This window comes from Scyliorhinus torazame, chromosome 9, assembly GCF_047496885.1.
Source record: "Scyliorhinus torazame isolate Kashiwa2021f chromosome 9, sScyTor2.1, whole genome shotgun sequence".
Classification (NCBI taxonomy): Eukaryota; Metazoa; Chordata; class Chondrichthyes; order Carcharhiniformes; family Scyliorhinidae; genus Scyliorhinus; species Scyliorhinus torazame.
Window position 1 is genome coordinate 33,337,452 of NC_092715.1, and position 72,089 is coordinate 33,409,540.

The following is a 72,089-nucleotide window of genomic DNA, read 5'->3' on the forward strand; positions in this document are numbered from 1 at the left end:
CTTGACATGGATCCTTAAGTAGAATCTGACCAGTCTGGCAGAGGAAGTCAAATAGGACCTGCAAAGACGGAATGCACTCCTGCTCTCCGAGGTGGGAGGGTGCAGACGATCAAGATGAACATACTGCCAAGGTTCCTCTTCCTGTTTAGATCCATACCGATCTCCTTCCCCAAGGCCTTTTTCCAAGGAATAGATAAAATGATTATGGGGTTTGTATGGGGGGGGGGGGGGGAACGAATCCAAGAATCCCTAAGACAACACTGCAGAGGAGAAGAAGCATGGGCGGCCTGGCCCTTCCGAACTTGCAATACTACCACTGGGCAGCCACAGCCGAGAGGGTGAGGGGATGGGTAAGGGAACCAAGCATAGAATGAGTGAGGCTGGAGGAGTCCTCCTGCACGGAACAACCCTCCAAGCCCTCGCCACGACAGTGCTCCCATTCCCGCTGGCAAAGCACACATCCAGCCAGTGGTGGTAGCAACGCTAAAAACATGGAACCAGATGAGACAATGCTTTGGCTTAACCAAGGTGTCCACCATGGTCTCCCATCTGTGGCAATCACAGGTTCCCACCAGCCATGCTAGATGTCAACTTTAAGAGGTGGAGACTGGATGGGGGGGGGGACGTTAGCGATTAGGGACCTCTACATGGGGGACAGGATTGCAACCTTAGACGAGCTGATGGAGAACCTGGAACTACTGGACAGACAGGAGCTCCGACAGTTACAAATCAAAAGCTTTCTCTGCAAAGAGACGTCGAGGTATCCTAGGGCCCTGAGGGACACTATGTTGGAGGAACTACTGGACACAGATAGTATGGAGAAAGGAAACTGCAGGGACATATACGGATGACTTCTAGATAGGGCGAGAACGCCACTGGATGGAGTCAGACAGAAATGGGAGGAGGAACTAGTGACTGAAGTAGGGTGGGGTCTCTGGAGCGAAGCACTAAGTAGGGCCAACTCTACCTTCTCCTGCGCAAGGTTGAGCCTCATGTAGTTTAAAGTGGTGCACACAGCGCACCTGACAAGAACCCGAATGAACAGGTTCTTCCCGGAGGTGGAAGACAAGTGTGAATGGTGCCAGGGAAGCCTGGCCAACCACGCCCACATGTTCTGGACCTGCCCTAGACTTGTCAGGTCCTAGACCGCCTTTTTCGAGGCAATGTCCAAGGTTGTGGGGGTGAGTTTAGAGCTGTGCCCGAGAGTGACAGTCGCTGGGGTATCGGACCAGCTAGAACTTCATATGGGGAAGAAGGGGGATGTCCTTGCCTTTGCTTCCCTAATCGCCCACTGGAGAATAGTGCTCGGCTGGCAATTAGCAGCACCACCCACAGCTGCTGCCTGGCTGGCAGATCTGTCGGAATTGCTCCACTTGGAGAAGATTGAACACACCATCTGAGGGTCGGACGATGGCTTCCACAAAGCGTGGGGGCCCATCAGCCTGTGCCAGGACCTCTTTAAAGCCAATAACAGTTAGAAAAGGAGGGGGCAGAGGGGGGGACTAATAGGAACAATTAGGGCCACACAAAGCAGACAGGAACAGGGGGTGGGGGAGTGTGGGCAGCAAGGGAGGAACCTAAGGAAACACCAGAAGGGCACGCAAGGAGAGACCGATGAGAGGGCCAGAAGGCCCCCCCACAAAGCCAGATAATAACATCTAAGGCAGAAGAAATAACCCAAGATGGAGCCCGCACAGAAAAGAGGGGAGAAGAAAGGGAGTACCAAAAAAAGAAAAGCATGTAAACTGTAAATAATAACTATTTCAATCATCTCTTGTATAGTGTACAAATTTAAACTTCAATAAAATTCAACAAAAATAAAGATTATTTAAAGCACTTGACTAGGACTCCCCCCTAATAGCACAGTGGGTGTACCTACACCACATGGACTGCAGCCGTTCATTAAGAGTTCTCAAGGGCAATTGGGGATGGGCAATAAATGCAGGCCGAGCCAGCGACGTATACATCCCATGAATGAAGAAAAAAGAGGTAGCTATACCTATCAGAGTCAGTTCAGTCATGATCCATTTGAATGGTACAAAAGGATGGAGTGGCTGAATGGCCTACTTCAGTTCTTTTATTCCTAATTGGTAGGGTTTGTTTAAATAAGTGACTGAGGGTAGAGAAGAGATGAGTTCATTCCATGTTCCACTGATAGGGATGTGGAATTAGTTGGTGTTATCGAGTAAGTATCTGGAATGGTTGTAAAACCATGAAGAGGTGAAATGATCAGACACCAATACTTTTGACATTTAACTGGCCGACACAAATAAATGTCTGGCACTTTTTCCTGTGATATTATACTCATTTGTTACTTTGGGGCTGCAAATATTTCAAAGTAATAATATGTATGACTGTACGGTGTGTGTGTTTTTGTGGTGGACAGGATAACACATACAGACCAATTACATCTATCACAACTAATTTTAAAACTACAATGCTAATTGCACAAATAATCTAAAAAAAAAACTACAGATACACTACTATGACTGAGATTTACTGCATATAAGGCATTGTGCCTTCGTCATCTCTCTGAAATGGCCCTCCTCTTAATCCCATTCTATAGCCTTTGCCCATATCCTTTTGCCTGTTTTTTCCCCATTGACTTTATCCACTTCCCTTTTAACAGTTTTTGCAGGTTCACTTTTCACCACCTTTTCTGAAAGGGCTTCCACTGTGTAAAACAATAAGCCCCATAACTTGTCCCTTTGGTGATGATTCTACATGTCTCAGCTCGTGTTATGGACCGATGGAAATATATGCCCACAGCCCTCCCCAGCGGAATTACATTGCCAGGTTATTCAGAATATTGGACTTCTCTATTAGAAGTCTCAACTCTATTATTAGTTTTCCAGTGAAAGAAGACTTTGCTCCTCAAGTTTCACCTTCACAAATAAAACCTCTCAGCCATGGTGTCATCTTAAACAAAAACACAAAATACTGAGTGTGCGTCACAACTGGGCTGACAACCAGAAAGAAATAAAATGACCAATTAAACCTTTTATGAAAGGTTATCCCAAACTTTCACTGCCTTTTTCCTTTGCAACCCCCCCTCCCCCCCCCCCTAGCCCCGTCTAGTCAAGGGTCGGGGGGTGGGTGGGGGGGTGGGGGGGTATGTGGCTGATAACTTTTTTCTCATAGAGATGGTCTAATAGACTTTTTCAACAGAACGGTTCCAGTTCTGAGCTCTTTCGCGCCCCTTGATTCCCTTTGTCCATTTATTGTTGACCATGCCTTCAGCTTGTCTTTAAGCTCAGGAATTATATTCCTAAGCCTCTCCACCACTGACTCCTTTCAGATGCTCATCAAATGCCATCCATTTGCAAAACATTTGGTCACGATCCTAATTGTCTAACTTATTCTTGAGGGGCTGTGGCATCTTTTACTAGATTAAATGCAGATTGTTGCTGTTGATTAGGTAAGCTGTCCACTGGATGTAAATGGGTTGTAAACAATTTTTCGGGGAGGTACATTCTGCTTTATCATTAACAGTTCCAGTCTTTCCAGCCCAGAGCGTATTGAACATTGATTGTAAAGAACGTAGTTTTAAAAAATTTACTCATGGTACGTGGGCGTCACAGGCTGTGCCAGCATTTATCGCCCATCCCTAATTGTCCTTACAGGGGCAGTTAAGAGTCAACCACATTGCTGTGGGCCTGGCGTCACATGTGGGCCAGACCAGGTAAGGATGGCAGATTTCCTTCCCGAAAGAACATTAGTGAACCAGATGGGTTTTTACGACAATGGTTTCATGGTCATCATTAGACTTTTAATTCCAGATTGTTATTGAATTCAAATTTCACCATCTGCAGTGCAGGGTGTTGTGGCAGTGGGCAGAGGATGAAATCATCCCCGGATCCATCAGTCAGTTTGTTCAATCAGTGGCTGAGCTTTGGAGTTTGGCAGTCTTTCAGGCTACCTTTGCAGTATGCGCTGTGTTAACTGATCTCAGCTTGAGCATCTCATTCTTGCCCCTGAGTACTATGCACTGACTATTGCGTTATGTTGCAGATCTGTGTATATGTGAATGTTTTGCATGCAGAGGATTTTTGCAGTGACTTCATTGCAGTGTTAATGTAAGCCTACTTGTGACACTAATAAAGATTATTATTATTAAGTGGGTCTGAAGGTGACATGCATATAGAATCATGGAATGACTGCAGTACAGCAGCAGCCCATCGAGCGCACCATATCTGTACCTGCTCCCTTTAAGAGACATTCAACTAATCCCACTCACCCTTCCTTTACCCATAACCCTGTATGTTTTTTTTCTCTTTTGGATAGATATCTAATTCCCTTTGGGTGTCACAACTGAATATGCCTCCACCACATTCTCAGGAAGTGCTTTCAAGATCGTAACCATTCACTTCATAAAGAAATTCTTCTTCAGGTTGCCTCTGACTCTTTTGTAGTCACCTTAAACCAGTGTCCTCTGCTTCTCGGCCTGTCTGCCAACAATGGCAGTTCTCCCTATGTACTCCCTCCAGGCCCCTCATGATGTTGGACACCTCAATCAAATATCCTTTCAATATTTTTTCTGAGGAGTCCAGCCCCAGCTCCTCCAATTAATCCATATCACTGAAGTCACTCAATCCTGAAACCATTCTCATAAATCTTTTCTGCACTCTCTCCAGCCCTTTCACAACCTTCCCAAAGTGTGATCCCTAGAATTTTCCATAATAGGCTTGTGTGTGTATCTGTGTGTATTTGCACAAGTCTATGTGTGTTGATAAATTTGTGTATCTGTGTAAATTTGTCCATGTTTGTAACTGGGCACCTTTGTATCTGAGTGTGCATGTTTGTGTATATGCGCACATGGTCTATGTATCTGCAGGCGTTTGTGTGCGTATACCTCTGTATGTGCCTGAAAGTGTGTGTGTGTGTGTACGTGGGCGGCACGGTAGCACCGTGGTTAGCACTGTTGCTTCACAGCGCCAGGGACCCGGGTTCGATTCCAGGCTTGGGTCACTATCTATGCGGAGTCTGTGCGGAGTTTGCATGTTCTCCCCTTGTCTGCGTGGGTTTCCTCTGGGTGCTCCGGTTTCCTCCCACAAGTCCCGAAAGATGTGCTTGTTAGGTGAATTGGACATTCAGAATTCTCCCTCAGTGTACCCAAACAGGCGCTGGAGTGTGGCGACTAGATGATTTTCACAATAACTTCATTGCATTGTTAATGTAAGCCTACTCGTGACACTAATAAAGATTATTATTAATATTATACACTTGTATTCATCGTTTGGCATTTTGTATCTATACATGTGTCCGTAGATGTTTTTGTGTGTGTATACATTTGTATGTGTCTGTAGGTATTTCTGCATACTTACATATATATGTGTCTGTAAATGTTTGTGTGTGTATACATGAGTGCTTGTGTATGTGTGCATGCAAGTCAGAATGAACCTTACTGTTGATACTCTTCCTGTTGCTCTACAGTCAGGCTCCTGTGAACAGAGGCCCATTGTGCGAGCTAGCTCAGGGTGTCTGGTACCCAAGAGACTATCATCCAGGCAGGAAGTTAATGCTTTCAGAGAGAGGAAGGGGAGCTTGCAAAAAAAAATCCAGAAATATAAAGTTAGCTTTACACGCAGAATGGACATACTCCGAACAGGTTAAGGTCCATGTGATCAGAGGCGACTGCTTCACACACCTAACAGCTTAAACACGGACCCAAACTGGCAGGAATGGATTGGAGTCTCCAGGATTCAAAGGTTAATCTCCAAGACGCTGCTGTGTGCAATCCCAGAGAAAAAATAATTGGGACATGAAAATGTTCCTTTTTTGTCATTTTCTTGGAACATTTTTCTTTATCAGATATATTGAAAATGGCCGGGGAGAGGGGGGAGGGGGGTGTGGGTGGGGGTGGGGGGGTGGACACGTCGTAGCAAAGGGTTGTTTGGCTGACAGTCAAACATGACCCAATTGGTGGGCGGCATGTGGCGCAGTGGTTAGCACTGGGACTGCGACGCTGAGGACCCGGGTACGACTCCCAGCCCTGGGTCACTGTCCGTGTGGAGTTTGCACATTCTCCCCATGTCTGCGTGGGTTTCACCCCCATAACCCAAAGATGTGCAGGGTAGGTGGATTGGCCATGCTAGATTGCCCCTTAATCGGGAAAAAGTGAATTGGATACTCTAAATTTATTTTTAAAAATCATGACCCAATTGGATAATAAGTCTTTTTGCTTTCTAATTGGTGTAGGAAGGCAACATATCACAAGGGTTGGCCGAGTAAAGGCCGGAGTGTGGGGGGCAAGGCATAGAAACATAGAAAATCGGAGCAGGAGGAGGCCATCCAGCCCTTTGAGCCTGCTCCACCATTCATTGTGATCATGGCTGATCATCCAACTCCAAAGACATGCAGCTTAGGTGGATTGGCTATGATAAATTGCCCTTAGTGACCAAAAAGGTTAGGAGGGGTAATTGGGTTACGGGGATAGGGTGGAAGTGAAGGCTTAAGCGGGTCGGTGCAGACTCGATGGGCCGAATGGCCTCCTTCTGCACTGTATGTTCTACGTTCTATGTTCTAACTCAGTAACCTGTTCCCGCCTTCCCCCCACCCACCCACCCCCCATATCCTGTGATCCCCCCCCCCCAGTGCTATATCTAACTGCTTCTTGAAAACATGCAATGTTTTAACCTCACCTACTTTCCGTGGTAATGAATTCCGCAGGCCGCCCACTCTCTGGGTGAAGAAATTTCTCCTCATCTCTGTCCTAAATGGTCTACCTCGTATCCTCAGACTGTGACCCCTGGTTCTGGACACCCCCACCACCAGGAACATCCTTCCTGCATCTACCCTGTCTAGCCCTGTTAGAATTAAAAAAAAAAAATTTCAAGTACCCGATTCATTTTTTCCAATTAAGGGGTAATTTAGCGTGTTCAATCCACCTACCCTGCACATCTTTGGGTTGTGGGGGCGATACCCACGCAAACATGGGGAGAATGTGAAAACTCCAGACGGACAGTGTCCCAGAGCCAGGATTGAACCTAGGATCTCGGCGTCGTGAGGCAGCAATGCTAACGACTGCGCCTCTGTGCTGCCCTCCTGTTAGAAATTTACAGGTTTCTGTGAAATCCCCCCTCATTCTTCTAAACTTCAGCTAATATAATCCTAACCAACTCAATCGCTCTCCTTGTCCATTTTACATCATAAATCATGTGATGGAACCTCCAGAAATACGTTTAATGGCAGTTGGCAACTCAGTAATAACATAGAATGTGCAGCCTAAATAACCCTTATACCGACACTACACGGGGGCTCATCCCAACTAGAGTATTGGATCATGACAAACATCAGAGCGTGACTCAGGGTTAAACTTCCCTAATCCCTTTATCGTTGGGGTATCGATGCAAAACGAGCGGAAACTCCACCGTTTCAAAATTTACCCTGTGCCATTATTGTTCCCATGTGTATCTGTGCTGGAGGGCCGTGGGGAAGGGCGGGGGGGGGGGGGGGGGGGGGGGGGGGAGAGAAATCAAATCGATCCTCAGTCCAAATTGCGGGCTAGTGGTGCATTTTAAGTTGTGTAAAGTTGCACGGGCGAATCGGCAAATGAAAGGAAATTTTTAAAGAAAGTCACATTCAGAACCAGTTCAGGTTGGGTTTCAGTCTTGTAGATTAGCCCTTCTGAAGATCAACCGGCACTCTTCATCAATTCTTCATGGTCCAATGAGTTTTAAATCTTGTTGAACAAGTGTATACATCCCCATTTCCCAGGCTAGAGGAGGAATGAACATAGACATAGAACATAGACATAGAACATGGATTTAAGGGCAACACAGTAGTATCGTGGATAGCACAATTGCTTCACAGCTCCAGGGTCCCAGGTTCGATTCCGGCTTGAGTCACTGTCTGTGCGGAGTCTGCACATCCTCCCTGTGTGTGCGTGGGTTTCCTCCGGGTGCTCCGGTTTCCTCCCACAGTCCAAAGATGTGCAGGTTAGGTGGATTGGCCATGATAAATTGCCCTTCATGTCCAAAATTGCCCTTAGTGTTGGGTGGGGTTACTGGGTTATGGGGATAGGGTGGAGGTGTTGACCTTGGGTACGGTGCTCTTTCCAAGAGCCGGTGCAGACTTGACGGGCCGAATGGCCTCCTTCTGCACTGTAAATTCTATGAAACATAGCACAGAACAGGCCCTTCAGCCCTCGATGTTGTGCTGAGCCTTGTCCGAAACCAAGATCAAGCTATCCCACTCCCTGTCATTCTGGTGTGCTCACAGTGGGCAGCACGGTAGCATTGTGGTTAGCACAGTTGCTTCACAGCTCCAGGGTCCCAGATTCATTTCCCGGCTTGGGTCACTGTCTGTGCGGAGTCTGCATGTTCTTCCCGTGAGTGCGTGGGTTTCCTCCGCGTGCTCCGGTTTCCTCCCACAGCCCAAAGATGTGCAGGTTAGGTGGATTGGCCATACTAAATTGTCCTTAGTGTCCAAAATTGCACTTAGTGTTGGGTGGGATTACTGGGTAAAGGGGATAGGGTGGAGGTGTGGGTTTGGGTAGGGTGCTCTTTCCAAGAGCCGGTGCAGACTCGATGGGCTGAATGGCCTCCTTCAGCACTGTAAATTCTATGATATGTGCCTATCCAATAACCGCTTGAAAGTTCCTAAAGTGTCCGACTCCACTATCACAGCCGGCAATCCATTCCACACCCTAACCACTCTCTGAGTAAAGAACCTTCCTTGGACATCCCTCCTTTATCTCCCACCCTGAACCTTATAGTTATGCCTCCTTGTAACAGCTTCAGCCACCCGAGGAAATAGTCTCTGAATGTCCACTCTATCTATCCCCCTCATCATCTTATAAACCTCTATTAAGTCGCTTCTCATCCTCGTCCGCTCCACAGAGAAAAGCCCTTGCTCCCTCAACCTTTCCTCATAAGACCTATCCTCCAAACCAGGCAGCATCCTGGTAAATCTCCTTTGCACCTTTTCCAATGCTTCCACATCCTTCCTATAGTGAGGTGACCAGAACTGCGCACAATACTCCAAATGTGGTCTCACCAGGGTCATGTACAGTTGCAGCATAACCCCACGGCTCTTAAACTCAAGCACCCTGTTAATAAACACTAACATACTATAGGCCTTCTTCACGGCTCTATCCACTTGAGTGGCAACCTTCAGAGATCTGTGGACATGAACCCCAAGATCTCTCTGTTCCTCCACATTCCTTAGAACCCTGCCGTTGACCCTGTAATCCGCATTCAAATTTTTCCAAAATGAATCACCTCGCACTTATCAGGGTTAAACTCCATCTGCCATTTTTCAGACCAGCTCTGCATCCTTTCATTGTCTCTTACAAGCCTACAACAGCCCTCCACCTCATCCACTGCTCCACCAATCTTGGTGTCATCTGCAAATTTACTGACCCACCCTTCAGCCCCCTCCTCCAAGTCATTGATAAAAATCACAAAAGCAGAGGACCCAGCACTGATCCCTGTGGTGCACCGTTGGTAACTGGTCTCCAGTCTGAAAATTTTCCATCCATCACCACCCTCTGTCTTCTATGTGATAGCCAGTTACTTATCCAATTGGCCAAATTTCCCTCTATCCGACACCTCCTTACTTTCTTCATGAGCCGACCATGGGGAACCTTCTTAAACACCTTACTAAAATCCATGTATACGACAGCAACTGCTCTACCTTCATCTACACACTTAGTTACCTCCTCAAAGAATTCAATCAAATTTGTAAGGCAAGACTTACCCTTCACGAATCCGTGTTGACTGTCCTGGATTAAGCTGCATTTTTCCAAATGGTCATAAATCCTATCCCTCAGGACCCTTTCCATTAACTTACCGATCACCGAAGTAAGACTAACCGGCTTATAATTACCAGGATCATTCCTATTCCCTTTCTTGAACAGAGGAACAACATTCGCCACTCTCCAGTCCTCTGGCACTATCCCCATGGACAGTGAGGACCCAAAGATCAAAGCCAAAGGCTCTGCAATCTCATCCCTTGCCTCCCAAAGAATCCGAGGATGTACCCCATCTGGTCCAGGGGACTTGTCGACCCTAAGATTTTTCAAAATTGCTAATACATCCTTCCTCAGAACATCTACCTCCTCCAGAAATGGAAATGTTGATTCCAGTTTAGAAAAGTGCAAAGTATAAAAACGAGTTGCAGTTCCACACTGGACTTGTTCAAGGGGCTGGTTTAGCACAGGGCTAAATCGCTGGCTTTGAAAGCAGACCAAGGCAGGCCAGCAGCATGGTTCAATTCCCGTACCAGCCTCCCCAAACAGGCGCCGGAATGTGGCGACTAGAGGCTTTTCGCGGTAACTTCATTTGAAGCCTACTTGTGACAATAAGCGATTTTCATTGCATTTCATTTCTCAACTGGCACTGGGGGAGTTTAACACTGAGCTCCCAGAGAGGATTGTTGAATGGAGACCAGGCTGGAGGAGTTCAGTTAACGACCAACGCCCATAATTCCTGTTCGCCAGTGGGGAGATACCGTGGGATCCCTGGAGAAATGGTACAAACGATGCAAAAAAAACCCTATGGCAGCAGATTGGGTATTTAGCCAATTATCTCTCAAGAAACGTGAGAGGCTTTTCAATAATAATTTGAGGTGTAGGAATAAACACAGAGGTGGAACTCTTTGCTGTGCTTTGTGTATCGTTCAAGAACGCGATGGACCTTCCTGGCGGTGCAGTATGTAATTGGACAGATTTAAATGAACCATTTCACCTTAGGAAGGGGTGTCAGACGCGGCATTTGTCACTATTTTTTCAGCACCTCGATTTCCGAAAAGCATCTTTCCCTGGGAGGCGGTGGGGGGGGGGGGGGGGGTATCCCCACCCAGACGAGAGCTGCAAGTGTGGATTGACGGAGGACCACCTCTTTCAGCTGTTAAAGTGAAGCCTGCCGCCAAATGGACAAGGCGGTCACTGTGAACAGTAAGACCCCCTCCTCAGAACATGGAGATTCAGTCAGTCACCCCCGGCGATGTCCAGGATTGTTGGCTAAAAAGACCGATTGACAATTCTGCTTCATGCCGTTTTTAAAACACGAGATGATCGGAAATTCGCGCATTTCAAGGCACCTTTGTGTTTTATACTCACAGTGGGGAGTGGGTTTTCCAAATAAACAAACTGCAAACAACATTTCAACAGGTATTGCGCTTCTGAAAGATGTCATTGGCTGGAAAGGTCTCTGGTCGTCCATGGATTGTTGAAGGTACATAAACCTAGGTTATCCTCCCTCTTAAATTGCAATTTAAAAGTGTTCTTTAAAAAACACCCCCTTATTAAAGAGGACCTAATGTCATCGGTGATACCAGGAAACTGCCAACATTTAAAGCGAAAGAAATCTATAGACCGTGAGATACAAACGCCGAATAAAACACCAACTTTTTCTTCCCTCAGACACATTCCTCCTTCAGTATTTCGAAGCTCAGATTGGACGATATTCTGCAGCAAAGGCGGAGAAATCCCGGTGCCAAAAGACGCTCGCTCAGCGTTTGGGATGTTATTGTTGTAAAGCCCCCTCCCCAAGCTTGGCAGAAACAGAATGGGCTGCAGCGCACCTTAGTGCCGGAGCTGGGTCGCCATCAATCCCAGTGAGAAACTCGCTACCTGAGCAGTGTATCCATGTCAGCGGGGTCAAGGTCCTAACTGTGCTCGAAACTGACTAATGCGACTACTCATTAACTTGCATGCGTTCCCTCATTACATCTTTGCCACGGTGGAGTGGAGTGGGGTGAGGGGGCGGGGGCGGGGGCGGGGGGGGGGGGGAGAGCTTTATTTATTCAATGGTTGTTACACATAGATGTCCAACACCGCATTTAGACGTTTCTATTTTGGGGGGTGGGGAAGCAGCTCTTGTCCAATAAGTGGGTCCACGGCGCTTCTGAAAGTCGATTTTGCGTTTCACGTTTGTCTGGACGGCTGCAAAATAATCCTTTCGATTCATTTTTTTCCTCAACAACATGGAAACATTCTGACCCAGTCGAGGCTCACGAATGGAGGAGTCAATTTCACACAGGATTTCAACTCAAGTGATTTCCACATATGTCTATTTGGGTATGTACCCCCCCTCCCCCCCCCCTTCTCGAATAGGTGAAAAAAAAGGCAACGATCTGTTTTGCACCTTATTACAAAAAAGTTAAAGTTTTAGAGTTCAACGAGGGCCTGTAGATGACAGACAAATATTTATTTTAGAAATTACGTTTCTCCAAAGGGTACTGAATACCTAAGTTGGAGCTGTAACTATAATACATTTTGTTCAGAACAGGTAAGAGGAAGAACATTGGACACCGGGACATAGAAACACTATGAAGCAAAGATGAAGATGCAGAATAAATGTCATATGTGCCCAATTGTGTATTGTATCGAGTGTATAAATCACACACTTATTGCACTTATTCCCTCTGTTCGTTTCATTTCCCTGTAAACATTAGATATGCTCACATAAATTCTCTCGACCGGTCTGTAAACATCATCGAAGGAGAGACAAAGGGAATATGGTTAGTTATTCAACATGAATGCCTTCTGGTGGGATCTTAAACGCGGTAATCGACCTGCGGCTTCATTACTGTTCCTACCGCAGGGCTCCAGCCCTCGTTTTCTTTCCAATTTATTACAAGGGTTCCAGTGTCTGACACTCAAGGATTGTGCTGCAAACTGCACCGTAATTGTAGCAGGGCCCCCGTCAGACACCCCCCCCCCCCCCCTCCCCTCCCTCCCTATTGCTTTGACCCAAGCAGATTAATGTAAATTTGGGATTGATCAAATGGCTGATAACGGTTCCATGGCATTTACCAGCTACTCAATTCATCATCTTCAGTAATGGGAGCCGATTAAGTCAGCGAACAAATACTTAAAAATAAATAAATACCCCGCGTAGTTAACTTTCTTTTTAACTTTGTATCTCGCAGAACCCCAAGCAGTTGACCCCATTTATGTGTTTATTACAACCTTCGGTAACGAAGGCGCCAGCTGCCCGATAGGTGGCGGTGTAATGACAGGTCACCATCACTGCTGAATTGTAACAAGCCTCTCCTTTCATCTCCAATCGCCTCTTTGCTCGGCTTCCGCGCCTCAGTTATCCACCTAATTCGCCGACTTAAAAGAATGTCTTCAATCCATTTCTTATTTTTAGCAAGCCCAACCGGGAACATTTTATTTATATTTTCTCCCATTTGTGGGAGATGTGCAGGTTGGGTGGATTGTCATGCTAAATTGCCCCTTAGTGTCCAAAGATGTGCAGGTTGGGTGGGGTGGGATAGCGTCTGGGGAGGGTGCTCCTTCAGAGGGCCAGTGCAGGCTCGATGGGCTGAATGGCCTCCTTCTGCCCTGTAGGGATTCTATGGATTCTATATTCCAACAAACTTCTGCTTGACTTAATGTTTAAACCCACCACATTCTCATCTGGCAGTGTGTGTTTGCAATGCATGGGTGGATATTTTTAATAGCTTGCTCTTCACCTTCTCTCATCTTGCTGTTGTTCGAAAACTCTCCCGATGTTACTTAATTGGCCGCATCGGGTTTATTTTTAAAATATATATATTTAAAAACTCTCATCTTTCTATGACGTCACTTACAACTACCTTGCAGGGCAGAATGGCAGCACAGTGGTTAGCACTGTTGCTTCACAGCTCCAGGGACCCGGGTTGGATTCCCGGCTTGGCTCAATGTCTGTTCGGAGTCTGCACGTTCTCCCCGTGTCTGCGTGGGTTTCCGCCGGGTGCTCCGGTTTCCTCCCACAAGTCCCGAAAGACATGCTGTTAGGTAATTTGGACATTCTGAATTCTTCCTCTGTGTACCTGAACAGGCGCTGGAATGTGGCGACTAGGGGCTTTTCATTGCGGTGTTAATGTAAGCCTACTTGTGACAATAAATATTATTATTATACCTGCCCTCCCCAAAGTGTTTTCCAGCCGAGACAGTATGTTTGGAGGGTAGCATCTATTGCAGTGTACTAAATACAGCAGCCAATTTGCGCACAGGCAGTTTCCACAAACAGGGATGTGATAATGAGCGGATAATTGGTTTGGGTGATGTTGACTGGGGATAAATATTGCCCATGATTGTCGGAAGAACTGCCCTACTCTTCTTCACACCCCGGGGTTTCTGACACCCATTCAACTGGGGGCATTAGGCCTTCATCGATCGTCAGGGCCTCCAGCAGTGCGGCCCTACCTCAGAATAGCTGGGAGTGTCGCCCTAGAGTAACCTTGCAATTCGTCCTAGAATAACCTTGCAACCAGGGCAGGCCTGACACCTCAAGACACAGATAAATCTGGCAAATAACTAGCAAAAGTAGTGGGAGGCGGTAGATTACCAGGCTAGTAATTGAGAGACCCAGCTAATGCTCTGAGAACATGGGTTCAAATTCCACCAGTGCAGCTGCACGTATGCCGGTTTTCCCGTGCATAACAAGCGGCACCACCCACCAACCCCTGTTTGTGTGCACCCCAGCCAACCTCGTGAAATGCATCCAACTTTCCATGCTTGGTGCCCCAGACTTGTCCAGGCACCTTCCCAATCGGAGTTTCCACTGAAAGCTGTGCAGGTGGCACTCGCCACAATGTTATCTCCAACCCGAGTCACCGTCCGCTGCTGTCGCAATGGACTCCGGCTGTGGCAGATGTTGTCAGCGGGCTAGCCGGTACGGGCAGGATGGGCTGAACGGCCTCCTTGTGCACCGTAACTCTAGGTTTCATAGAATCATAGAATTTACAGTGCAGAAGGAGGCCATTCGGCCCATCAAGTCTGCACCGGCTCTTGGAAAGAGCACCCTACCCAAGGTCCACACCTTCACCCTATCCCCATAACCCAGTAACCCCGCCCAACACTAAGGGCAATTTTGGACACTATGGGCAATTTAGCATGGCCAATCCACCTAACCCGCACATCTTTGGACTGTGGGAGGAAACCGGAGCACCCGGAGGAAACCCACGCACACACGGGGAGAATGTGCAGACTCCGCACAGACAGTGACCCAAGCCGGGAATCGAACCTGGGACCCCGGAGCTGTGAAGCAATTGTGCTATCCACTATGCTACCGTGCTGCCCCTTTAGGTTTCTAAGGATACCGAATGGCTCAGAAGCCAGACCAAACAAAAAGGTCACTTAAACTCTCCCTGAAATGTATTCCGATCACATCGTCTGCACAACAGTCAAAGTTTGGGAACACATGTATTATATATTAACTTCTACTCCATGTGAATGGCTCTCCTCCAGTGCAAAAAGGTGCAACTCACCCAGCCGCCGCTGTGGTGATGCTGCTGTCCGGTGTGTCTGCGTGTGGATGGAAAAACTGTTTACATTGGACAGGAATTTACTGTTTCAGAGACAGCGGCGGGCGCCCGCGCTCTGCTCATTAACGCTTGGAATTCCTGGCCAGACAGAGCTGGGAAATCCTGCTGCCTTTTGGTTTTGCTTTTAATCGGGGATGGGGGGGGGGGGGGGGGGGGATGGGGGGAGGGAGTCAAATAAACTTCGGAAATCAATATTTCAATTTCCTTTGCATTCTGGCGCAACGGATAAAATTGGAATTTGCTCATCTATTGCAGTTTGCTCCATTTCTTTGGGTTTCTTGGTGTCGCGCCAAAGTTTCTGAGACGCTGCGTTTCTGGAAAACACTAGTTGGACAGATACATTGCAGCGATTTCACACACATCCCTTATTCTCGCTTTCCACCACTTCACTCCAGCACAGATTACACCTGTGTGGAAATCAGCAGGCACACCGGACAATCTGGAGCAGGTTTAGTGTTCACGCCGACAGGGGTGTGTGTGGCTGCAGAGGGCGCATGGTTAAGAGGGGACATTGCAATATCCACGGCAAGTTCCTCTTCAAAAGTAATCGTGGACTGCCCTTGTGGAATCTCACAGCACAAAAGAAGGCCGGTCGGCCCATCGGGTTTATGCCGGATCTTGAGAAGAAGTATCCGATTTGCCGGCACGGAAGGAATGGGCCGAATGGCCTCCTTCTGCGTCGTCAATCTAAGTTTCTACGTGAACCGAATTGCTCAAAAGCCCAGACCAAGCAGAAAGACACGTCAATATTAACCCGCTCTGCCCCCAGAAGTCTAACTATTTACAGCCTTTGGCAATGTTTGACCAATCCCCTTTTGAATGTTACTGTTCAATCTGCTTCCAGCCGTCCTTGCGGGCCCATATAAATCTACGAGATCTTGCATGTCAGGGGTATCCCACTGTTTTAAGGTGGGCTAGTCTGCGAGATTGCCCACGATTGAAGGAGAAGTTCAACATCGATATTGATCGTGATAACTCAATGTCTTCCAGATACTGGCGTGTGTAACTTGCTCCAAGGTTTATTTCCTCTTTACCTTTAGTTTCAACGCAAGAAGTGATAGCGCCATGGCTCTGGAAGGCGATACTTTGGAATTGTTTCGGAATTAGCTATACTCGCACTGAACCCCATTTATGCAAATGTGTTTGGATCATTAATAACATCCCATTATGATATAATAATCTTTGTCACAAGTAGGCTTACATTAACACTGCAACGAAGTTGCTGTGGAAAGCCCCTAGCCCCCACATTCCGGCGCCTGTTCTGGTACACAGAGGGAGGATTCAGAATGTCCAATTCACCTAACAGCTTCTGAAATAAGGAGTTACATACTGTTACCTTAGACAGAGCAGCTGCTGTGTTAAAGTACAGACGAGTATTTTAGGGAAAACTAAAAACTGAAAAAGTGAATATTAGCAAAGCTTAAAGACGCGATATGTTGTATTATTGGGCCACTTGTAATTTCATTCTGCAGCCATTGCGTTGACAATGATCTTCTATTCAAAAAAAACATGTATAAAACCCTAAACCTCCCTTTTATTCTGGAATGCGTTCTGCAGAGTACGGGTTTAAGTCTCTCCTTCAAACGGTCGCCTGCCAATGTTTATTTCATGGCTTGAACTGCTTTCGAAAATGCCATTGAGGCAATTCTTAGACTCGAATGTTGGATCAGACGCTGTGAAGCGCGTTTGTTTGAGAGTAAACTCAAAAATAAACCCCCCAAATGATCCAGATCTGGAGGAAAATCCCTGCCTTGCAGCGTTTATATTCGATGGACGAATATCGCGCGCGGATTTGAAGTGAATGGTTCAGTCGAAAGGCTGGGATTTGTCAGGGTCACGCTCTTATTCTGTCTTTGCAATAATAATAGACCCCTTTGTAATCGCGAGAGAGCCGCGATGATTATTTGGTGCCATTAACAAGAATTGTGTAAAAGGTGCATTATCATATCAGTAGATTAGTAACGAATTTCAACCAGCAGGCTCTCGAGATTTGATCTTTGCTGTAACAGCCACATGAGGTTTTGTGTCAACAGTATGCTGAGATTTACAATATGACCGCATCTATTTACTTCATACAAGTTGCTTATATATAATTCTCTTTGTACTCGTCCTCTGTTGATTAGTCACTTTCCCCTTTTCTATATACACAATCCAGTCCTTACAAAAGACGGATCTCATCAAAAAGCCTGTTTCTAATTCCGCTGTGCTCTCCCAAGTCCCATTTCACTTTCACTCTAACACCACAGAGTGCAGGCTCCTAACACACCGCTTAAAGGCAATACCCCTGCTCCCCGGGCGACTGTGCCCCTCTTACCGCCCGCTCATCGCCCACAATCGGGGTATATCCACCCCCACCCTCCCCCAGCCACTCCCTCTCACCATACCAACAGCCTTTGGACAAATTAACAATTTTTTTTTTGCATCTGCTTTTGGCGTTCAGGTTGAATTACGGAATGAGCGAACACCAAGCATTGACTTGATGGGACTTTTTAATCTGCAGTTTACAGTAATCCCGATTCTCTATAATCCACATCACTGAACCCAATGCCGCGCAAATTTGGACCTAACTCTGTGGCCTTAAATCTGCCAAAGCTCAAGTCTCAATGTGTTCAATTTGGCCCTGTTTGTACTTGAACATTCACTCTGAAATGGATTGCACTTTCATTGTTGGCTTCAAAGGGCAGACCATTCTCCGACCGCTTGAATATTATTTTCACCATGTGGGGGGCAGTCGCAATATAATTGACTGTGCTCAGTAATTCTGCCGGGGGAGGAGGGGTGCCGTCTACAACATAATCCAGTTTAAATCCATTTCCAAACACGATTAACATGACGCCAAAGCCCGTTATAAAGTCAGGAAGGTTTACCCACTTTGAATTGGATTTCCTTGATGAAGGAATTGCTGGAAAACCCATGTGTGTGGTTACACATTGGCACAAAGTGACATTTACCAATCTCCATGATGATAACTGCCTCTAAATGTGTCGCAATGAATGCGGTGATTGGCGCTACACATGCTGCCGACTTTAACCATTTTTCTTAGTTCCCTAAAATATGATGGTAGGTTCCGCTTGATATTTCCGCAGACGAATGCACAAGGGGAGACTCGGAGGACACGGAGGGAGGTGATCTTAGCACGAGGTATCCTGAATGTTATCGCTCTATACAACCTTAACCTTGCTTAACCCTTTACAAGCGCCTGGAGACTTTACACCTAAATCTTAATCCTTGCACAATCCCCCGAACATGCACCTCACTAACCCGGGGCGACGCGGTGTGTCCACAGCATGGGAGGGCACTGCCCAGGCCCCACGCCGCCCTTTTGAGACTGTGCCAGAGTGCCAATATAATTACCTCGAGAGATATTTCTCAAGAGTTTCAAATTTCATTCTGCTCGTTCCTTTTCGTTCAATATTTCGTCGCCGGTCTTTAATCTCAGAACAAACTCTGCCTCCTTCATTATTCACAGCAACTGCATTCATTCGGAAGTGAGCTTTGCATTCATTGATGTGGGCTATGTGTCTTTATGTCCCCATCCCTTCCCTCAGTCTGGCCATCTGCACGGGCGAAGGTCTGAATCTATGCAATGATGTCGGTATGATTCATTGCGTATTTATTTGATTAACCCAAACAAAACACTAATATAACTAACAAAGATTAGTTATCGGCAAGCTATACGGAATGTAGATTTTTCCAGACCCGTTTATATCTCCAAATGTCCGATCAGGCATCGATCTTATTCAATGGCGAAAAAGGTTCGAGGGGCCGAATGGCCCACCGTTGCTCCTATTTCGTCTGAACTTTGCAAACATGCGATAATTGAGATTATTACATCCTGGATTAAGAGTTGGTCGAAATGCCATGCGTGGATTAGGATGAGGTGAATCTTCTGAAGCATGTTCCCACTGTCCTGTCTCCATACACGTGTCTATGCAGCTGCGAGTGTGTGCACAGCTCTCAGGCTTTGATCACGCCGCTGACAGGCCCAGACAGCGATACGGCACCGTCTAAACTCACAGTCCCATCTTGTAACCGTGCTTATTGGACCTCAGGTCGGTGTCCGTCACTAACATGGCTTCACTTACCAAATACACCACTCAAGACCTTCTAATGCTGAAAGGGGGATTCGTATAACCCAAGTACAAAGCTCACAGCAATAACATAAAAGGCATATTTCCGGCCATAGTTGCACATGGTTGAAGTATGCGCAAGGAATAGGCACCTTTGTATCGTTTAGCAGTTGTTGCTGCTTCAACGATTGAAGTTGTTAACTTTTAAACTGCGTTCTACACTGCACTGTTTTGAGTTACAACATCGCTCTTCCTTTATGTTCCCGGTAGTGTTTGACCGGATTGCCTCTCGGGCTGTCCATTTAATTTGGAAATGTGAAAGGACCATTCTCAGGGCCACGCATAACCTGCGTTTGCCACTAGATGCCTCTAGTTTCTGTTGTAAGCAGCTTTTCCTCATGCGGGTGGAGTCGGATGCGCTCCAATGCTTCCAATATGACTTTTAATCAGATTTTTTTTTGTGTGAATATGATTATTGATGCCTGGAATTTAAATATGTCCAACCCCCCCCCCCCCCCCTGCCTTAAATAATTGCAGAGGCTTTCCGTCTGAACCAAATTTTGAGTGGCGGCAATCTTTATGAAAGGTTAAATGTTGTACAATTAAAAAACACATTATTTGCGGCAAAGATTATTCGCTGCTGCGAAATTGTCATAGAGCAGTTGCCGTTGGGCTGTTAAACATATATGTATTGTGTGTAATATTATCAAAGTTTCCCCAATCCCATCTCAAAAAGAGGCGTTCCACAACCAAGTTGAAGCAATCGCATTGCAGAATACATCTCGGGACGATGGATATTTACCTACATTTACCGTCTAGATGCGAGTAGCTCGTGTCCAAATAGTGTTTTCGTTTTTTAGACCAATTTGTAATCTATACACTTGCCCAAGAGTAGGTTTTATTGCGCCCCATTCACCCACAAGGGCATCAGTAATGTTAAGTTACCCCCCCCCCCCCCCCCCCCCCCATTTCAATGTAAAAATTGCAAGTGTGTTAAACTTCACTTTGCTTGGGTTACCCGTTCGACTTTCAATGAAGACCCCCTGGCTTTAATTCTGATTGATTTCACCATCTGTCTAACTTGCATGAGGAATAATCTGCCTGATGCTTTATAATCATCACGGTCGATTGGAACCACCGTGATCTCCCGTCCCCGACGTCGAACAAATAAAGATAAAGTATTCAATATATCATTAGGCATGCTAACAATTATTGGAGTCTAGAGTATTTCCGAATGGAATGATACAAAATGGACTTAAACGACCGTGGGGTCATTGAGTGTCAGTGCAGAACGTTTAGTAAAACCAACAGAACTATTAGGGGACTAATAGAACTGACCATCCAGCCCAGCAAATGAGGAAAAAATATTAACCCCGTTTAAAATGCATGGAAAACCACCGAGAGCCTACATCTGGAATAAAGCCCAGGAACCATTTCTGGATGTGTCTGTCGCGTCAAAGCCACAAAACAAAAGCACCGTCTCTAAACTGGAGACCCAATCGCGTGAGCGATAGCCCACGTTCCCCTGGCCATTCTATAGGAAAACGCAGCGACCATGTTTCATTGTTCAGACTCCCGAGGTCTTAAACAGGGAGAACCTGCGGTCGGCACCTAAAGCATCCCAGCAGAAAGACAAGCACAAAATATTATTGATGAGCGAGTGGGGGAAGAAAGGAGTCACCAACCCATCGGCCAAGCCACCCATCCCGCCGGGAGAACCAATCCCCACCCAATCATTTCAATTGGAAATCTACCAGTCTCCATATTTATTTCAAATTCTTCGCTACGATTCCGCTGGATTTAACGAGAGTTAGAACACTTTGTAATATTTGGGAAGGCGGGTCTGACGTTCGTTTACAGCGAGTTTGTGGATGATGTTAAGATAAAATTCAGTCAATGCAAAGTGCACGTTAAAAAGTGTAGAGCATTGCAACCGAACCAAACGGGCAAGAACAAGCACACCATGAAATATGCAGAGGGATTTAAAGCCTTTATACATTTACCCCAAATTTTACCCCAAATTTACACCTGTGAGCTATTTATCTAATTGTCCTTTTCTGCATTTAAATAGTTCCGAACATTATTTCGCTTATTACACTTCTCTAACACCCACCTTTAAACATTTCTGACACATTACGAAGCAATAATAACGCGCTTCGCATTATGATCCCGTGACCGTGCTAGCGTGGAACATAATGGTCAAAATCTAATTATCAGTCCTCCTATGACAGAGGCAATGCTATTTATTCCATTTGTTTTCTGCCGAACGGAGAATCAATGCACGCCACACTTTCCACTGCTTAAAGGTGTACGTGCTCCCCCCAAAAAAAGTCTGGCCGAATGGATTCCCCCCTTGGTGCCGAAAGCCGTTTATTGAAAAACAAAACTCCTATATATTTTCTCTCGCCATGAAATATGCTTCTCTGCTTCCTCCTTTTCAAGGGGTTTCAAGTGGTCTTCGATGCTCCGCTCCACTTTTCTTGTCAAAATGTTTACTATTTAATTATTGCCCCACACGCACACAAAAATCCACAAACTCTGAATTTGGCTCCGTGAGCTGGAAACAGACACACTGCAGAATCACTGACAGTGACACCCAGGCCTCTACCACTTGGGAGGTCTTCGAAAGACTGCAGTACTGAAAGGGTCTTTATACGCGTATATACATATATATATATACATTACAAATCTGGTTTCTTGTGTCTCTTGAAGAGACGAATTGAGAGAAAAGGATGTCCTAAAGGAACGTATGTGTCTGTTTAATTGTATATGTTGAAAATACTATCTGGAGAAAGAAATTAAATTCCCATTTTTTTTAGAGAGGGATTTTCCGCGTGTTCAGCCTTTTCGGCCTCCATTCGGAAAGTGGGCATCTCTTTCTGATGTTGCATTGACTCCAGTTTCCAATGTACACAATCACCTCAGTATCTAGACAGTGCGGCGTGCAAATTATTCGACTCGCATAAAAATCAAATGAAATTTGCACCCAGCACGAGAAGGGCGACTTTGCACCTTACCAATTGTAAGACCATCTCTTTTCTCCAAACAAGTGATACAAATCATGTGTTCGAGTTTAAAAAAAAAAATAAAACCTCCCTGCAGAATGTTTCAAATTCCAGACAAGTTACCGGCCAAATCGGGAGGACATTCCTTCCTCGTCCCACTATTCTTGTTTTTAAATCGAGATTCATTCAGTGTTACCGGTCCTCGACAGTTGATCCTGCCTTGGAGGGCAGCTTCCTACAACATTGACTCACGGTCTTATGCTTTAGTGGAGTACAGAGACAGAGAGAAAGAGAAATGAGCAAGTGTGTGTCCCTATTTCACACAAGTGAAAAGTGTCTCGGACAACTTGCCCTCTCAGACTGTTCCCTTTTCCATTACTCCAGTTACAATGATGTTGCTCCCAGCGTCAACCGAGCCATCTTTTCTATTCACCCAAAGGCGATTTTTAACAATGTAGATGAAACTATTTTGCCCTGAATTAATCGCTGCCTTTCTGCAAATGCGTGTATTGATTTTGCTCTCTCACACACACACATATGCAAAGACACAAACACGTATGACCTACATGTGGCACATACATTGCACAAGCACATGTCTCATGTTCCACACATCTATACAAATATTACCTAAACGTACTGAAAAGTTCTGTGTCACGAGGAAAGGGATTGATTTCAACGAATTGCATTGATTAATAGTGGTTGTGATCTGATGAGATTTCACGATTATTATGTACACATATAATACTATCCAAGAAGTCAGATCCGTCCCAATCTGGTCCCCGGTTAACCCGGTCACCCTTTACAATCAGAAAACATCAAGTGCATCGAACAGCGCCAGAATCTCAAAGGGCAAACACTCCGAAACATATACACACACACACCTGTTTATGGAGGCACGCAGAAATACAATGTGTTATTTTGTCAACTGCCCACTTACCTTGGAAATAAAAAAAAACAATGATATTTAGGTCAAATTAATCGTACTTCGGAAACGTCAAAGGAAGAATCGAATTGGATTTACTGATCGCCTGGAAACAAAATGTCTCGGAATTAACTTCACAGGTCTCGGAATTAACTTGGGGCTCGGTATGGTCGCAGGCGGTGTGCGGATAACACATTCTACCTCTGGTGTTTTCAGACTGGCCTGGCCGTGCCGCGATGGGAATGGATGGGCGAGGGGCTTGTGGTAGACGTACAGGACAGTGTGGAAACCCAATCTCACATACAGTAGCGCCCAGGCCTCAGCCCCATCTGGGTTCTGTCACTCTGACAGCGCCATAGTTCAGAGGGAGACTCTCCAAAAACACAACACAGCATCTTCCGAAATATCAGACTACACTGCTAGACAGTGTCCAACATCACTCTCCCGCTGCTTAATCAGAAATTAACAAATTTGGGACAAATCTTCGGCTATTCACATACGCAGTCTGATTCGCTTTTCATTCGCTCATGAATCGAACACACCTTTCCTGAAGACGAGCATTGGGTGTATTTTTTAATATTAAAATGTACCCTAAACGAGGGCTATGCAACAATTATATGCACCAATCCATTAACGTGGCAAAGCAGCAATTATATGTAATAATCCAAAAGGTACCTAAATTATATTGTGGATTGTACAATATCCACATCTGAGTTTTCTAACTTTTAATAGGTTTGCTCTTACGAAGAGATCTCTCCAGATGTAAAAAGTCCTATTGTTAACTCATCAAATGTGCATTGAGTTGCTGCCTTGGTATATTAGGACTGAGTGCATCCACGCAGTATAAACGCACTGTAAGTGTATATTATATGATATGCCCATATAGTATATATTATATAGAGACAGGAGCTTGCTAGGTTGCTATGGGGGTTCTCTTAGAAATAGCTGACTATATAAAACATTTGATTTTCATTTTTAACTCGTTCAACGTATATGGAGTTGGCGTCTCAAGTGTATGCACATATTAAACAAAGAACATAAAAGATACACAATTTAGATGTTAAAATAGTAAGTAAATTAAGAATAGAAATGACTTCAAAATCGCCCCATCACCCTTTCAGACATTTTTGTTCGCATGTACACTCCACTCCATATATTGTGCAGACCGACTCCGGGCACATTCCTGGCAATGTCCTGATATATGGAAGTCGTTATCTGACCCCAGGTTTGCTCCCCGCATACTTAGTGCCGGCACAGTCAATTTTGTTTATACTTCAGGCCGGTTATGATGACCAATTGTTTAATCAGCCCCCCTCCCCCACAACCTCAGTGTAGACAAACAAGATACTCCGCTGTAATTTTGGATAATGTATTGTGAGGATTTCGCTTTTCTGTGACACTTAAATTTCCCCAACTGCTTTGACCAAATTGCAGCGTTTAGAGCGGATTACGCAAGGATGTAATTAACAATGTGAATGTCGAAAGAAATATAACTAACGCCGACTTTTATATTATTTTGGATGATTTGTTAATTAGCATCATGGCTTTCACTACCTTACCTATGAGGCGAAGACTAGGTGGTCGGTAATGTTATTCATCATATTATCATCATACCCTTCTGCAGAGAACCCTTCACTTTGAGGTTATTAATGACCCCTGTCTCAATACAGAAAACTAAATCGAAAATTTCCTGTTATCTGGTTGGTTTTGCAACCTATTATGGGGTGGGCGAGTCTTTAAACCGTTAGGTCGTAAAATAAGTCAGCGTCCATAAACCTTGCCTCGATTTTAAAAACCTTCCAAGAGAGTTATTCTTACTAACCTGCCAGACTAAAAGTCAATTCAGCAATTTGTTTGCCAATTAAGCCCATTCTAGCTGCAAAACTCCGCGGCCAAATCCATTCACTTTATTTTAAAGAAAGAAAAATAATATTTACTATTAAGAACTTTATTGCGGTCTCCTTTATAATTAGAATGCAAATTGCTTGAGGCTCCCGAATCTATTTTGGGGAGAGGACCTCATTCGTCACAATTAACCCGATCCTTTTGCTCAGAATTTTAGGAAGGCAATTCAAATGGAAGGAACCCCAGGGTGGGGGCACCAACTTCAATCCAGCTCTGGGCACCTTTAACAAAGGGACTTCCAAATGCAGACGGCTGCTCCTTCTACAAAGAGTGGGGAAGGGATTGTCCCACCCTTAAAATAAGTCTATTGCTATTACTTTTTTTTCGACAAAGAAGTTAAAAACAAAAACTGATGATTTCGAGATACAGTGCAGGCTCATGTTCTGCTGTTACCGGACTGTGACAAATATATCACAATAGCCAACCCTTCGGCACCTGGTCGCCCCGGCCTTGTTATTTTAAAAATAAGTGGCAGCTCTTGATTTTTATTGTGGCTCGGACGGGCAATTCCTGAAGCCGAGGAAGAAACCGAATGAAATGTGGTCAACCGGGTCGTTTACATTCGCGCCTCCTACAATAAAACGGTCGATGCTTCTCAGGCCCATTGGGAGGGGGGGGGGGGGGGGGGACACCGTGGCATCAATTCTCAACCACCCTGGATATCAGGCAGTTCAGTGTTACTCACCCAAAGAACTGTTTCACAGAAAAATGCTGCTTAAAACCCTGAAACCGTGGCCTCTAGTCAATATAGATATTATTTATGCATATATATGTGTACAAGTCCCACACCATAAATGGGCATACATATATGTTACACCATACAATACGCCTCACAAACACACATATCACACACACACACGTAAAATCACACACTCAATCCATATGTCCAACATATATATGCACAGACTATTATATTATGTATAAACACCACCTCCTGCACACATGCACGCTCGCTTTCTCAATCACGCACACATTCTTTCTCGCACAGAAACTCGTCGAAGTAACCTTCCAGGATAGCTAGATACAGACATTAGCAGCCTCTGCTCTGCTGGGCCACCGCTCCGATACAAAAAGTTGGGCCAACCTCCCACTCCCCCCCCCCCCACCCTACTATTCCCCGAATGGCGCATTCGGATATCTCGGCAACACACACTCGCATCCGCATTCCGTATTTTGAAATCTAATGCCTCCAAACTGGAAGGAGTTGGGATGATTACACCCAATTCGAGAACAGGATGGCTCCTGGCCGTCTGATCTGACGTCAACCTGTCTATGGGCGACTTTGGAAAGATAGAGAGTGCAACCGAGGGGGGGGGGGGGGGGGGGGGCTGAGCCAAGTAATCACTCCCAGATGTCTGTTATACCAGAAATAAGAACGTCTATGGTGTCACTAGATCAAACTTTCAGCCAACAATATAAAATACGACCAACAAAGTCGCAACAACAACAAAAAAATATGCCCGGAGGAATAAATTATCCTGCTTTCCGTCAGGCTTAATAGAAAAGTTGGAGGGACATTGTGATGTCAAGTAAACTTGCTCGAATCTTGGCTGTTGCCATGAGGCGAGAGATTTAACATCTTTGCAAATCTCAGTTTATGTAGTGAGAGTGAAGAAAAATTGGAAGGTAAATGCATTTCGGACACGCAAGCTTTGACACCCCCTCCCCCTCTCTCCTCCCACCCTGTGGAATTGGACCGATTCGGGGTTAAGCAGAGGCTGGTTTCTGAGTTTTACGAGGCAACCCGAAATCACAGGGATTTCGAAACGTTTTTTGTGTGGAAAGGGCCAAGAAAGAACCACCTGTCCTGTAAGGTCAACTTTATTTCTTCAGATTCTTCCACTGGCATCAACCCAAAGGTCGTCCCAAGGTCAAGGATTATCTGAAGCTCCAATCGGAGGGAATGGCCCCGTGGGTCTATCTTTGACGCCATCATGACACTGATAACAAATTATCAGCAATTATCTGGTTATTGGAGACATTGGGATCTGCTAATATCATGTAAAAGCTAATCAGTTGCTTTGCCTTCAGGGATATGCGTGTCAGGCAGAGGGGGTTGGGTATGGCGGGGTGGGGGGGGGGGGGGGGGGGGTTGCAGGGAGTCTGTGGATATCCCAGAGAGAAAAAAGTAGAGACAGGAGGCAGAGAAAGGAGCATATTGAGACAGGGGTTGGCTTTAAGATGATGCATCTTTATTGGGTGCAAGTAGCATTTTATACTTAAAACTCGCCAACTAGTTCAGCGGACTGGGGCCAATTGCGAGGGAACAGTAGTATTTATTACATATATATATATATATATATAAAGCGCTTTATTTCTGACCAAAGAGCGTGTTAATATTCACTGTTAAATGTGGTACATCTGATTGATTGTGACTATATTACCATATAGCTAATCATGTAGGCTATCTATGCAAACAGTCTATGCATAAATGTCAATTCTAATTTTTGTTTAAAGTTCTAGCGGACATCTGCCTGTAGCTGGCAAGGTATTTTATCAGCGTGAAATACGTACGGTTGATTATATGCTGTAGCTCATGGGCGGTTTTGTTTTAAAATGTGTATATTTTACAGAGGGGACCTACTCACACAGCGGCGGCCGGCCAGATCCAGCTGTCTTTGATACAAGGGGGGCAGTTATTGTTAAAATAACCTTTAAAAAAAAATTAAACAAAGTTTCAAAACGGAGATTATGGTCCCACCGATTAATGCAATTATGATTTAAAACACCAATTAATCAAAACGTATTTACTCCTCTACAAGTCCATTCATTTGCCAGCGTGTACATTGCGGCCAAGCTTCGTTTAGTCAAAAGCGGTAATCCCAAATTGCGGTGGGAATCGCCCCTTTCCTCTCTCTAGCATGCAGGTCCCAGTGTACTGAGGGTATATTGGACTGAGAGGGCCACTGCGCCGATTTTGTGTGACAGGACGAAATTGGAAATTTCAGCTGAAGCATTCTTCAATGCGGGTCTTCTCACTGAATTATTTTAAATCACAGCGCCCTTTGAGGGCTTGATGTGGAGATGCCGGCGTTGGACTGGGGTGAGCACAGTAAGAAGTCTTACAACACCAGGTTAAAGTCCAACAGGTTTGTTTCAAATACGAGCTTTCGGAGCACTGGGGCCTGAGGAAGGAGCAGTGCTCCGAAAGCTAGTGATTCGAAACAAATCTGATGGACTTTAACCTGTCTTACTTTGAGGACTTAATTTGCGGAAATTTTCGGTTTGAGGAACTTGAAAATCTCCGAGAAACAGGAGGCAGATCCCCAAATGTGATTTAAAACTGCCGAGGCCCCTTCACCTGCCCACTCAAACATCACAATTCGATTGGGAACAATTCCTGCTTAATGTTAAGCTGCAGCCTTCAATAATAGAAAACAGCTTCAAATTCTTCAACTATAACGCCTTGGGAAAGCACATATGTTGATGTTTGATCCGGGAGATCTAGAATGGTCAAATCAAACATCGAACTGTGTTGCTAATGATGATCGCATGGAATAACTGGCAGTAATATGGTGATCGGTGAACGCCAGGACCCCATGTTGTACCGGGGCCATGTCACTGACATCCTCCATACTCCATCACTGCACCAGTTAGCATTTTAACGTCAAATCGGGCATTTGATTCGGCTCCGGCTTGTCTAGCACTCAAATGCTTTAGCCCAGCGCAGAGGCTATTTTAAACAAGGCCGCCTCTCCATTAAACAAGGAGCTGGTAACTATTATCACAGATATTCGCGCTCTCGTTAGACCTGGCGCTGGAAATCAACCCACCTACACCCAGCATTTCGACCGAGCACGCTAACCTCCTGCCACCTCTTTTGAAGAACACATTTGTACCTTTGCTAAAATATGGTAGCTCGGCGGGCCAGCAGGAAATGACTACTGTTTATTTGTTCTGAGGTTTAATCATAGTGTGTCTGCCCGGTGACACCCAGGAACACCGGCCCTGTTTAAAAAGGGATTCATCAAATCAAACATATGGCGTACAGTGTAAACCCTCAGCTCCACCACTTTGTTCAGTGTCTGGCCTGACATGGGCCAATGCTGGGCACCCAGCAAAATGGGCACCTTTGTCCATGAGATGTGCAATGAGAATGGAAATTTCCTCACGGTGAGTTTCTTGAGAGAATAGGTCTGCATTGTGCAGATCTCAAATCGGCGGGAAGTGTGTGTGTGTGTGTTGGGGGGGGGGGGGGGGGGTGTACTGGCCATCAATCACAAATGCAATCACGCTGTTGTTGTCCACTTCGCCATAACCCTGACAATTTAAAATTTACAGTATGTGAAAATGTCTCTGTGGATAGCGAGAATGCTGCACCTAATTCAGAGAGAGCAATTGAGCAAGGAACCACCGAGAGGTGGATCACTGCAATAGCTCACGGTGGTGGTGGGGTGACTTGGGGAGGGGATGGGTGCCTGCCACGGTGTGGGGAGGGGGGTGGGGGTGGGGGGTTGCATGCCACGGTGTGGGGAGGGGTGCCTGCCACGGTGTGGGGAGGGGAGTGGGCGGGTGCCTGCCTCGGCCGAAATACATTCAACCCGCGGTGGTCGAACATGTTAGGCCAGTTTTGTAAAGTGAGCGGCTAACGGGATGGGGTGGGCTGGGAATGGGGGGGGGGGGGGGGGGGAGGGAGGGAACGACTTAAAAGGCTTCGCAGGCAGTGGAATTAAATTTCCCTTTAGCAAGTGTGAGACAGACTGCAACCATCGCCGGTGTTGGCAACAAATGCACTTTAATGTAAACACAGCAAACATAAAATATGACCCTGTGGGGCACATCGCCATTCCCCATCCGCAACTGGTGATTTTAACCTCGCAACCTTTGCCTTTGTAACCTATTTGCACCAGAGTGTAAAGCGTCTCTTATCTTTTATGGGCATTTGTAGATCTAACCTACCCGAGCTGGCGCTGAGTACCAGCAAAATAAGAAGTTGGGGAATATTCATACACCCACGGCGGGTCAGTACAGGCATTCACAGTCACACGACACGGGGGCTGTGTACACTGCAACTCAATGGAGAGTAAAGAAAAACTCAGAGGTGGCCAATTGTACTTTCTGCCTGTTACCATTGCCTTCAAGACCTGCAATCGCCAATCAGGCAACGCTCAAACTGGCGGTTTCTAACATGTCGATACGGAGTACACACACACAGACACACAGGTCTAAACGATCCTTTCCCACAAAGCTCATTGCATGCGGAGTTTTGATTAACAGAAAACAAACACTGCAAGTTCCTTTACTATTCCTCCACTCTCGCTCTCCCACCGGCCAGCATTTCAATCGAGCCTGTCAGAAGTCAAAGGTGATTCCACATAACTGGGAGACAATTTTCTCCTTTAAAGAAACAAATCAGTGCCATTTTAACAGCGACAGCGGAGAGAGAGAGCAATCCTTCTGCCTTAGAGTTGCAGATGGAAGGAAGGCTGTGCAGCAAACTTAATGTACTTGACTGAACAATGTGAAGTACTCCGCCCCCACTCACTCATAAAAGTTCAAGTGAAAAGACGTTTTACAGGGGCTTCAAATTTTGGGAGGGCCCACGGAAAGGTCTCAATCTTTAAATCCAACCTGACTCGGCTGATTTGTGGAGACTTGTGCTCATTTGATCAATTTCAATTATCCATTACCCCCCCCCCCCTATTCGCCCCAGAGCGTTGTCGACATTCATTTATTTTGAAAAACAAAATGGGCTCAAATCCTGCCGGGACGAAGTCCATTAATTCGAAAACGAATCATGGCTTCTTTTATTTTTGTGGTGGGTGGGAGGAGAGAAGGTAGCTAAAAAATCCAACCGGTTTCAGTTCACGTTGCTCAGACAAGAGAGCTTACTCAGCGCCGGGGAATGTTTGGAAAACCTTTACAAATCTGTTACAATCAATGCGCTGGACGCCTGCCATTTGCGATTTGGAGCGCCCCGAATGAAATTGCAATTCTGGAGGAGGTACAGCAAATAATTAAAAAAAAAAATATTCAAACCTTGCCACACGACCCTCGCTTGCGAGATAATGATTGGACTTAATTTTAATTGTCTTTATTTATAGGGCAGGCCAACTTTCATGGAGGGAGGGAGGGCTGTAATACCTCAGTCTTTTTGTTTAATTGTTCATTAGATTGCTTTGAACATAACCTGAGTCAATCTACACATGTTAACAGACCGAGTCGAAATGATGCAAATGTGGATATCTATGTATTTTTGTTAAAAAAAAGTGTTTTTTTTTATTATTGACAATAATTACAACGTTTACAGCTCGAATATTAATCTCCCGCTAGCTGGACGGAATTGCACAAGTCAAACAATTACTGGGAACTGATCGAATGGAATACTCCATGACCACAAACACAACACAATACTGGATACTGCACACTAACATGACCACTTTGGCACGTACACCTACGTTTGGCTTCATTATAACATTAGGGGTGAGGGGAGAGGGGGGGAGAAGGAGAATCCTTGAATATTTATATCCAAAAAAAAAGATGTACAAGGTATTTCCAAACATACACTTCACATACATAATTCTTTATCAAGATTTGTGTTCGTGTGTGTGTGCTATAATTCTTTTAACGTTTAAAAATGAAGAAACATTCACATCTACTATGAAACAATACCACCCCTTACCCACTTGTCTTTCTTTTCTTCCAAATGCGAAATGCCTTTTCCTCCAACAATCCGTCTCTTTCTCCCTTCTCTGAGATGGGGCAAATTGCACATAAATAAAGCGGATTCTGGACAATACAGAGCTTCTGTCGACGTGCGAAAAGTTGGCGTGACAGTACTTGGGGAGGGATGGGGTGGGAGATGTGGGGTGGGGATGGGAGGTGGGAGGGGGGGGGGGGCAAATTCGGAAGTCTCTTCCGCCCCCATCTTCTAAGTTCAGGTTCAAACTTTCACTGTTTGAGCTCCAGAGCCCAGACGTGCTGCGGCCAGCCAGTCCTTCCTTTCGTTTTCTTGTCACTGCTGCTGACTGTATTTTTCAGAACCTCATTCTGTCAAATCCCAGCAAAGGGAAAACGGGAGACAGTTATTTATGATGCGATTGTGCCCCCCCCCCCCCACCCCTCCCATTGCAGATTTCATGTACAGAAAAAAGTGGATCCACTCAGAATGCAATGACCCTCTTTTGTCAACCCAACCCGCTCACAAGACCAGTTGGGGTATTTTCTTTATAATATTTAGGCCTTCATTTCTTTTTGCAACAGTACCTCCAGATTCAACTCATAGCTCCCTCCTTGAAAATCTACAATGGGATCCAGCGCCTCGATTGAGCCCTGTGTACGTTTTTCGGATAATATGCTTTTTTTGTTGTTGCAGTAAACACTTCCACATTTGGCCCATGACCTTGCTAGCTTTACCATACTTTTAAATAAGCTTTGCACAGCAACAACAAAAACCCTACCATGATGGGTTTACTGTGAGTCAAAAGGGGGAGTTCAGCCTTGAAATCTTTTGTCAATCGCGGATTGAGTTAAACTGGGACGGGCAGGATTTTGGGCCAACGTTCAAAACACAGAGTGTTACTTTGCACGGTGTTTTTCAGTTGTCCATGGGGTGTGTGTGTGTGTGGGGGGGGGGGGGGGGGGCAGATCTAAAAAATATCTAAACCCCACAAAATACATTGGCAATTCTGGAAATGACATAGGAATGGTGAGAACTAACTTGCTACCAAGTTTTTAAAAAAAGTAACAGAAAGTTAAAGGATATTAGGTCCTGTTTCTCCATTCTCCAGAATGAATTCAAACAGGGCCCATCCAGTACCTGTAATTGTTTCCGCCCGGCCTATTTCTTGTCAAAAAAAAAATGTCGTTCACACACACAGAAGAAAAAAAACAAATCCCAAATTCCTACAGAACCAAACTCAGCCTTAACTCTGTCTTAACTCCTTAACTCACTTAACCCGAGCGCGCCTCTTGTTTTGCTGCACTGAACTTAATGAAACTGACAAAATAATGAAACTGACAAAATAATGAAACTGACAAAATAATGTCCCTCGGACAAAAAAAAACACTTTTGAGACTTTCGGTTGGAATTAGAGGGGAAAATTAAACAGAGAACAATAGTTCTAAGAAAAAATAGTGTAACTGTGGCCTTAACTTGGGAGGGGGCATTTTAAAAAAAATAAGACATTCTCTATCAAATAGAAGTGCAATGTGACTCCTGCTTACCAGCTCTCGCTTCCTTTTCTCCTCTTTAACATCCAGCTTCTTGATTTCTGCTTTGAAGGCCTCCGTCTCCCCATTCTGGTCATCTTTGGCCAGGAGGTCCATGAGGTAGGCGATGTAGCTGGTGGCCAGGCGCAGGGTTTTGATCTTGGACAGCTTGGTGTCGGCGGGCACGTTGGGGATGCACTCGCGGAGCTCGGCGAAGGCGCTGTTGATGCTCTGAGTCCTGCGCCTCTCCTTGCGGTTGGCCGTTCCCCTGCGCTTGGTCGGCCGGCCTCCGGGCACCCCCGCCGCTGCCGCCGCCGCCGCCGAGACACCCCCGTACGACGAGTGGTCGAGCCCGGCGCTGCCGTTGGCGTACTCGGGGCTGTAGGACGGCGCCATTGTGTAGTCGGGGGGAGACATCTCGGCGTGGCTGATGAGCCAGCCGTGGAAGTAGGGGCTCTCTTCGTGACAACGGCTGGCGGCAGCCGCGGCGGCCGCGGCGGCGAAAGGATAACCGTCATGTACCACTGGGTGATGAGGGAATCCACCAACTAAACTCATCTTCCGATTATAAGGCGACCTCCCCCAGTCCTGTCTCCTTCTCTGACCCTCTCCACAATGTATGGAAGGATTGAGAGAGAGTAACAAACAAGAAAGAAAGGTGTACAATATTTTGCAAGTATCTCTTTAGATTTTCACCCTCCCCCCCCCTTTCGTCGCCCTTTTTTGGGGGGCTCCTTGCTGGCCAAACAGAAAAGCTCTAAAGTGAAGAGAATGTTTTAAGCTTTTAAATATCGCGGTGCTTTACTTACAGCCAACTTCCTCCATTGTGCAGTCTCCCCCTGGATAAATTCTCCCCTTTTTGCAATAAGTAACTGTCACTTTTGGGGAGAAAAAAAAGTGTGTTGGAGCTCCCGTCCCCAGAAGCATCAAGATGCACCACACCACAGTCAAAGAGAGAGAGGGGGGTGGGTTTGCAAAAAAATAAAAAATCTTCAGATGAATTTGGAAAAGTTTCAGCACCGGTCTATCTCTCTGGCTTTCTCTCAAACACAGGCAAAGTTTTGCAAGAAAAGGGGCGGGAAACAAAATAAAAACACACTAAAGCTCGACAAAATGATTAGCAATGGTGCTCCAATATTTTCTTGACCCAGAGTCGCCGAGGCTGAGGAACAGCAAAGATTTTCCAATTTCCTTGTAAAGCTACATCTTGAGGCAGCTTGGGTTAATATATGTCGTCAGAGCGCACGGCGGCCAATGAGGCTGTAGTAGGGGAGGGCCACCAGTCTCAGCATGAAAACTGCTTCCCCCCACCCCCTCCCCACATCCCCTGTTTACCTACCTAATTACCCAGGCCCCGCTTTTGGATTGGCTTGCAAATCTCCCTTCCATCATGAAATTGACAAGCTGCAAAAAAAAAACAAATAATAACAACCTCGTAAACAGGTATTTCTCGCGTAATTCTCGAAAGGTTTTCGTTCTTGGGACGGTGGTTCAAAGATAAACTTATTATGTATGTGTTTCTTCGAAGACACCAGTGTACCTAATGCGTGGCGGTTCATAAACGGAACCCGCGAGGCGTGCTGAATACACACTGTGGAGTGAACCGTTTGATTTTCCACCCCATTCCCTCCGCCCCCACGAAGACAAATTTGCTCTTATTTAAAAAATAAATAAAATGCAATCGCTGCCCATGCATTGGAAGTAACTGCCCCCGAAGACGTTCCCCTTATACGCGTGCCTTAAGAGGTTGGTACACCGTGCATTGCAAATTGGGAGCGTTTTTTTGGTTGCATTGCAGATCAATTTCCAAAACTGGGCCAGTAACTGACCTGGTGAGAGGATGAAAGAGAACTCTGTGGTTAAAGAAAATGGGGTGGGGGGTGGAGAGAGGCGTTGAATCGCAAATTTCATCACTGTTTTGGGCAAAACCGTATGTAGTTCACTGAGGAAAGTAAAGGTTAAATATCATGTTTTTTTAAAAAAAGGTAAAGTAACGTTTTACTGTGAAAAAAAATGTCGATTTCATTACAAGAAGTAGAATAGATACACTTCTAACCATCATTTCTTTTCATAGAACCAGAGTTGGGCCAAGATGCGAATATTGAATGAATACATTTTGACATTGAAATGGATTTGATTATAAATAGAACATCCACGGCATAGAACAGAGGATAATATATTATTTTTGTCTTTACAGAGTCCCAATCTGGCCAAATATAGAACAGCCTCACTGACAGAATTGTGCAGAAAGATGGCCAAGAGGCTATGGCAAGATCTAGAGGCTCCCAGTTTTATAGTGTATTACTGTAATGCAGGTTGGATGTATGGATACATGTGGACCCTCCACTTATTCATCGTTTGTACAAAACAATTGAAAATGTGATTCGGTTGGAGGAGGGAGAAGGGGCTAATTTCGTATCCGTTATTATTTTCTGTAACAATTCTGGAGGGAAAGAAAATAAAACTGACAGGACACTGAAGCTGTCAGTGAGATAGGCTCTCTAAGAATATTACCATGCGTATGGGCCTGTTGAATCTTATTCTTTAACAGATATCTCATGATTTCTGTAGGGAATCAGCAGTATGTCGAACCGCACTGATTATTATATTCACATTTGAGTCTCAAAGGGTTGTATCGTCCAACGGAATAATAAATTTGTTTTAATCGCCCTCAATTATAATCGTTATTTTAATTATCACTAAGACCCAGGTCACAGCGGACTGTTTGACACTGTCTTTTATTATTTTTGGTTTCTTTTCCTAAGCCAGTCCAACTCACAAAAAACAAATCCCAGGAAGTTGAACGAGTTGAGGGTATTCCTGTCCTAAAGTTCTATCTTGGAAAATTGCTTTCTTAGTGTGTGTAGCTTTGGAAACACCCACTAGCGAAGCTATCTTCCCACCGCAAGCTTCCGCATTTGTCTCTGTACGAAAGACTTGAGAAGCAGTTTCAATGATCTGCAAAGACATGCACAAACCCTCCTTGTTGTGTTACATCTCGGTTTTGCTTTACACAGCAGCAAATGATCTAAAATATACTGAAATGAAACAAGAATGAATAATGATAAGAATAAAGACGAGTGAAAACGCTACTTTCAGTATTGCGCAGTGTGAGTGTGTGTATGTTGGGGGCATCTATTTAAATGATTAACAATAATTACACTTAAAAGCAAACAAAAAATATGCATGATTATGTAAGGATTTGGAAAAAAAAAGCTATTTGCCGAATGCACCAGCCCTGCTCGCTGGACAGCCGTTTGGACTTGAAATACTCAGGAATATGTTTAGTTTTCTGTTAAGTAAACTGCTTAGAATTTAATATTTTTTGTTGCAATTATTGTAAGGCTATTCCAGACTGACTGCGCCTGCAGAACGCCATGGAACAATTATTCTGTAGAGAAAATAGAGCCGGCGTCGTTGCCCACTGACCTGCAAATCAAACAGGGCGATGGGTCTTTGCAGCAACGGGCCAATCGTTCCTGCAAATCTCACTTATCATGGAAAATACACCAAATATACTTTGCACTGAAAAAGCTGAGGCAGAACCATTTAATGCCTTCGATATAAATAATATAAACATTTTCTTTCTGTTGCTGTTCTGACGCACCAACAATAATCCTGTTTAAAAACCATTCAGCGTATATTCTACTCAACTGTAATATCAGTTACTGCACGTTTATTATGAACATGTGCTTCCTGTGAGCAACCCGTACAATTTCCCAGCACACACAATTTAGAAGAAATCTCAGCATTTTGTAGATTTCAACAGCAGAAGAATGAAAATCAAACCGGGCGACGAAGAAGCGGCCAATTGAGAAATGATTCACAGAATCGGAACCACTGTGGACACAACCACACTGGCTGAATGCCCTCGTAAGGGCTCATTCTCCTATCATTTACAACGCAAAGGTCCAAAGCTGGTTTAAACCAGGGGGCAATTTGCATAGGGCTGCAGTTAGCGATCGCCTAATTTCAATTGATCAGCTTTAAAAACAAAATTAAAGCATGTAACGGTCAAAAGAAAATTCACATCACCCCATTCAGATTACATTTCCCCGGATTGGCCCGGACGGAATAATTACAAATATGAGGACAGTACATAGGGCGAAATTCTGAATGCCGCCCCCCCCCTTTTACCAAGATAACCTCTTCCCCAAATTTAATATATAAAAGTAACATAAATAAATGAACATATATTACACAAAAATTAAAGGACACCCGCGAAAACCTCGGGACGAGGTTTAAGAAGGAAATTGTTCGGTAGGGTGTCTATCCAGTGAGATTGTGGACATGACCATTATAATTACTTGTATATCAGATATTCTTACTCGCTCGAGGTTACATACACTATCATCTATCTGAAATTTTATCGATATATGTCCATCCATCTAAAATCTATCTTAAAAACTATTTCTCTCAAAATCTATTTATATCCATCTACCTACCTATCTATCTATCTGTCTAACCGCACACACATATGAAGGCTATTTCGCACAGTTAAATACATCCTGTATAATTGTTACTTGGCTAACATGATAATGGAAAGTTGGACCCACTGTGTCAATGTCACAAATAAAATAGAATTCAGTGTCTTTCAAAATTGAAATGAGAAAAATAGGTGATTTGGTTCTAAAAAAAAATCGTGGCGAGATTACAGTTCAGCTGAAATATTTGGCCGATTGTTTGACATTTGATTTATGTGGAACAACGCTGACCTGATTTTTGGACGGGTATATGGCACAATTCCACACCCACATTTGCAGAACTCCAGGTGTGGAGTGCAGCTTGGCAAAGTTCCATGCACCAAGATCTGTCCATCGAGTGGGGTGGGGAGAAAGCTTCACCCCCCCCCCCCCCACCTCCCCCCTGAGTGTGTTGTCGTTCTAGATCCTGTCCCTTCACTTGTTGGCGCAAAGAATGAAATTCGACTAAAGGTGATAGTTGAGGGTTAAGCGTGCGTAAAAAAGAATTCGAGCACGGCTATGGACTTGATACGAGCAAAGGTGACGACCTGTCTCCCTTAACCCCACCAAGGTGCGCACTAAAATTAACGGTCCCTTTAAGATAAACAGGTAGCCGCCAGTCTGTGAATTATTGAGGTGCGCTGCCGTCTCTGCTCGTAGGGTGGCGCAGTTCAATGCCAGGGGATTTGGAGCAGAATGCAAACAGGGCACTTGTAATTGCATGCCATTCCCCTCCACCTCCCCAACCCCCACCCCCTTCGCTTTCGTCCTAACAACTCGACAGGATTTCAAAGTTAAACTCTGCTTAATAACGTGTGTGGAAAATTGGTTCATTTATACTCGGGCTGTTTAATGTTCCTTGCTGGATAAACAACCTTTCTCTTTTTAGTGCAAGGTAGTTCAACCGCTGACGTGAGTTGTTTGCAATTTCACTCCTGAGAAATAAAGGAAAAGGTTTTTATTTTGCCGAGGTAGCAGTCCAGTTGAGCGTACAGAATCGGGTGTAGCCGTGCAGCTAGAAGTGCACATTTTGGGCATTGTATTGGCTGCTGCTGCCGTGGCGAATCTCAGGGTTAACGTGGGCAGGCAGAGGAGAGAATTGCAAATCTCAGGGTTAACGTGGGCAGACAGAGGAGAGAATTGCAAATTTCAGTACATCTGCACCCACAATTGCTTTGCTTGGCAGATGGGTAATACACAATGAAGTTATCCTCATGCCACTCGGTTGCCTTGTAACCAACATATGTTGCTTCACAGACAGCTCAAGATAACCGGGCAAGCGGTCTGCTGAATGGGTGAATGCGAGTTAAATGCGAAAGGCTACATAAAAATGTTAATGTCACACTTTTATATTTAAAATATATAGGGGCTGGTTTAGCACAGGGCTAAATCGCTGGCTTTTAAAGCAGACGAAGGCAGGCCAGCAACATGTTTCAATTCCCGTACCAGCCTCCCCGAACAGGCGTCGGAATGTGGCGACTAGGGGCTTTTCACAGTGACTTCATTTGAAGCCTACTTGTGACAATAAGCGATTTTAATTTAATTTAATTTCATTTAATTGCGTCAAGATCGAAATCCTCATGTTTGCTCAAGAGTTCTATGAAACAACGCCAATCTATACACACACACATAGATATACACACGGCCTCATAAAATGTACAGTGCAGAAGGAGGCCATTCGGCCCATCCAGTCTGCACCAACCCTAGAAAAGAGCACCCTACCCAAGGCATAACTCCACCCTATCCCTACACCTCCATCCTATCCCCGTAACCCCACCTAACCTTTTTCGTACACTAAGGGCAATTTAGCAAAGCCAATCCACCTAACCTGCTCATTTCTGATAATGATGATGTGGAGATGCTCACCTGAGGAAGGAGCTGTGCTCCGAAAGCTAGCGATTTGAAACAAACCTGTTGGACTTTAGCCTGGTGTTGTAAGGCTTCTTACTACATCTCTGATGGTTTATAACGTGGTTTATAACGAGTAAATGGGTAACTACACAAACACAGAGGAACCAAAACCAACGCCTTTAACAAAACACGTACCAAGATGAAATGCCAGCCAGTATCAAAATTATACCAGCTCTGCCAGGCCCGTGGGAGGGTCATTGCAGCCGGAAAACCAAATAAATGGATTGGTAACTTTGTTTTATATATACATACACACACACACACACACATAGGGGCCATTCGTTTAATCAAACTCAGTTTTCATTGCACCAATCTACACATCATTACTCAATACAGCAAAAAAAGATTGTTGGCAGATAATTCTAGCTGACCAATTTACTTGGCGAGTGAGGGAAAGGTTGTTGGAAAAGAACACCAAGTAATCTCTACGCCCATATATTGCTGCAACGTCGGGAAAGACAATACGACAGACTTGCCAGTTCATTTATACCGTGACTGCTAGTCATCGAGTGCTTTTCAATTTTCCTGTTTAAATTTGTAACGATCGGGTTCGAATGTTTGCAATAATAAAAAAAAGTCATTTTGAATGGAACTATGGACAAACTCTGGTCCCTGGTCCCTGATTTAGCAAACTCGGTTTTCGCTGCCACAGGATTGTGGTCTATGCACATTTTTGCTTTTAGAGTATTAAATAAAGCCTCGTTAACCCCTCCCCACCCCCTCCCGTCATTGTAGTTACTATGAATGAGGTCTCTCTAACCCCCCCCCCCCATCCCACCTCCACTGCCCCTCACAGTCTCCGGACAGGCTGAGGCTCCAGGTAATTACATGTAATCAGCGCCAAGGGTCACTTGGACATTCTCTTATTACACACCCTGCGAGCTTTCTCTGATGTGCTTTCAAACTTTATTTTACACAAACAAATAGAGAAAGGCAAGATATGGCTAGGGAGTTGAAAAAAAATGTGAATATTTGCTGTTGTCAACATAAAGCCCAAATACCGATCTCCAAACAAAGCGCAGAAAACCCGCGCGTTATCATTCTCTCGAATGCAAATAAAAAACAGGTTTAAATGTGATAAACACTATCCTTCGATCATTTACAAAGTTGACGAAGAAACCCGGCACTGAAATTTGCCCCATCAAAATAAACCACAGAAGCAAGGGGAGAAGCAGGTTTTGTTTTTGCCAACAACTTTTATTTATTTACGCTGGTGTTTATCAATTTTCATTGCACAACAACAGTCCTGGCGGTTCCTGTGCACGATGCCGTAAATAAGAAGGGAGCCAGATACCCAGTTGAAACCGACGGTGCGTTTGCATCTCCGCTGATTTGCAAATTCGCCCAAGCCTTTTTTTTCCTCCAAAAAGCTGATTTGTGAGTTACCTCGCTGTGAAATTGACAGCCGGTAATTTTACTGGCTGGTCGAACGCGCGGTTCCCCACTGCCTCTTGATCAAACATTTTGGCAAACGAGAGCAAAATTGCACGCTGACAATTAGCCCACAAATCCGGAGGCTGGAGGAGGTTAGTGGTGATAGGAGAGGTTGTAACAGATTTCCGAAAAACACCATTGGATAGCAGATTTACATATTTATGAACGTATATATTTAATATTTATATAACTATATATTTGTTTAATATTTTCCATATACATGCATTGGAAATATTTTCAACATGTTTCGAACCAAAGTTTCAATTATATATATATGAACAACAAAATATTTGCAATATTTTATATCATAGATGCAGTAATAATTACACATTGTTTACATAAGCATCAAATAAGCAAAAATGAACATAAAATGCCTGCAACTCTTTTTATTCATAGTATAATTGTACACATGTGATATGAGCATCCAAAAGCTATTTCTTATTACACCTTTGATAGAGAAGATTTGAAACATGTTTAATGATGGACCTAAATTAATAATGAGATTCAAATTAAACATAATTGAGTTCAAAGTGCGGAGATCACGGCCACAGTGTAAAGTCGGCATAGGAATGGTTCACGTGCAGTCCATGAAAATCATCAGGAAATGCAGACGCTAAATGGAAATGATTAATTTGCAACTTCTGTTTCCAAGCTTTAAACGATCAGCGCCCTTGTGCATGTCAAGAAGCTTTTGGCAAACGCAATATGCTGTCCTTCATTTTGGGAGATGCACAGAAAATAAGATTGAAAGCTAATCAGGAAGGACTCACACGCGGCAAACAGCGAGACAAAGATATTTCCATGAAATCAGAAATACTAATTCGCGCGAAATAAGCGTAAAAAAAAAGAGAGCTTATGTTAAAGTGTATCCATTTCTGCGCCACTGGAAAGTTATGGTGCAGAATGGAATTTTAATGACTATTGCCATATACTCATTGGGCAGACAGGCGCTTTATGCATCAACTGAAAGAGCAGACTGGTCAGAATGAGTCCGCTGCTGCTTATCATGTACTGGGATTAAAGTGTTTTGACATGTCATTGTAAAAGTTTGAAAGCCGGGTTACAGCGGGAGTGCTGTATTCCCACGATAACCCGGGATGTGGGTCAGCGCTGCTCCCCTCTACCTCTCAGGGTTGGGCTCGTTCTAAAATGAGAGCAGCTGTGAAATCTTCTCGCCACCTGGTTGGGTGCCCTGAGTAGGAATCAAACACGAGATGCTGCCGACTGTACAATAAATTGCAGCCATTAAAACAACGTAACCGACCCCAGCAACAGCGATGGGGTTGTTACATTTGTAGATACGGGCGTTCAGATCCATTTTGCTGTTCTAGATTTTTGCAACGAGTATACTAATTGTCCAGGAAAACATCCCGTTTGCAATTCGATGATGGCGTTGAAGGAATAACGAATTCCAATTTGTTTTCTTTATTATTAACAAACTATAAAATAACAAGCCCCTCATGGTTGGCAGTTTTTTTTCTCCATTTCAGCGGTTAGTTTAGAAAACTGAATAGATAGCTTCTGGTCGGAGCGATGCAGTAAGCGCTAATTGTCACGATTATTACTGACTAACATCGGCACGGTCCCTTGGTCAAGTCGCTTTGCGCTACACTCAGTTCTGTGCGCGCGATTACGATGCTTAAACGGAGCAAAATATGGACATGGTGTAAAACAAAATGTTGGAAATGAAACATGAAATCCTGCGCACCATCAGTAGCTCAGGCAAATTCCGCAGAAAAAAGAACAGTGTTAGTGTTAGGGCGGACTGGTGTGTGTTTCAATTAACTCTCAAACAATATTTTAATCCTGGTATCATTTTTAAAAATATGTTTGTTATTCTCCTTTTTCACATTTTCTCCCAAATTTACACCCAACAATAAACAATAATCAGTAACGAATGTAATGTCAATCCCCATATCAATAACAACGATCCCATCCTCCCACCAAACCCCAGACATTAGCCCACATGTTAACATAAACAAATGCCAAAATGGTATCAGGAATCACCCATACAACCCATTAACACATACAGTCCCCCCCTCCCCCCCCAATGTTTGATGTGATCCAATTCTCGAAGGTGCATAATAAATAACGTCCATGAATTGTAGAACCCCTCCATCCTTTCCCTCAGTTCAAATTTGACCTTCTTAAGAGTCAAGAATACAGCAGGTCCCCCCAGCCAGGCCAGGGCACAGGGTGGAGCACACTTCCTGGTCTTGGACGTTTGAGAAATACATGGTTCCCTATCATTTCTTCCGATTATTGAATGAAACTAGATGGCAACAGCATAGATGGACACTGTAGCAACAGGTTGAGATATACGCACATTAATTACATATAGTGTACAACACAGAAACACAATGTCATCTCACCATATCTACATACCCCCTTTCTCCCTCTATATCTCGCTTTCCCTTTAATACATCATGCCAGTCACCTCAACTTGCGTGGTAAGAAGTCCACATTCTAACCACTCTCTCAGTAAAGAAGTATTTCCTGAATTATTTACGGGATGTATTAGTGACTATCTTAAATTCATGGCTCCTAGGTTTGGATGTGGATACATCTTCTCCATGTCCACCTGTTCAGTCTCTTTCATAATTTTAAAGACCTTGAATAAGAGACTCCTCTTTCCACTCAGTGTTGGCATCATCCTATCACAATTAACGTGACAGAAATAAAGACTTGCATTTATATAGCACCTTTCATAAACTCAGAACATCCCAAAGTGCTTTTCAGCTTCTGAAGTGTGGACATAGTGTTGTGGGCAGCATGGTAGCACAGTGGTTAGCACGGTTGCTTCACAGCTCCAGGATCCCAGGTTCGATTCCTGGCTTGGGTCACTGTCTGTGCGGAGTCTGCACGTTCTCCCCGTGTCCCCGTGGGTTTCCTCCGGGCGCTCTGGTTTCCTCTCACACGTCCTGAAGAACATGCTTGTTTGGCGAATTGGACATTCTGAATTCTCCCTCTGTGTACCCGAACAGGCGCCGGAGTGTGGAGACTAGGGGCTTTTCACAGTAACTTCATTGCAGTGTAAGACTACATGTGACACAAATAAAGATAAATATTATTAATGTAGGAAGGTGATGGTAAGACTCTTTGGATTGTTGTAGGACATATGATCAACATGCTCCCACAATGTTGTTCATTGTTTTCTGAATTTTAATACAGCCACAAAAATTGTCCTAATCAGTTATTTTCATTTATAATTATATGCCTCAAAGTGATTGTTGCTGATAGTATTGGATTAACATTTAATGTCATAGTAATCATTGAATCATCGAATTTACAGTGCAGAAGGAGGCCGTTCGGCCTATCGAGTCTTCACCGGCCCTTGGAAAGAGCACTCTACCCAAGCCCACACTTCCACCCTGTCCCCACACACCACCCTGTCCCCACACCTCCACCCCATCCCCGTAACCCCACCTAACCCAATCTTTTTGGGCAGTAAGAAGTCTTACAACACCAGGTTAAAGTCCAACAGGTTTGTTTTGAATCACTAGCTTTCGGAGCACCGCTCCTTCCTCAGGTGAATGAAGAGGTGAGTTCCAGAAACATATATATAGACAAAGTCAAAGAAGCCTTTGCAGGTAATTAAGTCTTTACAGATCCAGAGAGAGGGATAATCATAGGTTAAAGAGGTGTGAATTGTCTCAAGCCAGGACAGTTGGTAGGATTTCGCAAGCCCAGGCCAGATGGTGGGGTGTGAATGTAATGCAACATGAATCCAAGGCTCCGGTTGAGGCCGTACTCATGCGTGCGCAACTTGGCTAACAGTTTCTGCTTGACAATTCTGCGTTGTTGCGCATCCTGAAGGCTGCCTTGGAGAACGCTGACCTGAAGATCAGAGGCTGAATGCCCTTGACTGCTGAAGTGTTCCCCGACTGTAAGGGAACATTCCTGCCTGACGATTGTCGTGCAATCGTTTTGGACACTAAGAGCAATTTTAACATGGCCAATCCACCTAACTTGCACATCTTTGGACTGTGGGGGGAAAGCAGAGCACCCGTAGGAAACCCTCGCAGACACGGAGAGAACGTGCAGACTCTGCACAAACAGTGACCCAAGCCGGGAATCGAACCTGGGACCATGGCGCAGTGAAGCAACTGTGCTAACCACTGTGCTGCGTATTGCCCTCCAGTAATAGAGTGATTATGACACAAAGAGAGGTTATTTGGACCATTGAGACCTAGCCGGCTCTCTCTGGTGTATTCCAGTCAGTCACATTCACTGCTCTATCCCCATAGCTCCCCAAGAATATTTCTCTTAATTGCCCGTCCAATTTCCTTTTGATTTGATTTGATTTGATTTATTGTCACATGTACCGAAGTACAGTGGAAAGTATTTTTCTGCGGTCGAGGGAACATACACAGTACGTCCATAGTAGACAGAAGAATAATCAACAGAGAATATTGACAAATGGTACATTGACAAACAGTGATTGGTTACAGTGTGGAACAAGGGGCCAAACAAAGCAAATACATGAGCAAATACATGACATCATCAATCACCTTTTCTTCCAGCACCTATGTAGATCCTTAATACTCATTGCATAATAAAGGTCTTCCTTACATATAAACACAATCTCTCACCTTAAATTTGTGACCTCTAGTCCTTGTACCATCAATAAAGAGGAAGAGAATTTTTGGTCTACCATATCTAAACCTATCACTGCCACCTCCTTTACTCCAACAACTTAAGAACATAGGAATGTAGGAATCAGCAGCAGGATTAGGCCATTTGGCCCCTTGTGCCTGCTCCACCATTCAGTAAGATCAGGGCCTGGTGTTATTGTGCTCTGAGCTCTACTTTCCTGGCTGCCTTCCTTACTCTTGACTCCACTGGAGATTGAAAATGTGTCTCACTCAGCCTCAACTCACTCATTCAGTGATCCAGCCTCTACTCCTCTGTGGCGAGACCAAGGAGAACAACCCCAGGTTCTCCTACCTGACTTTGTAGCTACATTTCATTGTCAATAGAACAATTCTGGAAAATGCACTCTTTTCATACTTCCTAAACGTTGGCAAACAGAACTGGATATAGTACTCAAGTAAGGACCTAGCCAGAGCTTTATAAATGTTCAGCATTGTTTCCTTTCTTTCGTTTTCAAGATGCCGATTCTGAAGCCAAAATCCCACATGCTTTGCTCAGCATGCCCTGCCACCTTCAATGACCAATCACATGATCTTCCAGTCCCTCTCTCCCGACACACTCTTTAGTACTGTACCAATAACTATATATTGCCTCTCCCTCTTTTTCTGGTAAAGTACATTGTAAGGGTCTTTCTTGTTTATTCCTCCTTTCTTTTGTTTTGCTGCTACATTTTTGAGCCTTGGATGATTAATGGACATGCGTCTTTAAGGAAGCCAGTATCGTAAATTCAAATAGAAGCCTGTGCTGGTTTGGACCGGAGTGTAGACCGACCGGCATCAGTGACAGGGTTTGGCTGGGTCTCGGTTTGATTGATTTGGCTGATGGCCAATGAATTGGTCTAAAAGGCTGTGCTCTGCTCAGTAACAGGCAGTGATTAGATCTGATCCCACTGAAATGTTTACAGAGGCAGGAGGTTTTCAGTTTGGTTTCAGTTTGACTTCTGGCAGCTTAGAGAGAAGACCCACTCTTTCTTCCCTTCATTTTTCTACAGAAAGGCTGTGTTTCTGAACTGGCAGAAAGCCCGGATTAATCTGTTCACGGGAGAACCATTAGAGGCTGTGCAGGTAAAGTGCAGAATCTGTTAACTCTCCATTGTAAAGCTGGTGTGAATCGATTATCCTTCTCCAGAAGGCCTGTTGCCTGGGAGTACCACATTTGACAAAACAGGGCCTGAAAGCAGGACATGGCCTGAAAGTTTGAGAAAGTAGGGACTCTGTCTCGCCAGGAAAAGTGTGAGTACGGCCTTTTAAAAACTGGAGGGAAACCATTACGGCATGCAACACAAAGACTGTAATCTATGTGCTTCCTGTGAAGTAGGAACCATCATCAGAAGCAAAGACTCTTTTCTCTATCATTTATATGTCATCCCCCCGCTTTTTCCACCCCTTTGTCTTTGTCTGTCTGGTGTGCGTGTGTCGAGGGCAAGTTTGAGTAGGAGTTAAGTACTTATTAATATTTAACCAATTGTATCTGCTGCATATTTCATCATTATTCTTTTTATAAATAAACAGTAATTGTATTTCAACTTCTAACCTGGTGATTATTGGGCAGCCAAGGGCCAAATACGTCTGTATTTTTATTGGAATTATTGGTTAATTCATGTGTGTTGTGACTTCGTGATGAGTGGGGCTGTAATTGACCGGGCACTAGCCCAGGGTGTCGTAATAGCATCACCGTATACTTCTCTGTATCAAATTCCGTCTGCCACTTGTCTGCCCATTCTGCTAGCCCTGTCTGCCCTGTTGCAGTCGACTGGTGTTATCCTCACTGTTCGTCACACCTCCAGCTTTGGTATCACTAACAAGTTTTAAAATTTTACTTTACACACCAACCTCCAAGTCATCTGCGTATATCAAAAAAGCAATGGTCCAAGCACAGACCCTTGGGGAATTCTCTGTCTCTCATCATTTAGTCTGAAAAACAATCACCGACCACAACTCACTGTTTTCTGTCCTTCAGCCAATTTTTAAAATTCAAGCTGACATTGATTATCTTATTCCAAGAGCCTTAATTTTGTTAATCATCCTTTCATGTGGTGCTTCATCAAATGCTTCCTTAAACCCATATGGACAACATCCATTGCATTCCTTTCCTCAACATTCTCCGTCACTTCATCAAAAATTTCAATGTCGTTCTTCTGCTTACAGTATTAACTCAGGTTATTTATGTTAAGTGCGCTAGAGACTGCACTAAATTAATGATCAGAGGACTGTCATATGAATGCATTAAAAGTTTGGCTGTTGATATCTTAACTCTGGAACAGTTCCTACAGTTTGGAGGGTAGCTAATGTAACCCCACTGTTTTAAAAGGGAGATGGAGAGAAAACAGGGAATTAATGACTAGTCAGCCTGACGTTGCCAGTGGGGAAAATTCTAGAATCCATTATCAACAGTGGCAGAGTCAGCATTGATTTATGAAAGTAAAATTATGCTTGACAAATCTACTGGAATTCTTTGAGGGGGTAACTAATAGATTTGATGAAGGGGAGCCAGTGAATGTGGTTTATTTGGACTTTCAGAAGACTTTCGACAAAGTCCCATGTAAAATATTAGAGTGTAAAATTAAATAGCATGGGATTAGGGGTAGTGGATTGAGATGGATAAAAAACTGGTTGGCAGATGGGAAATAAAGAATAGGAAGAAACGGGTCTTTTTCCAAATGGCAGGCAGTGACTAGTGGCGTACTGCAACGATCGGTGCTGGACCCTAGCTATTTACAATATTTCAATGAGGGAACAAAATGCAATATCTCCAAATTCACAGATCACACAAAGCTGGGTGGGAGGGTGAGCTGTGAGGAGGATGCAGAGATGCTTCAGTGTGATTTGGACAAGTTGAGTGACTGGGCAAGTGAATGGCAGATGCAGTATAATCTGGATAAATGTGAGGTTATCCACTTTGGTAGCAAAAATGGGAAGGCAGATTATTATCTGAATGGCCATAAGTTGGGAGAGGGGAGTGTGCAACGAGACCTGGGTACCCTCATACACCAGTCACTGAAGGTAAACATGCAGGTGCAGCAGGTACAGCATGGCATGTTGGCTTTCATTGCGAGAGGATTCGAGTACAGGAGCAGGGATATCGTGCTGCTTTTATACAAGGCCTTTGTGAGGCCATGCCTAGAATATTGTGTGCAGTTTTGGTCTCCTTTTCTGAGGAAGGATGTTCTTGCTCTAGAGGGAGTACAGAGAAGAGTTACCAGACTGATTCACAGATGGCAGGACTGACGTATGAGGTGAGATTGAATCGGTTAGGATTGTATTCGCTGGAGTTCGGAAGAATGAGCGGGGATCTCATAGAAACCGATAAAATTCTAACAGGACTAGACAGGGTAGATGCAGGAAGGATGTTCGTGATGGCGGGGTGGACAGAATCAGGGGTCACAGTCTGAGGATATGGGGTAGATCATTTAGGGCTGAGATGAGGAGAAATCTCTTCACCCAGAGAATGGTTGGCCTGTGGAACTCGTTCCCACAGAAAGCAGTTGAGGCCAAAACATTGCATGTTAATGGGCAGCATGGTGACACAGTGGTTAGCACTGTTACTTCACAGCGCCAGGACCCGGGTTCAATTCCGGCCTTGGGTGACTGTCTGTATAGAGTTTGCACATTCTTCCCGTGTCTACGTGGGTTTCCTCCATGTGCTCCGGTTTCCTCCCACAGCCCAAAGATGTGCAGTTAGGTGAATCGGCCATGCTAAATTGCTCCTTCGTGTCGAAAGGTTAGATGGGGTTAAAGGGTTGTGAAGGAGTGAGGTGGTGCAGGCTCAATGGACCAAAAGGCCTCCTGCTTCACTGTTTGATTCGCAAAGCAGTTAGATATAGCACTTGGGGCAAAGGCGATCAAAGGATATGGGGGGGAAGGTGGGATCGGACTATTGAGTTGAATGATCAGCCACGATAATAATAAATGGCAGAGCAGGCTCGAAGGACTGTATGGCCTCCTCCTACTCCTATTTTCTATGTTTCTAACCATAATTTCTAGACCAGAGGAATCAGAAAGGAGCCGCATGCTTTGCTAAGTGTTATTAGTAGCACAGTTCCAACAATCTCCTTGCTGCTCTGCCAATTGCGAATGACTTCTATTGACAATATAATTTGGGCAAGCGGATGTGTCAGATGTGTTTGAGTGGGTCGTATCTTTACCTCTGAAGCACAAGACTGTCTGTTCAAGCAAGCCATCTCTTCAGCCCAGCCCAGACGTTTGAATACAGGCTTTGAATTGGCAAGTCATGTTGCCGCTGTATAGAACCTTAGTTAGGCCACATGTGGAGTATAGCGTTCAATTCTGGTCGCCACACTACCAGAAGGATGTGGAGGCTTTAGAGAGGGTGCAGAAGAGATTTACCAGAATGTTGCCTGGTATGGAGGGTATTAGCTATGAGGAGCGGTTGAATAAACTCGGTTTGTTCTCACTGGAACGATGGAGGTTGAGGGGCGACCTGATAGAGGTCCACAAAACTATGAGGGGCATAGACAGAGTGGATAGTCAGAGGCTTTTCCCCAGGGTAGAAGGGTCAATTACTAGGGGGCATAGGTTTAAGGTGTGAGGGGCAAGGTTTAGAGTAGAAGTGTGAGGCAAGTTTTTTACACAGAGGGTAGTGGGTGCCTGGAACTCGCTGCCGGAGGAGGTGGTGGAAGCAGGGACGATAGTGACATTTAAGGGGCATCTTGACAAATACATGAATAGGATGGGAATAGAGGGATATGGACCCAGGAAGTGTAGAAGATTGTAGTTTAGTCGGGCAGCATGGTCGGCACGGGCTTGGAGGGCCGACGGGCCTGTTCCTGTGTTGTACTTTTCTTTGTTCTTTGTTGTTTGTAATACATACCCCGGCTGATACATCCAATGCAGCACTGAGCGAATGTTCCACTGACAGAGGTGCGATCATTTCAGTTAAACCATTGCCCCATCTTTCTTCCCAGGTGGATGTAAAGAATCACATGGCTCTATTTTGGAAAAGAGAAGTAGAGTCCTGGCCAATAACTAACTCTCAATAACATCACTTGGAATAGACTTTTAATATACTTAAGAAAAACTTTTATTTGGTGTTTTTATTTTTCTTGCTAGCTTGCCCTCTAGTTTATTTTCTTCATCCTGTTTTTTTTTTCAGTCCATCTTTGCTACATCTATCCTACAATGACGCCCAGTACACCTTGATACCTGAACAGTGTGCCTGAACTCTCGGTGTGTCAGCACCATAAAGGCAGCCGCCAACAATCTATCCAACATTTCAGGCCCACCACTCACATTTGCCACCTTATATTATTCCCTCCTTAATACCTTGGTTATCCATGGTAGGTTCTTCCTCCATTTAGAGTCTTTCCTCCTCATTGAGATGTCATGAATTATCGCCCTAAATGTCTGCCACTGCTCATCTATTATCTTACTTGCTAATCTATATGACCAGTCCACTTCGGCCAATTCCTTCCTCATACCTTTGTAATTCCCCTTCTTTACGTTTAACACTGCTACTTCAGTTTCAACTTTCTCACACTCACGTTGAATGCGCAATTCTATCATACTGTGATCACTACCTCCAAGGGGATTCTTAACCTTGATCATTTATTAAACCTACCTCGATACACATTACCAGATCCAAAATATTCTGATCCTTAGTTGACACCATGGCATATTGTTCCAAGAAACAATCGCAAATGCACTCTATGAATTTGTTCTCTGGGCTGCCATTTCCAATTTGATTAGCCCAGTCTACATTAAAATTACAATCGTCCATGATTAATGCAATGCTCTTTTTTACTTGCATTTGTTATTTCTTGATTTAAACTCTTTCCTACAGTGTGGCTACTTTTCAGGGATTGACACAATACTCCCACCACTCTCTCCATTCCTTTGGTATTTGTCGCTTCCACCCATTTAGACTCCAGACCTCTGAGCCTAGATCGTCCCTCAGCACTATACTTATTCCCTCCCTTATTAGCAAAGCTACCCCTCCTCCGTTTCCTCCCTGCTTGTCCTTCCCAGAAGTCAAATGACCCTGAATATTGATTTCCCAGCATTGAACTCTTTGCAGCCATGTCTCAGTCATGGCTATCAGATCATACCCATTTTACTCTATTTGTAAGTTAATTTATCTTGGGCGTGATTCAGCGACCGTGTTGCGCCCGGTGTGGATTAGGGTCGCAGGTAGACCGCGAGGGAGGGCAAAATCGAGATTGGCGCTGGGCACGAACCTACTTGTGATTTAACTGGCTCCATTTCAATGGCGAGTTCCGGATCACCCCCCCAAAATGGCGAGAATATCATTCATCCTCATTTGCATTCATTTCAATCTCATTAACAAGGCTGATGCCGAATGCAGCGGCCTCCGGGGAATTAACCGACTCCACAGTGGGAAGTCACATGGGTGTTGATTAGTACCCCTTTTCAAAAACGGGGAACCTGGCGCAATGGCATCTGCGGAGAAGTGAGGAGGTGAGTAGCCATTTCCACTTTCCGGCATGCAGCTCAAGGGCACCGGAGTTGCTGCGCCAGTGCTCAGAGGGGGTGGGGGACACTTCAGTTGGGTTGTGTTTGGTCATATGGGGCTGAAGCTTTCCAGGTCGGGGGTCACCCCTGGGCCGTGGGGGGTGGGGGGGGGGGGTGGAGGAGGGTGAGGGGCTTTGTGTCTATGAGCTCATGTTATCTTTAAATATTGTGAAGACCCATAATGGGTGCAGCCGCAGCTTAGGCCTGTCTGTCCTATCAGACTCTTTCAGGACAGAGCTCCTAAAAGTCAATTTCACTCCCTTTGACTGTGAGTAGCCTCCAGCTTCACAGCTGAAGGCTATTTCAAATGAGGAATAAGCCTTGTTAGGTGTGATGGCACTTCACGTTCCTCAACTCTCAAGTGCCTCCTCGTAGGCAGACGTGCCATGCCTCAGAAGATGATTGTTGCATTGCATGTGCAGCAAACTTTGATGCCTGAACAGTGTGCCTGAATTCTAGAAGCATCAGCACCATAAAGGCAGCTGCCACTAATTAAACACTAAAGAACAAAGCTTCACCACTGTTGGTCTTCTCATGACCAAAGGGTAAATGTGTGGATGAGCGTAGGGCAGCTAAGCCCAATCTCCCTGATGTTCCTGGCAGAGGTGTGGTCTGGGGTCCAGGGGCTCCTGATGTGACCAGGAGTAAGTGTGCAGAGCACCATTTGCCAGCACAACCGGTTCACTGGATGGCACTCTGAGAGAAGGTGGAGTAGTTATGGCAAGGGTGGAGGAGGCTTGGGGATTTGAGGATCCTTGGGTGGAAGTCCAAACTGATTGTTAGTTTCTCTCTCCTCCAATTCATTCCAAATAAAACTGTATTTGCTGGAATCGACCCCGCGGAGGCTGCTCTTGTGTTGCTTGTGGCAACCGAGGCGGGCAGACACCATAAAAGGCAGCAGCAACAACGCAGGCTGAAGGCAGCACCCCATGTGCAGGAGACCGTCGCACACTCTGAGGATCCGGCCGCCCACCCAGAAGGGGAGGCCAGCGATGCCCCAAGGTGTACAGGCCTCATTGGTCATTCAATGAGCTGTTGGACACCATGTGCTGCAGAAGACAGTGTGGCACCTGTGAGATGCTATATCCTCATGGACATGGCACTCCACAGTGGAGGTGGACACCCGATCCCAGTGACCGTGAAGGTAACTGCAGCCCTAAACCTTTATGTCACCTGACATTCAGGGCTCGAGCGGGGACCTATGTGTCATATCCCAATCTTCAGCCCACAGGTGCATCCAGGAGGTGGCAGATGCTCTGAATGCCCAGCCATCAGACTCTATGACCTTCGAGCTGGACCAGGCCCTGGGCTGCAGGAATGTCTGCCTTTGCTGGGATTCCCCAGGCCAGGGTGCGATCGATAATCCTTGGGCATCAGGGAGTGCCCTGTATTAACAAGAAGGGATTCCACTCCCTGAATGATCAGATTGTGTGCGACCAGCGCCTGTGAATCATGCACGTGTATGCCTGCTACTTTGGAGGAGTGCACAACATTAATATCCTGGGGCAATTGGAGACCCTGGTGTCTTCGAGGACCACCTGAGAATGACGGACTGGCTCATGGAGGAAAGGGATACCTGCTGAGCTCATGGCTGATGATTCCGGTGTGGAGGACTGAGAACGAGGTGGAGACAAAATGAGACCCATGTTGCCAACTGTGCTGTCATTGAGCGGTGCACGGGCTGGGAAAATGTGGTTCTTAAGTGGCACAGTGGCACAGCGGTTAGCACTGCTGCCTCACAGCTCCAGGGACCCAGGTTCAATTTTGGCCTCAGGTGACTGTGTGGAGTTTGCACTTTCCCTCCGTGTCTGCTTGGGTTTCCTCTGGTTGCTCCGGATTCCTCCCACAATCCCAAAATGTGCAGGTTAGGTGGATTGTCCATGCTAAATTGTCCCTCAGTGTCCAAAAGGTTAGGTGACTGGGTTATGGGGATAGGGTGGCGGTGTGGGCCTAGGGAGGGTGCTCTTTCCTAGGGTTTGTGCAGACTCAATGGGCTGAATGGCCCCTTCTATAATGTAGGGATTCTATGATTCTCAGCCTTGACCACTCTGGAGGTGCCTTGCAGTAAACTCCCCAGAGTGTCTTCCGCTTTGTGGTGGCCTCCATAATCTGGCACAGCAGCAGGGCGACATGTTGGCGGAGAAGAAGCAGGAGGAGGCGGATAGACAGGTGGCCTCGACTGAGGAGGAGGATGAGGTGCTCCAGGAGGGGCTGGAAGACTATCCTGATCAGGAGCCAGAGGATGAAGAACAGGCAGCGGCAGGAATGCGATGTGCCAGGTGGACCTCTTCATCTCCAGATTCTCTTAGGATGAGGCTGTGTCCATCAGCTCAACTCCCACTCGATTTCCCTCCTTCCCTCCAGTCCCCCCTCATCCATTCCCCTTCCCCAATCCACCCGCCCTCTCACTTTTTGTTCCCTTCGCCCCATTCCCCTCCCCTTATTGTCACCCTTCACCCCCATTCTCCCCATCCCACTGCCCCCTCCCTGACCCCTCGTTCCCTTCTCCAAGGGTCTGTGTAACATCACTGCAGGGTGATGGGCCTGTGTTGACACTGTCAGCGGGTCAACCTACAAGGCAGGAGAGTGATGATATCTCGCTGTGAGGAAAGCTCTGGTGCTCCTCAGTTTCTGTTGAAGTCTAACTCCTGTCTTTCTACTGACAGCGCGCTCACACCCATCCTCTGAACAGGGTCTGCATGAGTGGCTTTTGATCTTGTACCACTATGCCCGGGGGTGGGGTACTGGAGGGAAAAAGGTGGGCGGCTGTGCCCAGATGCCCCCTGTGAAGGTTAACATGACAAAGGTTTTACATGTATCAGGTGTAATTTGTTTTAATAGCAAACATTTTACTGTGACAGATTTCCATTACCCCTAACTACAGATAGTGACCTCATCAGTGCCCCTCACTCTTCTTGATCTTCCGTGGTCTAGAGCTGCATTGAGGTGTGCCCCCAGGATCAGAGCTGGAGATAGTCTGCTGCCTTACGAGCTCTGTGGTCTTTGATGCCTTGGCAGATGTCCTCTGGAGGGCCTGGAACCAAGGGGCACTGGCAGACTTACCGGTGTCAATGGCATCGCCTTGCCACCCTGTTCTGCCCACTCCCTTTGAGATGCGCCGGTGTCAGGAGGGGGGTGGGGGGGAGGTGGTATTCGGAAGAACTTGGGACCACCGTAGTCTCCTTGGTGGCAGCCCCAGATTGGCCTCCAGTGCTGCCTCCTCCCTCATGTGGCCCTGGGGACTCCATAGGCCTCGGAGGTATCTGGCTCTGCCAGTCCTCGAGGCTCCCCATGGTCTGTACCATGGTGTTGACGCCCTCAGCGATGTTTGTCAGTGACTGGGCCATGTTCTGCAGTGCCTCGGCAATTTCAATCTGCATCTGGGACATGTCCTTCAGCGACTGGGACATGATGTTAAGTCTCTCAGCCATGGTTGTCACAGGCTGAGCCATGCCTTAACACCACCACTCAAGACATGGACGTCGTGCTCCAGGTTTTCACTGCGGTCACCACTCTAGCACTTTTGACCTCGGTGCCATGCATTTTTGGCACCATCTTCTGCGCCTTCAGCCTTTGGGACTCCTCCAATCGGCTTTGCAGTTACTGGAATGTAGCTGACACTATCTCCTGTGTCCTATCATCTGCATCAGTTCTGGGAGAACATTGCCCAGGGGCTGTGATTCTGGCTAGGACCCAGCTGAGTCCTGGGATCCAGCAGACCTCCAACTGCTGTCTCGCTTGTATGTTCCTGCCACCTTCTGATGCGTATCAGCAACCCTGTGGTGCTCATCAGATTGTGCCCCAGAACTCTGTGCACTAATGGTCCACTAACGGTGTGTCTCTGCTCTGGTGGAAGGTGGGGGTGACAGCTGTGAGCTCGATGCTAGACTCCTCTGAGGTGTTCTCTTATCTGGATTGCACTTCCTCATCAGATGGAGATAATGGACATGTGATCAGTGGGGGGGGGGGGGGGGGGGGGTGAAGGATCATTTTGTCTGACATGAACAACTCACTTGAGACAGGTCACCTGGGTGATGGGGCAAATAGATCCTCACCTCTCTGGTGACAAGTGGAACTGATGCCAGGAGAGAGGCGGTAATCTTCATAGAATTTACAGTGCAGAAGGAGGCCATTCGGCCCATCGAGTCTGCACCGGCTCTTGGAAAGAGCACCCTACCCAAGGTCCACACGTCCACCCTATCCCCATAACCCAGTAACCTCACCCAACACTAAGGGCAATTTTGGACACTATGGGCAATTTAGCATGGCCAATCCACCTAACCCGCACATCTTTGGACTGTGGGAGGAAACCGGAGCACCCGGAGGAAACCCACGCACACACAGGGAGGATGTGCAGACTCCACACAGACAGTGACCCAAGCCAGAATCGAACCTGGGACCCTGGAGCTGTGAAGCATTTGTGCTATCCACAATGCTACCATGCTGCCCGTAACTTACCCTTGTAGCTCGGTCTAGGTCATTTGTCTTCTTTCCACGTTGGACGGTGGCCCTCCTGGTCATGCTGCCAGCACTGACAACCTGCTGTGAGCCAGGGTTTAGAGAACACCAAAGTGTATCATGGAGTTCACCTGACCCACAAATTTAAATAGATTGTGGTATGGGGAGCACACGGCCCACTCTACAGGTGTGGTACAGCAGAACTGGAAACATATTTTTTAAAGCAAAACAATGTTTATTCTATGAACTCAAGTTAACCTTTTTAAAGCATACAGTGAACATCTTAGCAACCATTAATTCAAATACAACCCCCAAAGAATACAACACTAAGTAATCCTTTAAGCTTTCCTTTTAACATCTTAAAGGATTACTTAGTGTTGTATTCTTTGGGGGTTGTATTTAAATTAATGGTTGCTAAGATGTTCACTGTATGTTTTAAAAAGGTTAACTTGAGTTTATAGAATAAACATTGTTTTGCTTTAAAAAATACTTTTCCATTTCTGCTGTACCACACCTGTAGAGTGGGCCGTGTGCTCCCCATACCACAATCTATTAAAAGTTGTGGGTCAGGTGAACTCCATGATACACTTTGAGGTTCTCTAAACCCTTGCCCATAACAAATTGGGGGCTCGAGGGGGATAAAAGTCTATCTATTGGGTTGGCTTAGTGAACTTAAAGACAGTGAGGGGTGAGCATATTGTGGTTGCTTTTCAGGTGTGGTATTTTAGTTTAAGTAGGGAGTGTGCTGTGAACAATGGCTCTTTCAGAGGTTCTGAAGTTTTTAGGGGTGGAGACGGTCACACGCAGTACCTTACGGACAGAGACTAAAAGCAGACTGTTAGATTTGGCAACAACATTGCAGTTAACATTACCTGACAAACTGCGAAAAGATGAGGTAATTATGGCGGTGGCTAAGCATTTATAGTTGCCTGAGATACACTTTGACTCATTGGAAATGGCAAAAATTCAGTTACAAATTAAACAAATGGAACATGAGAAAGAATTAAAGCAGCTTGAATACAAAAGAGAGAAAGAGGAAAAAGAGAGAAAAGAAAGGAAAACAGAAATAATAGCCCTAGCAGAACAAAAAGAAAGAGAAAGGGAGATACAGATCAGGGAAAAAGATAAAGAGAGAGAGTTTGAACTTCAGAAAATGGCCATGAAACATGACAGTCAGTTAAAATTGGCAGACATAAAGGGAAACGTACAGTTGGAGGGTTGTGATGAGGATAGTGAGAAAGAGCGTCATAGTCGAAGGCTTAGTGGGGATCTATTGAATATGTCCAAGCATTGCCAAGGTTTGATGAGAAGGAGGTGGAAGCCTTTTTCATTTCATTTGAGAAGGTAGCTCAACAAATGAAATGGCCACAGGACATGTGGATATTACTGATTCAAACAAAGCTGGGAGGTTCGGGCTAGTGAAGTGTTTGCATCACTACCGGAAGAGGTATCTGAGACGTATGAGGAGGTGAAAAAATCCATCTTAGGTGCATATGAACTAGTGCCTGAAGCCTACAGACAAAGGTTTAGAAATTTAAGGAAAGTACCTGGTCAAACATACGTGGGGTTTGAAAGGATCAAACAGAGTAATTTTGATAGGTGGATAAGGGCTTTGAAAATACACCAAAGGTCCGAAGCTCTCAGAGAAATTATACTTTTGGAGGTGTTTACAAATTCAATTCCTGATGCAGTGAGAACTCATGTGGAAGAGCAGAGGGTTAAAACTGCGAGATTAGCAGCAGAAGTGGCAGATAATTATGAATTAGTTCATGAATCAAAGCTTGGTTTCCGACATCAGTTTCAGCCTGTGAGGGATAGAAACAGGGGACATGAGAAGTACTCAGGTGGTAAAGGCAAAGGTGATCTGATGGGAGATAATAAGGAGAGTGTACCTCAGATTAAAAAAGAAATCCAGGAGGGTGGAAAAGAAATGAAACGTTTCAAATGTTTTCACTGTAATAAACTAGGCCATGTAAAGTCACAATGTTGGTGGTTGAAGAAAGGCACTGGGAAGGCTGATGTGATAAAACAGGATAAGACAGTGGGGTTTGTCAAAGTGGTAAAGGAAAGCACAAGTGAAGCGAAGGAGGTGCAAAAGATTGTACAGCCTGATCAAGAGGTGATTGATAAGAAGGTGCCAGATGTCTTTAAAGAATTTACTTGTGTGAGTAAAGTTTACTCATGTGTATCAGAAGGAGCAGGTAAAGAAGTCACAATTTTAAGAGATACGGGAGCTAGTCAATCTTTAGTGGTAAGAGATGAGGAGTTATGTAGTTTGGGAAGAATGTTGCCAGAAAAGGTGGTAATATGTGGAATTCAGGGTGAGAGGAGTAATGTTCAATTATATAAGGTAAGGTTGGAAAGTCCAGTGAAGAGTGGTGAAGTGGTAGTAGGAGTAATAGAGAAACTATCTTGTCCAGGAATACAGTTTATCTTGGGTAATGATATAGCTGGATCACAGCTGGGAGTGATGCCTACGGTGGTTGATAAGCCAGTGGAGAATCAGACAACTGAAGTGTTGAAGGACGAATATCCTGGGATTTTTCCAGATTATGTAGTAACAAGGTCGCAAAGTCACAGGTTAAGACAAGAGGAGAAATCAAACAGTGACGATGAAGTTGAAGACAATTATCAGAAACAATTTTTGATCAGATGGTTGAAAAAGAACAAGAACAGGTGGAGGATGAGGCAGAAATTTTTAGTTCAGGAAGATTGGCAGAGTTACAACAAAAAGATGTAGAAATAAAACAGATGTATCAGAAAACATACACGGAAGAGGAATCTGTGTGTATACCAGAGTGTTATTACCGTAAAAGTAATGTCTTAATGAGAAAATGGAGACCTTGTGGATGAAAATTGGGCAGAAGTTCATCAAGTAATATTGCCAGGAGGGTATAGAAAGGAGATGTTGCGAGTTGCACATGAGGTACCAGTCTTTTGGGAATATGGAAATCTCAAGCTAAAATCCCAAAACATTTTTATTGGCCTGGACTACATAAAGATGTAGTTAAATTTTGTCAATCATGTCACACATGTCAAGTGATAGGGATACCTCAAGCAGTGATAAAACCAGCACCCTTAATACCCATTCCAGCATTTGAGGAACCTTTTACAAGGGTCCTAATTGATTGCGTAGGATCGCTTCCAAAAACAAAAAGGGGGAATCAATATCATTTGACTATAATGGATGTGCCTACTAGATTTTTAGAGGCCATTCCAGTACGTAATATTACAGTTAAAAAGATTGTGGAGGAGTTACTTAAATTCTTTACTCGATATGGATTGCCCACAGAAATACAATCGGATCAAGGATCAAATTTTACCTCGAGGGTATTCAAAGAAGTTATGGATAGCTTAGGAATAAAACAATTTAAATCAACTGCGTACAATCCAGAATCTCAGGGAGAGTTAGAAAGGTGGCATCAGACATTAAAGACAGTGTTGAGGGCTCATTGTCAAGATTATCCAGAGGATTGGGATAAAGGAATTCCATTCGTATTGTTTGCAATTAGGGATGCATCTAATGAGTCAACTAAATTTAGTTCTTTTGAACTAATTTTTGGTCATGAGGTAAGAGGACCGCTTAAATTGATTAAGGAAAAATTGGTGAGTGAGAAATCGGAAATTACATTACTGAATTACGTGTCAAATTTTAGGGAACGATTAAATAGAGCAGGTGAATTGGCGAGACAACATTTAAAAGTTGTGCAAAATGTGATGAAACGGGTAGCGGACAAGAAATCCAAAGTTCGTAGTTTTGCCAGTGGAGATAAAGTTTTAGTGTTGTTAACAGTGGTAGGTGAGCTTTAAAAGCAAGGTTTTGTGGACCTTATCAGATTGAAAGGAAATTAAGTGAGGTGAATTATGTGGTAAAAACACCAGGCAGGAGGAAGACTCACCGAGTGTGTCATGTGAATATGCTTAAAAGGTACTTTGAAAGGGAACGAGAGCAAAAGGAGGAGGTTTTAATGATTCTAACTCAAAGTGACGTACCAAATCCAGTTGACTATAATTTGACATACCTCAAATTAAATTGGAAAACGAGGATCTTCTTAAAAATTGGGATAAATTGTTGAGTTACCTTCCAGAGGAAAAACGGACTGACCTGAAAGAGTTATTGATATCATGTGGGCAAGTTTGTAGAGATAAATTGGGAAGTACTAAAATGGCCAAACATGATGTAGATGTGGGAAATGCTATTCCAATCAAACAACATCCATATAGACTTAACCCTTTAAAATTGGTACAGGTTAACAAAGAGATTGTGAGTATGCTTAAAGATGGCAGAATTGAAGTGGGTTGCAGCCAATGGAGCTCACCCATAGTGATGGTACCTAAACCAGACGATACCCAACGGTTGTGTGTGGACTATAGAAAGGTTAATGTAGTTACAAGAACGGACTCTTATCCTATCCCACGTTTGGAGGATTGCATTGAGAAAGTGGGACAATCAGTTTTCATTTCCAAACTGGATTTACTTAAAGGTTACTGGCAGGTACCTTTATCCGAAAGGGCGAAGGAGATTTCAGCTTTTGTGACTCCAGATGGTATATACCAATTCAAAGTTATGCCATTTGGCATGAAAAACGCCCCAGCCACATTTCAACGGTTAACTAACAAAGTTGTTTCAACATTACCCAATTGTGCGGTATACGTCGACCATCTGGTAATTTTCAGCCAGACATGGAAAGAACATTTAAAAGATCTGATGGAGTTATTTGATCAACTTCAGGAGACGGGTTTGGTGATAAACCTAGCCAAAAGTGAATTTGTAAAAGCCCAAGTCACTTTCCTTGGCCATACAATTGGACAGAGTCGAATGGTCACACGGGATGTGAAACCAACAGTTATTGAGGAGTTTCCGATGCCCTCAAGACAAAGGGAAATAATGCGATTTCTTGGCATGAGTGGATTTGTTCGAACATTGGTGAAAAATATTTGTAGCATGTTTGCTCCACTGACGGACTTGCTCAAGAAGCGTAACAAATTCCAGCGGTCAGCGGAGTTTCAACAGGCATTTGACGGCCTGAAAGCTTTGATAACCAATGCTCATGTGTTGGAGAATTACAAGGGTCTCTGTGATCAGATTGAACTAAAATATCTGACTTTAAAGAGAAATGCCGAGGCGTAGAGAAATGGACGGATCGTGCAAGGACCTTCTTGTTCAAAGAGGTTGTCAATCGAGAAGGATTTCAGTTGGAGGAAGAAGAACGGAAAAAATGGACTATATTATTATACCTGTTTGCGTGTGTTGTTTTTTAAAAACGATAAAGTATATTTACTGTGTGCATTTCTTAAAGGATGGTGAAAAGGTGAAAAATGAAACCATCTTGAAGTTGAAGGTTTTTTTTTTCTTGGGGGGAGGTATCATGTGAGAGTACCTTTAAGAAATGGGTGTTTATACATGGGTGTGTATATAAGCATCTGTAGTGAGAGTACCTTTAAGAAATGGGTGTTTATTACTGCAGTGATGTCAGAGAGTGGGTGGAGCTGGGCTGTCTGTCAGCTTTTTAATTTCATTTTAGGCTGTTTGCAGCAGGGTGTGTTTTAATTTCGTTTTCAGAGCTGGATAGCTGCAGTCACAGCCAGAAAGTGTATTAGAGTCTCTCTCTGTAATCTAAAGACTGTAAATCGATCCTGGTGATTTAAAACTAATAACAGTAGTGACTTTAACCTGATGTGCTTCTGGTAAAAGGTGTTTTAAGTCTTATGGATGTTGAAAGGAAAGCGTAAAGGATTACTTAGTGTTGTATTCTTTGGGGGTTGTATTTGAATTAATGGTTGCTAAAATGTTCATTGTATGTTTTAAAAAGGTTAACTTGAGTTCATAGAATAAACATTGTTTTGCTTTAAAAAATACTTTTCCATTTCTGCTGCACCACACCTGTAGAGTGGGCCGTGTGCTCCCCATACCACAATCTATTAAAAGTTGTGGGTCAGGTGAACTCCATGATACACTTTGGGGTTCTCTAAACCCTGGCCCATAATAAAGCAGCTCCCCGTGTTAGCGGCGAGAAACTGTGGCGCGAGTCCAGCGAATCAGATGGTGAGACGGCCAGTAATGTTGAGAATCTTCTGGGGGCTCATTTCTGGCTCCAAGTGCTGTTGAATATGGGCCGTAATCTCATCAATGCGGCCATCACAAAATACCGCGTCAAATGTGCCCCAAACCGGACTTTTTTCACAAGTGGAATCACGCCACTTATTTTTTATGCCGTGTGCATTAAGATACAGAATTCTTAATAAGACCATAAGACCATAAGACATAGGAGCGGAAGTAAGGCCATTCGGCCCATCGAGTCCACTCCGCCATTCAATCATGGCTGATTTCAACTCCATTTACCCGCTCTCGCTCCATAGCCCTTAATTCCTCGAGAAATCAAGAATTTATCAACTTCTGTCTTAAAGACACTCAACGTCCCGGCCTCCACCGTCCTCTGTGGCAATGAATTCCACAGACCCACCACTCTCTGGCTGAAGAAATTTCTCCTCATCTCTGTTCTAAAGTGACTCCCTTTTATTCTAAGGCTGTGCCCCCGGGTCCTAGTCTCCCCTGCTAATGGAAACAACTTCCGTACATCCACCCTATCTAAGCCATTCATTATCTTGTAAGTTTCTATTAGATCTCCCCTCAACCTCCTAAACTCCAATGAATATAATCCCAGGATCCTCAGACGTTCATCGTATGTTAGGCCTACCATTCCTGGGATCATCCGTGTGAATCTCCGCTGGACCCGCTCCAGTGCCAGTATGTCCTTCCTGAGGTGTGGGGCCCAAAATTGCTCACAGTATTAGTCTTGTTTTTCTACCACTTTTCCCTACACTAAGCCCATCTGTATTCTCATGTCTTCCTCTTTTGCTTTCACTTTTTCTGCCTTTTGTTTCCAACCCAATTTCCATTTCCCCTAAATCCCTGCTCAGGTACCCATCCCCCATCAATCTAGTTTAAAACCTCCCCAACTGCACTAGCAAACACCCTTGCAAGGATATTCGGCCTGGTCCTGTTGGGGTGTAATCCATCCAGTTTGTACAGGTCCCACCTTCCCCAGAACCTGCCCAATGGCTCAGGAATCTGAAGCCTTTCCTCCAACACCACCCCTGCCGCCATGCATTCATCTGACCTATCCTCCTATTTCTGCTCTTGCTAGCGCGTGGCACTGGGAGTAATTCTGAGATTACTACCTGAGCGGTCCTGCTTCATTTATCACTTATCTCCCTGTATTCAGCTTTCCGCACCATATCCCTTCTTTTACCGATGTTATTGGTGTCGTGTTATGTACTCTGGGATAACACAGGCTGCAACTGGATGCAGCTTTAACCAAAAGGTACTCCAGACATTGAAGTTAGTTCAATCTGATTTATTGAACCAGTAGCACAGTTAGCACAGTTCTCTATGAGTTCAACTCTCTGCTAACCTAAGTGTGGTTACTCTGTCTGACTGAACCAGACTAGCTCTTAGCCACGTGCTGGAGGTGTGATACTGTACATACACCGTGACTCACTCTGTAGATGTTCATCAGTGGAAAGAGGCGGTGTGTGAGAGCCTTGTGCCTTTTATAGTGAGATACCACCGCTGAGTGTCCTGCCTGCTCATTGGTCATGCCCTGTTCTCTGTGTTCATTAGCTGCCTGTCTGTGCCTGTCTGTATATCATGACAATTGGTAGTGATGTACACTACGACCTCTGGCTCCTCGCTCTCCCTCTCCAAAATGTTCTGTGACGTCTGCACCACAGCAGCAGGGAGGCAGCATACCATCCTGGAATCACTTTTCTGTTCTCTGTGTTCATTAGCTGCCTGTCTGTGCCTGTCTGTATATCATTTTCTGCATATCATGACATCTTCCCTTTTTAAAAAATGTTTTGTTGGCATATGGGAATGTACGTACATGTGGTGGCATATATTAACATATTTACAAGCGGTGGCATATGTGAACGTATTTACATGTGAAGACAGCTGTCTAATGTGAGAAAACAGAACATAGCAAACAAAACAAATGTTTATATGGCCAGTCTTTGGGGCTTGCGTCTGATCCTTGTCGACCGCCGGAGAACTGGCGGTGGGGCCAACGGCGCCTTGACAGGCAGGATGGAAGCCTGACTGGTGGTGCAGATCTGCACAAGGCTGCATAGTGTCCAGGCTTCCCGCAGTTTAAACATCGCCTGCCTCTTGCAGGGCAGTGTTTCTTTAAGTGGGCGCTGCCGCAGTTCGAGCACGTCATGACGTCAGCGTCCTGACGCTCCACGCGTCGACGCACATGCGCAGTACGGGTGTCGGCCGCTTCGTTATCCCGTTCGCATCGCGCATGCGTGGGGCCCCGGGAAAAGCGTGCAAAATGGCCGCTTTCATCAATGCTGAGGCGCTGCATCCGGGAGATGGCCTGCACACTCTCTGCCTCGTGGGAGGCAAGTTTCTCAATTTCAGCTGATTTGTACTGGGCATAGCGATTTTTGGAGTGCTCATGCACTGTGCATGTTTCAATCGCGACTGGCAGGGTCATATGCTTGATTTTCAGTAGCTGCTCTCTCAGAGGATCAGAGTGAACTCCAAAAACGATTTTGTCTCTGATCATCGAGTCAGCAATATCACCAAAGTTGCAGGACAGCGCTAGTAGGCAGAGGTTAGTTAAGAAGGAGTTGAAAGATTCATCTTTACCTTGTAGACGCTGTTTGAATATGTAGCGCTCGAAGATTTAATTGGTGTCCACTTCACAGTGACTGTCAAACTTGTACAGGATGGTCTGAAACTTTGTCTTGTCCTGGACTTCGGTGAAGTGAAAAGAGTTGAAGAGTTCAATGGCTTGATCATCCGCTGTTGAGAGGAGAAGCGCGATCTTCCTTGCATCAGATGCACCCACGAGGTCTGAAGCTTTGATGTACAGCAGAAACCTTTGCTTGAATGTCCGCCAGTTGCCACTGAGATTGCCGGAGGTCCTGAGCTGGTGAGGAGCCTGAATCTTCTCCATGGTGCCGGGATACATTCGCTGGTCGTCATGGAATGGACTGAGGTAAACCACCTAGATTAAGCAGTCTCCTGGTAGCATGTCATGTTATGTACTCTGGGATAACACAGGCTGCAACTGCATGCAGCTTTAACCAAAAGATACTCCAGACATTGAAGTTAGTTCAATCTGATTTATTGAACCAGTAGCACAGTTAGCACAGTTCTCTTTGAGTTCGACTCTCTGCTAACCTAAGTGTGGTTACTCTGTCTGACTGAACCAGACTAGCTCTTAGCCACGTGCTGGACGTGTGATACTGTAAATACACCCTGACTCACTCTGTAGATGTTCATCAGTGGAACGAGGCGGTGTGTGAGAGCCTCATGCTTTTTATCGTGAGATACCACCGCTGAGTGTCCTGCCTGCTCATTGGTCATGCCCTGTTCTCTGTGTTCATTAGCTGCCTGTCTGTGACTGTCTGCATATCATGACAATTGGTAGTGATGTACACTACGACCTCTGGCTCCTCGCTCTCCCTCTCCAAAATGTTCTGTGACGTCTGCACCACAGCAGCAGGGAGGCAACATACCATCCTGGAATCACTTTTGTGGCCACAGAATGCCTATCTATTCTCCTTACATTTGAATCCCCTATCACTATAGCCTTAACCCCCTTTTTCCTCCCCAAATGCACAGTTGAGCTACCCATGGTGTCAGGGACTTGGGTTTCACTGCATTCCACTGAGAAGCTATTTTCCCCAACAGTATCTAAAGCAACATGTCTGTTTGAGAGGGGTATGGCCCCAAGGGGCTCCTGCACTGCCTGCCTACCTCTACTCTGCCCTGCAGTCACCCATTCCCTTTCTGCTTGTGCTGACTTAGCCTGGATTGTGACCATCTCTCTACATGTGCTATCCACAAAAATCCTAGCCTCACGGATTCATGCCCTTTGATCACTCCCCTTACTACCTCCAAATTTGGGAATATTAATAAGATTAAAGACCTTCTGTAATCTTCTTTAGGGCGGCACACTGGCACAGAGGTTAGCACTGCTGCCTCACAGCGCCAGGCACCCGGGTTCAATTCCGGCCTTGGGTCACTGTCTGGATGGAGTTTGTATGTTCTCCCTTCTCTGCATAGGTTCCCGCTGGGTGCTCCAGTTTGCTCCCACAGTCCAAATATGTGTGTGTTAGGTGGATTGGCCATGCTAAATTGCCCCTTAGTATCCAGGAATGTGTAGGTCAGGTTATGGGGTTATGGGGATAGGTGGAGTAGGCATGGGTAGAGTGCTCATTCGAAAGGCTGGTGCAGACTCGATGGGCTGATGGCCTCATTCTGCACTGTCGGGATTCTATGATTCTATGATACTCGATTGGGGGGAAATCAGATGGCGAAAGGGCCAGTAATGTTGAGAATTTCCTTGGGGCTGGTTATTAATTATTTGATGTATTTATGAATGGACTGGAAGCAGAACAATGCCTTTCACTGTACTTCAGTAGACGTGACAATAAATCAATCAAATCAAAACCCAAATGCTCACTCTGTAATAACAGACCTTACCTGTATTCTTACCATACGATCAAACAGTAGAATAAGTACTTGCCAGTTCCTACTTACCAATCAGCCTGTTCCCTGACTACTTCATTGAAGTACTGACTGCAGGTCACTCATTCACCCACTCTTCTACTTGGTGATTACTGCCTCTATGTCCCCTTTCCTCTCACCCACTCTGTCCCGATTATTGCCTCTTCTCGTACTTTCCTCTACGTGCAGCTGACTGCCTGACATGGCATCCTCCCTCGCACTCTCCTCTAGGTGCAGCTGACTGTCTATCCCAGTGTCCTTCTCTCGCACTCTCCTCTAGGTACTTCTGACCGTCTGCCCCATGTCCTCCTCTCGCACTCTCCTCTAGGTACTGCTGACCGTCTGCCCCAGTGTCCTCCTCTCGCACTCCCCTCTAGGTGCTGCTGACTGTCTATCCCAGTATCCTCCTCTCGCACTCTCCTCTAGGTGCTGCTGACTGTCTGTCCCAGTGTCCTCCTCTCGCACTCTCCTTTAGATGCTGCTGACTGTCTATCCCAGTGTCCTCCTCTCGCACTCTCCTCTAATGCTGCTGGCTGTCTATCCCAGTGTCCTCCTCTCGCACTCTCCTCGAGGTGCTGCTGACTGTCTATCCCAGAGTCCTGCTCTCGCACTCTCCTTTTGGTGCTGCTGACTGTCTATCCCAGTGTCCTCCTCTCGCACTCTGCTCTAGGTGCTGCTGACTGTCTATCCCAGTATCCTCCTCTCGCACTCTCCTCTAGGTGCTGCTGACTGTCTATCCCAGTATCCTCCTCTCGCACTCTCCTCTAGGTGCTGTTGACTGTCTGTCCCAGTGTCCTCCTCTCGCACTCTCCTCTAGGTGCTGCTGACTGTCTATCCCAGTATCCTCCTCTCGCACTCTCCTCTAGGTGCTGCTGACTGTCTGTCCCAGTGTCCTCCTCTCACACTCACCTCTAGGTGCTGCTGACTGTCTGACCCAGCATCCTCCTCTCGCACTCTCCTCAAGGTGCTGCTGACTGTCTGTCCCAGTGTCCTCCTCTCGCACTCTCCTCTAGGTGCTGCTGACTGTCTATCCCAGCATCCTCCTCTCGCACTCTCCTCAAGGTGCTGCTGACTGTCTGTCCCAGTATCCTCCTCTCGCACTCTCCTCTAGGTGCTGCTGACTGTCTGTCCCAGTGTCCTCCTCTCGCACTCTCCTCTAGGTGCTGCTGACTGTCTATCCCAGCATCCTCCTCTCGCACTCTCCTCAAGGTGCTGCTGACTGTCTGTCCCAGTGTCCTCCTCTCGCACTCTCCTCTAATGCTGCTGGCTGTCTATCCCAGTGTCTTCCTCTCGCACTCTCCTCTAGGTGCTGCTGACCGTCTGACCCAGCATCCTCCTCTCGCACTCTCCTCTAGGTGCTGCGGCGGTCTATCCCAGTGTCCTCCTCTCGCCCTCTCCTCTAGGTGCTGTTGACTGTCTGTCCCAGTGTCCTCCTCTCGCACTCTCCTCTAGGTGCTGCTGACTGTCTATCCCAGTATCCTCCTCTCGCACTCTCCTCTAGGTGCTGCTGACTGTCTGTCCCAGTGTCCTCCTCTCGCACTCTCCTCTAGGTGCTGCTGACTGTCTATCCCAGTGTCCTCCTCTCACACTCACCTCTAGGTGCTGCTGACTGTCTGACCCAGCATCCTCCTCTCGCACTCTCGTCAAGGTGCTGCTGACTGTCTATCCCAGCATCCTCCTCTCGCACTCTCCTCAAGGTGCTGCTGACTGTCTGTCCCAGTATCCTCCTCTCGCACTCTCCTCTAGGTGCTGCTGACTGTCTATCCCAGCATCCTCCTCTCGCACTCTCCTCAAGGTGCTGCTGACTGTCTGTCCCAGTGTCCTCCTCTCGCACTCTCCTCTAATGCTGCTGGCTGTCTATCCCAGTGTCTTCCTCTCGCACTCTCCTCTAGGTGCTGCTGACCGTCTGACCCAGTATCCTCCTCTCGCACTCTGCTCTAGGTGCTGCGGCGGTCTATCCAAGTGTCCTCCTCTCGCACTCTCCTTTAGATGCTGCTGACTGTCTATCCCAGTGTCCTCCTCTGGCCCTCTCCTCTAGGTTCTGTTGACTGTCTGTCCCAGTGTCCTCCTCTCGCACTCTCCTCTAGGTGCTGCTGACTGTCTATCCCAGTGTCCTCCTCTCACACTCACCTCTAGGTGTTGCTGACCGTCTGACCCAGCATCCTCCTCTCGCACTCTCCTCTTGGTGCTGCTGACTGTCTATCCCAGCATCCTCCTCTCGCACTCTACTCTAGGTGCTGCTGACTGTCTGTCCCAGTGTCCTCCTCTCGCACGCTCCTCTAATGCTACTGGCTGTCTATCCCAGTGTCTTCCTCTCGCACTCTCCTCTAGGTGCTGCTGACCGTCTGACCCAGCATCCTCCCCTCGCACTCTCCTCTAGGTGCTGCTGACCGTCTGACCCAGTGTCTTCCTCTTGCACTCTCCTCTAGGTGCTGCTGGTTGTCGATCCCAGTGTCTTCCTCTCGCACTCTTCTCTAGGTGCTGCTGGCTGTCTATCCCAGTGTCTTCCTCTCGCACGCTCCTCTAGGTGCTGCTGACCATCTGGCCCAGCATCCTCCTCTCGCACTCTCCTCTGTGACTCCTCCGCTATCCTATTCCTTCACCACTTCCAAAATGCGTTGTTCTAAGAAATCGCCCTGAATATACTCTACGAACACATCCTTAAGGATACCTTTGCCAATTTGATTAATCAAGTCTAAATGAGCTTAGAATTACCAATGATTATTGAAACAAGAACAAATTAACAAACGAGGCTGGAGTAGGTGTAGACCACATGGTCCATCAAGCCAGTTCCAACACTCAATATGACTAATCTTGACCTTCAGCTGCACTTGCTTCCTGCTCTCCATATCTCTTGATGCTTTGAGAGACCAGAAATCCATCTACCTTCCCCTTAAATACATTCTATAATGAAGCATCCACAACCCTCTGGGGCAGAGAATGCCAAAGACTCACAACTCTTTGAGAGAAGAACTTTTCCCTCATCACAGTCGTGAACGATCATCCCCTTATCCTGCAATTGTATTCCTGTACTGTAGATTTCCCCAGCCAGCAGAAACAACCTCTTTACATCACCCACCCTGTGAAGCCCCATCAGAACTTTATAATATTTCAATAAGATCACCTCTCATTCTTCTGAGCTCCAGAATGTAGGCCTAATTTACTCACCCTTTCATCACAGGACAATCCTCTTATCCCAAGGATATATCTCGTGAACCATCACTTTATTGCTTCCAATGTAAGTATGTCCTTCCTTAAATATGGAGACCAAAATTGTACAGTTTAATTCCAGATGTGGTCTCATCAATGCCCCACACAAATGTAGCAAACCTTCATTATGCCTGTACTCCAATCCGCTTGTAATAGAACACAACATGCCATTTGTTTTCTTAATTTCTTGCTGTACCTGCATGCTAACCTCCAAAGTTCCTTCTGTGAACACACCCAAGTGTCTCTGAACATCAACTGTTACAAGTTTCATGCCTTAAAAAGATTCTGCTTTTCAATTCTTATGAACAAAATGAATAACCTCATACTTCCCCACATTTGATTCTATTTGATATCTTGTTGGCCACTTAACCTGCACCTCGCTTACCCTCTATTTCTGGTACAGAACTTGCATCTTCGATTTTGAAGACAAACAAAAATATTTGCTGAGTACCTCTGCCATTACCTCATTCCCCTAATAATTTCTTCTGTTTGACTTTAGCTACTCTCTACCTTCTTATATACTAGCAAAAGCTCTTACAATATTTTTTACATTCCTGGTTAGTTTTCTATTGTATTTAATACTTTGCCTTTTTCGTCAATGCTTTGCTGGCCCTTAGCTAGTTTCTAAAACACTCCAATCCTCAGCCTTATTAATCTTTGCAATCGTATATGCCTCCTCCTTTAATCTAATACTATCCTAATCTAGAAACAATTATGCAGGATAATATTAGTAGTCACATGAAAAAATGTGCATTGATCAGGGAGAGCCATGTTTTGGAAGTTGTGTTCAACTAACTTGCTGGACTTTATTGAGGAAGTAACATAAAGGGTTGATGAGGGTAATGCTATTGGCGTGGTGTATATGGACTTTCAGAAGATTTTCGATACAGTGCTACACTTGTATGATGAAAAAGGATTTTAGATATATTGCATTATATGTATTTTTGGTGAAGTAAGGGTGAAAAACCTGAGTTGCAGAGTGTTTGACTGCTGCAGTCATGTTTTTAAAAGAATCTTGGTTTGAAAGACAACAAAGCCTTTTGGAGCCTGAGGTGCTCCACCATAAAAGCTTGAGCTAATGAAATTTTTGTTTTGATTAAGGGAATTCCCTGCGGAATTAGTTTTCAGGTTGGTGAATTAATGTCATTACTGGGTGCAGCTAAGGTATCAGGCATTTTGAGAAAGCATTTTCAGTTTAGTTCTGATCTGGGTGAAGTTGTGCACAGTGAAACAGGTCTGCTCTCGCTGTAAGTTAGTGATTAACTGTATTTAAAGCAGTGCAGACTTGTCTGAGGTCTGGGATCGTAACACTCGTGAGAAAAGTTTTGGTTAAGAAATAAAAGGGACAGTAGCAACATTGATACAAAATTCGTTGAATAATGGGATGCAGAGAATCATCGTCAATGGATATATTTTGAGTTGAAGGAAAGTTTGGAGTGGTATTCCCCAGGAGTCAGCATTGGAACCCTTGCTCTTACTAATATATATTAATGATCTAGACCTTGGTTTACAAGGGACAATTTCAAAATTTGTGGATGATACAAAACTTGGAAGTATTGTAAACTGTGAAGAGGACAGTGTAGAACTTCAAAAGAAAATGGATAAGTTGGTGGAGTGGACAGCTGGGTGGCAGGTG

The 72,089-nt window shown here is 45.3% G+C and overlaps 1 protein-coding gene and 1 long non-coding RNA gene across 2 annotated transcripts; one reads left to right on the plus strand and one right to left on the minus strand.

Moving 5' to 3' along the window:
* Positions 1-31,356: 31,356 nt before the first annotated feature.
* Positions 31,357-34,528, minus strand: hand2 (heart and neural crest derivatives expressed 2). Its single transcript, XM_072515764.1, has 2 exons — positions 33,330-34,528; positions 31,357-32,153 (listed from the first exon to the last, which is right to left on the minus strand). Exons 1-2 carry the CDS (start codon positions 33,870-33,872, stop codon positions 32,055-32,057), a joined length of 642 nt encoding a protein of 213 aa, XP_072371865.1. The 5' UTR covers positions 33,873-34,528; the 3' UTR covers positions 31,357-32,054.
* Positions 34,529-34,647: 119 nt separating this feature from the next.
* LOC140429974 (uncharacterized) lies at positions 34,648-35,989 on the plus strand. The gene is made up of 2 exons (XR_011949247.1): positions 34,648-34,757; positions 35,512-35,989. It is a non-coding gene; the product is annotated as an uncharacterized lncRNA (long non-coding RNA).
* Positions 35,990-72,089: the final 36,100 nt, after the last annotated feature.

Coding starts and splice junctions, on each gene's coding strand:
- hand2 (XM_072515764.1), bottom strand. CDS start 33,872: ATGAGTTTAGTTGGTGGATTCCCTCATCACCCAGTGGTACATGACGGT. Junction 32,154..33,329: donor AGAAAAGGAAGCGAGAGCTG/GTAAGCAGGAGT, acceptor GGGATTTGACAG/AATGAGGTTCTGAAAAATAC.